The following is a 60,948-nucleotide window of genomic DNA, read 5'->3' on the forward strand; positions in this document are numbered from 1 at the left end:
GTTTGTTTTGGGGGGTGAAAACTGCGATGGCCTTGTCCTTGTGAAGTGTGTTAATGAAAGGGCGACTGTGCCGGGTAAAAACGGCTAAATAAAACTGCAGAGAAATGAGGTTAAATGTCCACAACGGGCGTCGAGGTCCGACTTTCACTCGCGTGCGGATGAACGTGGAGATTAAAATCCCCCCGTTCTGCATTATTGTGTTTCCCGATGGCATTTTAAACCTGCTTCTGCTGATTTTGGGATTAGTATTTCACACATTTTCTAACTCGAATCGACACAGTGTTAAGCCGTTTTCCATGGGAACGAACCATGAAATAAACAATTGAAGCCATTAGGCAACGTGACTGCCAGAACATGTCCAGAGTGTCCATTTTTATAGTGAACACAATGGGGCTTTTAACATATCATTACAATTGTTTTCCCCACTCATAGTTGCTCCGACACGCCCCCTGCTCTTTACTTTGTTCTGTGGTTTTATTTTGTGATGGTGAAATGCCGCAGATCAGTGTTTTGGATCAATATTTTAGATCAATATTCCATGAATTAGATTAAATTGGCCTTTGTTGGAAGTCCGTCCTCAGTGTTTGTTTATCTCTGATCTGTGACGTGACTGTTCTGGGGAAATTGAAACGGAGTGATTTCTGAGGTCAAAAACAAAATGAATGAAGCAGATTACAACGATTGTTTTCCCTTCTCTGTGTGTTTTTGACAAGCGGACAACAATGCGACGTGGTTTAAAGTTTAAAATATATATCTTACAACTTAAAATATCACTTTGGATTAACATAAAATCAAAAGTCATCGAGTGACGAGGGAGACGCTACATACAGGAGTTACTTATTTGAGCGTATTTAGTCTGAAAAAGCTTCTTCACCATCACCAGATTCTTCATTATCACATATTAAACTTAGGTTTAATATGTATAATTTAAGAGTATAAATCGCACCAGCCAAAAAAGTATAGTCCAGAAAATACGGTATACACTTTTTATCATGTTGTGTTTTGTCGAATCTATCACAGTCGCTGTTTGTGTGTTTTCAGTCTTTACGTAACGACGTGTACAGCCACGACAACGCAGGACGTGTCAACGTCCGAGTCATATTTTTGAAGAGGAAGAACGCTTGAACATTCCTTGTGTCCGGTCTGGAGCGAGTCCCGTCGTCTGGAGCGAGTCCCGTCGTCTGGAACGAGTCCCGTCCTCTGGAGCGAGTCTCGTCGTTTGGAGCAAGTCCCGTCGTCTGGAGCGAGTCCCGTCGTTTGGAGCGAGTCCCGTCGTTTGGAGCGAGTCCCGTCGTCTGGAGCGAGTCCCGTCGTCTGGGGCGAGTCCCGTCGTCTGGAGCGAGTCGCGTCGTCTGGAGCGAGTCCCGTCGTCTGGAGCGAGTCCCGTCGTCTGGAGCGAGTCCCGTCGTCTGGAGCGAGTCCCGTCGTCTGGAGCGAGTCCCGTCCTCTGGAGCGAGTCCCGTCCTCTGGAGCGAGTCCCGTCGTCTGGAGCGAGTCCCGTCGTCTGGAGCGAGTCCCGTCGTCTGGAACGAGTCCCGTCCTCTGGAGCGAGTCCCGTCGTCTGGACCGAGTCCCGTCGTCTGGAGCGAGTCCCGTCGTCTGGAGCGAGTCCCGTCGTCTGGAGCGAGTCCCGTCCTCTGGAGCGAGTCCCGTCCTCTGGAGCGAGTCTTGTCGTTTGGAGTGAGTCCCGTCGTCTGGAGCGAGTCCCGTCCTCTGGAGCGAGTCCCGTCCTCTGGAGCGAGTCCCGTCCTCTGGAGCGAGTCCCGTCGTCTGGAGCGAGTCCCGTCGTCTGGAACGAGTCCCGTCCTCTGGAGCGAGTCCCGTCCTCTGGAGCGAGTCCCGTCGTCTGGAGCGAGTCCCGTCCTCTGGAGCGAGTCCCGTCCTCTGGAGCGAGTCCCGTCGTCTGGAGCGAGTCCCGTCGTCTGGAGCGAGTCCCGTCGTCTGGAACGAGTCCCGTCCTCTGGAGCGAGTCCCGTCCTCTGGAGCGAGTCCCGTCGTCTGGAGCGAGTCCCGTCCTCTGGAGCGAGTCCCGTCGTCTGGAGCGAGTCCCGTCGTCTGGAGCGAGTCCCGTCGTCTGGAACGAGTCCCGTCCTCTGGAGCGAGTCCCGTCCTCTGGAGCGAGTCCCGTCGTCTGGAGCGAGTCCCGTCGTCTGGAGCGAGTCCCGTCGTCTGGAACGAGTCCCGCCCTCTGGAGCGAGTCCCGTCCTCTGGAGCGAGTCTCGTCGTTTGGAGCAAGTCCCGTCGTCTGGAGCGAGTCCCGTCCTCTGGAGCGAGTCCCGTCGTTTGGAGCGAGTCCCGTCGTCTGGAGCGAGTCCCGTCGTCTGGAGCGAGTCCCGTCGTCTGGGGCGAGTCCCGTCGTCTGGAGCGAGTCCCGTCCTCTGGAGCGAGTCGCGTCGTCTGGAGCGAGTTCCGTCGTCTGGAGCGAGTCCCGTCGTCTGGAGCGAGTCCCGTCCTCTGGAACGAGTCCCGTCCTCTGGAGCGAGTCCCGTCGTCTGGAGCGAGTCCCGTCCTCTGGAGCGAGTCCCGTCCTCTGGAGCGAGTCCCGTCCTCTGGAGCGAGTCTCGTCGTTTGGAGCGAGTCTCGTCGTTTGGAGCAAGTCCCGTCGTCTGGAGCGAGTCCCGTCGTCTGGAGCGAGTCCCGTCGTCTGGAGCGAGTCCCGTCCTCTGGAGCGAGTCCCGTCCTCTGGAGCGAGTCTTGTCGTTTGGAGTAAGTCCCGTCGTCTGGAGCGAGTCCCGTCCTCTGGAGCGAGTCCCGTCCTCTGGAGCGAGTCCTGTCCTCTGGAGCGAGTCCCGTCGTCTGGAGCGAGTCCCGTCGTCTGGAGCGAGTCCCGTCGTCTGGAACGAGTCCCGTCCTCTGGAGCGAGTCCCGTCCTCTGGAGCGAGTCCCGTCCTCTGGAGCGAGTCTCGTCGTTTGGAGCGAGTCTCGTCGTTTGGAGCAAGTCCCGTCGTCTGGAGCGAGTCCCGTCGTCTGGAGCGAGTCCCGTCGTCTGGAGCGAGTCCCGTCCTCTGGAGCGAGTCCCGTCCTCTGGAGCGAGTCTTGTCGTTTGGAGCAAGTCCCGTCGTCTGGAGCGAGTCCCGTCCTCTGGAGCGAGTCCCGTCCTCTGGAGCGAGTCCCGTCCTCTGGAGCGAGTCCCGTCGTCTGGAGCGAGTCCCGTCGTCTGGAGCGAGTCCCGTCGTCTGGAACGAGTCCCGTCCTCTGGAGCGAGTCCCGTCCTCTGGAGCGAGTCCCGTCGTCTGGAGCGAGTCCCGTCGTCTGGAGCGAGTCCCGTCGTCTGGAACGAGTCCCGTCGTCTGGAGCGAGTCCCGTCGTCTGGAGCGAGTCCCGTCGTCTGGAGCGAGTCCCGTCCTCTGGAGCGAGTCCCGTCCTCTGGAGCGAGTCTTGTCGTTTGGAGTAAGTCCCGTCGTCTGGAGCGAGTCCCGTCCTCTGGAGCGAGTCCCGTCCTCTGGAGCGAGTCCCGTCCTCTGGAGCGAGTCCCGTCGTCTGGAGCGAGTCCCGTCGTCTGGAGCGAGTCCCGTCGTCTGGAACGAGTCCCGTCCTCTGGAGCGAGTCCCGTCCTCTGGAGCGAGTCCCGTCCTCTGGAGCGAGTCTCGTCGTTTGGAGCGAGTCTCGTCGTCTGGAGCAAGTCCCGTCGTCTGGAGCGAGTCCCGTCGTCTGGAGCGAGTCCCGTCGTCTGGAGCGAGTCCCGTCCTCTGGAGCGAGTCCCGTCCTCTGGAGCGAGTCTTGTCGTTTGGAGTAAGTCCCGTCGTCTGGAGCGAGTCCCGTCCTCTGGAGCGAGTCCCGTCCTCTGGAGCGAGTCCCGTCGTCTGGAGCGAGTCCCGTCCTCTGGAGCGAGTCCCGTCGTCTGGAGCGAGTCCCGTCGTCTGGAGCGAGTCCCGTCGTCTGGAGCGAGTCCCGTCGTCTGGAACGAGTCCCGTCCTCTGGAGCGAGTCCCGTCCTCTGGAGCGAGTCCCGTCGTCTGGAGCGAGTCCCGTCCTCTGGAGCGAGTCCCGTCGTCTGGAGCGAGTCCCGTCGTCTGGAGCGAGTCCCGTCGTCTGGAACGAGTCCCGTCCTCTGGAGCGAGTCCCGTCCTCTGGAGCGAGTCCCGTCGTCTGGAGCGAGTCCCGTCGTCTGGAGCGAGTCCCGTCGTCTGGAACGAGTCCCGTCCTCTGGAGCGAGTCCCGTCCTCTGGAGCGAGTCTCGTCGTTTGGAGCAAGTCCCGTCGTCTGGAGCGAGTCCCGTCCTCTGGAGCGAGTCCCGTCGTTTGGAGCGAGTCCCGTCGTCTGGAGCGAGTCCCGTCGTCTGGGGCGAGTCCCGTCGTCTGGAGCGAGTCCCGTCCTCTGGAGCGAGTCGCGTCGTCTGGAGCGAGTTCCGTCGTCTGGAGCGAGTTCCGTCGTCTGGAGCGAGTCCCGTCGTCTGGAGCGAGTCCCGTCGTCTGGAACGAGTCCCGTCCTCTGGAGCGAGTCCCGTCCTCTGGAGCGAGTCCCGTCGTCTGGAGCGAGTCCCGTCCTCTGGAGCGAGTCCCGTCGTCTGGAGCGAGTCCCGTCGTCTGGAGCGAGTCCCGTCGTCTGGAGCGAGTCCCGTCGTCTGGAACGAGTCCCGTCCTCTGGAGCGAGTCCCGTCCTCTGGAGCGAGTCTCGTCGTTTGGAGCGAGTCTCGTCGTTTGGAGCAAGTCCCGTCGTCTGGAGCGAGTCCCGTCGTCTGGAGCGAGTCCCGTCGTCTGGAGCGAGTCCCGTCCTCTGGAGCGAGTCCCGTCCTCTGGAGCGAGTCCCGTCGTCTGGAGCGAGTCCCGTCCTCTGGAGCGAGTCCCGTCCTCTGGAGCGAGTCCCGTCCTCTGGAGCGAGTCCCGTCGTCTGGAGCGAGTCCCGTCGTCTGGAGCGAGTCCCGTCCTCTGGAGCGAGTCCCGTCCTCTGGAGCGAGTCCCGTCCTCTGGAGCGAGTCCCGTCCTCTGGAGCGAGTCCCGTCGTCTGGAGCGAGTCCCGTCCTCTGGAGCGAGTCCCGTCGTCTGGAGCGAGTCCCGTCCTCTGGAGCGAGTCCCGTCCTCTGGAGCGAGTCCCGTCCTCTGGAGCGAGTCTCGTCGTTTGGAGCGAGTCTCGTCGTTTGGAGCAAGTCCCGTCGTCTGGAGCGAGTCCCGTCGTCTGGAGCGAGTCCCGTCGTCTGGAGCGAGTCCCGTCCTCTGGAGCGAGTCCCGTCCTCTGGAGCGAGTCTTGTCGTTTGGAGTAAGTCTCGTCGTTTGGAGCGAGTCTCGTCGTTTGGAGCAAGTCCCGTCGTCTGGAGCGAGTCCCGTCGTCTGGAGCGAGTCCCGTCGTCTGGAGCGAGTCCCGTCCTCTGGAGCGAGTCCCGTCCTCTGGAGCGAGTCTTGTCGTTTGGAGTAAGTCCCGTCGTCTGGAGCGAGTCCCGTCCTCTGGAGCGAGTCCCGTCCTCTGGAGCGAGTCCCGTCCTCTGGAGCGAGTCCCGTCGTCTGGAGCGAGTCCCGTCGTCTGGAGCGAGTCCCGTCCTCTGGAGCGAGTCCCGTCCTCTGGAGCGAGTCCCGTCCTCTGGAGCGAGTCCCGTCCTCTGGAGCGAGTCCCGTCGTCTGGAGCGAGTCCCGTCCTCTGGAGCGAGTCCCGTCGTCTGGAGCGAGTCCCGTCCTCTGGAGCGAGTCCCGTCCTCTGGAGCGAGTCCCGTCCTCTGGAGCGAGTCTCGTCGTTTGGAGCGAGTCTCGTCGTTTGGAGCAAGTCCCGTCGTCTGGAGCGAGTCCCGTCGTCTGGAGCGAGTCCCGTCGTCTGGAGCGAGTCCCGTCCTCTGGAGCGAGTCCCGTCCTCTGGAGCGAGTCTTGTCGTTTGGAGTAAGTCCCGTCGTCTGGAGCGAGTCCCGTCCTCTGGAGCGAGTCCCGTCCTCTGGAGCGAGTCCCGTCCTCTGGAGCGAGTCCCGTCCTCTGGAGCGAGTCCCGTCGTCTGGAGCGAGTCCCGTCGTCTGGAGCGAGTCCCGTCGTCTGGAACGAGTCCCGTCCTCTGGAGCGAGTCCCGTCCTCTGGAGCGAGTCCCGTCGTCTGGAGAAAGTCCCGTCGTCTGGAGCGAGTCCCGTCGTCTGGAACGAGTCCCGTCCTCTGGAGCGAGTCCCGTCCTCTGGAGCGAGTCTCGTCGTTTGGAGCAAGTCCCGTCGTCTGGAGCGAGTCCCGTCCTCTGGAGCGAGTCCCGTCCTCTGGAGCGAGTCCCGTCCTCTGGAGCGAGTCCCGTCGTCTGGAGCGAGTCTCGTCGTTTGGAGCGAGTCTCGTCGTTTGGAGCAAGTCCCGTCGTCTGGAGCGAGTCCCGTCGTCTGGAGCGAGTCCCGTCGTCTGGAGCGAGTCCCGTCCTCTGGAGCGAGTCCCGTCCTCTGGAGCGAGTCTTGTCGTTTGGAGTAAGTCCCGTCGTCTGGAGCGAGTCCCGTCCTCTGGAGCGAGTCCCGTCCTCTGGAGCGAGTCTCGTCGTTTGGAGCGAGTCTCGTCGTTTGGAGCAAGTCCCGTCGTCTGGAGCGAGTCCCGTCGTCTGGAGCGAGTCCCGTCGTCTGGAGCGAGTCCCGTCCTCTGGAGCGAGTCCCGTCCTCTGGAGCGAGTCTTGTCGTTTGGAGTAAGTCCCGTCGTCTGGAACGAGTCCCGTCCTCTGGAGCGAGTCCCGTCCTCTGGAGCGAGTCCCGTCCTCTGGAGCGAGTCCCGTCGTCTGGAGCGAGTCCCGTCGTCTGGAGCGAGTCCCGTCGTCTGGAACGAGTCCCGTCCTCTGGAGCGAGTCCCGTCGTCTGGACCGAGTCCCGTCGTCTGGAGCGAGTCCCGTCGTCTGGAGCGAGTCCCGTCGTCTGGAGCGAGTCCCGTCCTCTGGAACGAGTCCCGTCCTCTGGAGCGAGTCTTGTCGTTTGGAGTAAGTCCCGTCGTCTGGAGCGAGTCCCGTCCTCTGGAGCGAGTCCCGTCCTCTGGAGCGAGTCCCGTCCTCTGGAGCGAGTCCCGTCGTCTGGAGCGAGTCCCGTCGTCTGGAGCGAGTCCCGTCGTCTGGAACGAGTCCCGTCCTCTGGAGCGAGTCCCGTCCTCTGGAGCGAGTCCCGTCGTCTGGAGAAAGTCCCGTCGTCTGGAGCGAGTCCCGTCGTCTGGAACGAGTCCCGTCCTCTGGAGCGAGTCCCGTCCTCTGGAGCGAGTCTCGTCGTTTGGAGCAAGTCCCGTCGTCTGGAGCGAGTCCCGTCCTCTGGAGCGAGTCCCGTCGTTTGGAGCGAGTCCCGTCGTCTGGAGCGAGTCCCGTCGTCTGGAGCGAGTCCCGTCGTCTGGGGCGAGTCCCGTCGTCTGGAGCGAGTCCCGTCCTCTGGAGCGAGTCGCGTCGTCTGGAGCGAGTTCCGTCGTCTGGAGCGAGTCCCGTCGTCTGGAGCGAGTCCCGTCCTCTGGAACGAGTCCCGTCCTCTGGAGCGAGTCCCGTCGTCTGGAGCGAGTCCCGTCCTCTGGAGCGAGTCCCGTCCTCTGGAGCGAGTCCCGTCCTCTGGAGCGAGTCTCGTCGTTTGGAGCGAGTCTCGTCGTTTGGAGCAAGTCCCGTCGTCTGGAGCGAGTCCCGTCGTCTGGAGCGAGTCCCGTCGTCTGGAGCGAGTCCCGTCCTCTGGAGCGAGTCCCGTCCTCTGGAGCGAGTCTTGTCGTTTGGAGTAAGTCCCGTCGTCTGGAGCGAGTCCCGTCCTCTGGAGCGAGTCCCGTCCTCTGGAGCGAGTCCCGTCCTCTGGAGCGAGTCCCGTCGTCTGGAGCGAGTCCCGTCGTCTGGAGCGAGTCCCGTCCTCTGGAGCGAGTCCCGTCCTCTGGAGCGAGTCCCGTCCTCTGGAGCGAGTCCCGTCCTCTGGAGCGAGTCCCGTCGTCTGGAGCGAGTCCCGTCGTCTGGAGCGAGTCCCGTCGTCTGGAACGAGTCCCGTCCTCTGGAGCGAGTCCCGTCCTCTGGAGCGAGTCCCGTCGTCTGGAGCGAGTCCCGTCCTCTGGAGCGAGTCCCGTCCTCTGGAGCGAGTCCCGTCCTCTGGAGCGAGTCCCGTCGTCTGGAACGAGTCCCGTCCTCTGGAGCGAGTCCCGTCCTCTGGAGCGAGTCCCGTCGTCTGGAGCGAGTCCCGTCCTCTGGAGCGAGTCCCGTCGTCTGGAGCGAGTCCCGTCGTCTGGAGCGAGTCCCGTCCTCTGGAGCGAGTCCCGTCCTCTGGAGCGAGTCTTGTCGTTTGGAGTAAGTCCCGTCGTCTGGAGCGAGTCCCGTCCTCTGGAGCGAGTCCCGTCCTCTGGAGCGAGTCCCGTCCTCTGGAGCGAGTCCCGTCGTCTGGAGCGAGTCCCGTCGTCTGGAGCGAGTCCCGTCGTCTGGAACGAGTCCCGTCCTCTGGAGCGAGTCCCGTCCTCTGGAGCGAGTCCCGTCGTCTGGAGCGAGTCCCGTCGTCTGGAGCGAGTCCCGTCGTCTGGAACGAGTCCCGTCCTCTGGAGCGAGTCCCGTCCTCTGGAGCGAGTCTCGTCGTTTGGAGCAAGTCCCGTCGTCTGGAGCGAGTCCCGTCCTCTGGAGCGAGTCCCGTCGTTTGGAGCGAGTCCCGTCGTCTGGAGCGAGTCCCGTCGTCTGGAGCGAGTCCCGTCGTCTGGGGCGAGTCCCGTCGTCTGGAGCGAGTCCCGTCCTCTGGAGCGAGTCGCGTCGTCTGGAGCGAGTTCCGTCGTCTGGAGCGAGTCCCGTCGTCTGGAGCGAGTCCCGTCCTCTGGAACGAGTCCCGTCCTCTGGAGCGAGTCCCGTCGTCTGGAGCGAGTCCCGTCCTCTGGAGCGAGTCCCGTCCTCTGGAGCGAGTCCCGTCCTCTGGAGCGAGTCTCGTCGTTTGGAGCGAGTCTCGTCGTTTGGAGCAAGTCCCGTCGTCTGGAGCGAGTCCCGTCGTCTGGAGCGAGTCCCGTCGTCTGGAGCGAGTCCCGTCCTCTGGAGCGAGTCCCGTCCTCTGGAGCGAGTCTTGTCGTTTGGAGTAAGTCCCGTCGTCTGGAGCGAGTCCCGTCCTCTGGAGCGAGTCCCGTCCTCTGGAGCGAGTCCCGTCCTCTGGAGCGAGTCCCGTCGTCTGGAGCGAGTCCCGTCGTCTGGAGCGAGTCCCGTCGTCTGGAACGAGTCCCGTCCTCTGGAGCGAGTCCCGTCGTCTGGAGCGAGTCCCGTCGTCTGGAGCGAGTCCCGTCGTCTGGAACGAGTCCCGTCCTCTGGAGCGAGTCCCGTCCTCTGGAGCGAGTCCCGTCGTCTGGGGCGAGTCCCGTCCTCTGGAGCGAGTCCCGTCGTCTGGAGCGAGTCCCGTCCTCTGGAGCGAGTCCCGTCCTCTGCAGCGAGTCCCGTCCTCTGGAGCGAGTCCCGTCGTCTGGAGCGAGTCCCGTCGTCTGGAGCGAGTCCCGTCGTCTGGAACGAGTCCCGTCCTCTGGAGCGAGTCCCGTCCTCTGGAGCGAGTCCCGTCCTCTGGAGCGAGTCCCGTCCTCTGGAGCGAGTCCCGTCGTCTGGAGCGAGTCCCGTCGTCTGGAGCGAGTCCCGTCGTCTGGAACGAGTCCCGTCCTCTGGAGCGAGTCCCGTCCTCTGGAGCGGGTCCCGTCGTCTGGAGCGAGTCCCGTCCTCTGGAGCGAGTCCCGTCCTCTGGAGCGAGTCCCGTCGTCTGGAGCGAGTCCCGTCCTCTGGAGCGAGTCCCGTCGTCTGGAGCGAGTCCCGTCGTCTGGAACGAGTCCCGTCCTCTGGAGCGAGTCCCGTCCTCTGGAGCGAGTCCCGTCGTCTGGAGCGAGTCCCGTCGTCTGGAACGAGTCCCGTCCTCTGGAGCGAGTCCCGTCCTCTGGAGCGAGTCCCGTCGTCTGGAGCGAGTCCCGTCCTCTGGAGCGAGTCCCGTCCTCTGGAGCGAGTCCCGTCGTCTGGAGCGAGTCCCGTCCTCTGGAGCGAGTCCCGTCCTCTGGAGCGAGTCCCGTCGTCTGGAGCGAGTCCCGTCGTCTGGAGCGAGTCCCGTCGTCTGGAGCGAGTCCCGTCGTCTGGAGCGAGTCCCGTCGTCTGGAACGAGTCCCGTCCTCTGGAGCGAGTCCCGTCCTCTGGAGCGAGTCCCGTCGTCTGGAGCGAGTCCCGTCGTCTGGAGCGAGTCCCGTCGTCTGGAACGAGTCCCGTCCTCTGGAGCGAGTCCCGTCCTCTGGAGCGAGTCTCGTCGTTTGGAGCAAGTCCCGTCGTCTGGAGCGAGTCCCGTCCTCTGGAGCGAGTCCCGTCGTTTGGAGCGAGTCCCGTCGTCTGGAGCGAGTCCCGTCGTCTGGAGCGAGTCCCGTCGTCTGGGGCGAGTCCCGTCGTCTGGAGCGAGTCCCGTCCTCTGGAGCGAGTCGCGTCGTCTGGAGCGAGTTCCGTCGTCTGGAGCGAGTCCCATCGTCTGGAGCGAGTCCCGTCCTCTGGAACGAGTCCCGTCCTCTGGAGCGAGTCCCGTCGTCTGGAGCGAGTCCCGTCCTCTGGAGCGAGTCCCGTCCTCTGGAGCGAGTCCCGTCCTCTGGAGCGAGTCTCGTCGTCTGGAGCGAGTCCCGTCGTCTGGAACGAGTCCCGTCCTCTGGAGCGAGTCCCGTCCTCTGGAGCGAGTCCCGTCCTCTGGAGCGAGTCTCGTCGTTTGGAGCGAGTCTCGTCGTTTGGAGCAAGTCCCGTCGTCTGGAGCGAGTCCCGTCGTCTGGAGCGAGTCCCGTCGTCTGGAGCGAGTCCTGTCCTCTGGAGCGAGTCCCGTCCTCTGGAGCGAGTCTTGTCGTTTGGAGTAAGTCCCGTCGTCTGGAGCGAGTCCCGTCCTCTGGAGCGAGTCCCGTCCTCTGGAGCGAGTCCCGTCCTCTGGAGCGAGTCCCGTCGTCTGGAGCGAGTCCCGTCGTCTGGAGCGAGTCCCGTCGTCTGGAACGAGTCCCGTCCTCTGGAGCGAGTCCCGTCCTCTGGAGCGAGTCCCGTCGTCTGGAGCGAGTCCCGTCGTCTGGAGCGAGTCCCGTCGTCTGGAACGAGTCCCGTCCTCTGGAGCGAGTCCCGTCCTCTGGAGCGAGTCTCGTCGTTTGGAGCAAGTCCCGTCGTCTGGAGCGAGTCCCGTCCTCTGGAGCGAGTCCCGTCGTTTGGAGCGAGTCCCGTCGTCTGGAGCGAGTCCCGTCGTCTGGAGCGAGTCCCGTCGTCTGGGGCGAGTTCCGTCGTCTGGAGCGAGTCCCGTCCTCTGGAGCGAGTCGCGTCGTCTGGAGCGAGTTCCGTCGTCTGGAGCGAGTCCCGTCGTCTGGAGCGAGTCCCGTCCTCTGGAACGAGTCCCGTCCTCTGGAGCGAGTCCCGTCGTCTGGAGCGAGTCCCGTCCTCTGGAGCGAGTCCCGTCCTCTGGAGCGAGTCTCGTCGTCTGGAGCGAGTCCCGTCGTCTGGAACGAGTCCCGTCCTCTGGAGCGAGTCCCGTCCTCTGGAGCGAGTCCCGTCCTCTGGAGCGAGTCTCGTCGTTTGGAGCAAGTCCCGTCGTCTGGAGCGAGTCCCGTCGTCTGGAGCGAGTCCCGTCGTCTGGAGCGAGTCCCGTCGTCTGGAGCGAGTCCCGTCGTCTGGAACGAGTCCCGTCCTCTGGAGCGAGTCCCGTCCTCTGGAGCGAGTCCCGTCGTCTGGAGCGAGTCCCGTCCTCTGGAGCGAGTCCCGTCCTCTGGAGCGAGTCCCGTCGTCTGGAGCGAGTCCCGTCCTCTGGAGCGAGTCCCGTCGTCTGGAGCGAGTCCCGTCGTCTGGAGCGAGTCCCGTCGTCTGGAGCGAGTCCCGTCGTCTGGAGCGAGTCCCGTCGTCTGGAACGAGTCCCGTCCTCTGGAGCGAGTCCCGTCCTCTGGAGCGAGTCCCGTCGTCTGGAGCGAGTCCTGTCGTCTGGAGCGAGTCCCGTCGTCTGGAACGAGTCCCGTCCTCTGGAGCGAGTCCCGTCCTCTGGAGCGAGTCTCGTCGTTTGGAGCAAGTCCCGTCGTCTGGAGCGAGTCCCGTCCTCTGGAGCGAGTCCCGTCGTTTGGAGCGAGTCCCGTCGTCTGGAGCGAGTCCCGTCGTCTGGAGCGAGTCCCGTCGTCTGGAGCGAGTCCCGTCGTCTGGAGCGAGTCCCGTCGTCTGGAGCGAGTCCCGTCGTCTGGAACGAGTCCCGTCCTCTGGAGCGAGTCCCGTCCTCTGGAGCGAGTCCCGTCGTCTGGAGCGAGTCCTGTCGTCTGGAGCGAGTCCCGTCGTCTGGAACGAGTCCCGTCCTCTGGAGCGAGTCCCGTCCTCTGGAGCGAGTCTCGTCGTTTGGAGCAAGTCCCGTCGTCTGGAGCGAGTCCCGTCCTCTGGAGCGAGTCCCGTCGTTTGGAGCGAGTCCCGTCGTCTGGAGCGAGTCCCGTCGTCTGGAGCGAGTCCCGTCGTCTGGGGCGAGTCCCGTCGTCTGGAGCGAGTCCCGTCCTCTGGAGCGAGTCGCGTCGTCTGGAGCGAGTTCCGTCGTCTGGAGCGAGTCCCATCGTCTGGAGCGAGTCCCGTCCTCTGGAACGAGTCCCGTCCTCTGGAGCGAGTCCCGTCGTCTGGAGCGAGTCCCGTCCTCTGGAGCGAGTCCCGTCCTCTGGAGCGAGTCCCGTCCTCTGGAGCGAGTCTCGTCGTCTGGAGCGAGTCCCGTCGTCTGGAACGAGTCCCGTCCTCTGGAGCGAGTCCCGTCCTCTGGAGCGAGTCCCGTCCTCTGGAGCGAGTCTCGTCGTTTGGAGCGAGTCTCGTCGTTTGGAGCAAGTCCCGTCGTCTGGAGCGAGTCCCGTCGTCTGGAGCGAGTCCCGTCGTCTGGAGCGAGTCCTGTCCTCTGGAGCGAGTCCCGTCCTCTGGAGCGAGTCTTGTCGTTTGGAGTAAGTCCCGTCGTCTGGAGCGAGTCCCGTCCTCTGGAGCGAGTCCCGTCCTCTGGAGCGAGTCCCGTCCTCTGGAGCGAGTCCCGTCGTCTGGAGCGAGTCCCGTCGTCTGGAGCGAGTCCCGTCGTCTGGAACGAGTCCCGTCCTCTGGAGCGAGTCCCGTCCTCTGGAGCGAGTCCCGTCGTCTGGAGCGAGTCCCGTCGTCTGGAGCGAGTCCCGTCGTCTGGAACGAGTCCCGTCCTCTGGAGCGAGTCCCGTCCTCTGGAGCGAGTCTCGTCGTTTGGAGCAAGTCCCGTCGTCTGGAGCGAGTCCCGTCCTCTGGAGCGAGTCCCGTCGTTTGGAGCGAGTCCCGTCGTCTGGAGCGAGTCCCGTCGTCTGGAGCGAGTCCCGTCGTCTGGGGCGAGTTCCGTCGTCTGGAGCGAGTCCCGTCCTCTGGAGCGAGTCGCGTCGTCTGGAGCGAGTTCCGTCGTCTGGAGCGAGTCCCGTCGTCTGGAGCGAGTCCCGTCCTCTGGAACGAGTCCCGTCCTCTGGAGCGAGTCCCGTCGTCTGGAGCGAGTCCCGTCCTCTGGAGCGAGTCCCGTCCTCTGGAGCGAGTCTCGTCGTCTGGAGCGAGTCCCGTCGTCTGGAACGAGTCCCGTCCTCTGGAGCGAGTCCCGTCCTCTGGAGCGAGTCCCGTCCTCTGGAGCGAGTCTCGTCGTTTGGAGCAAGTCCCGTCGTCTGGAGCGAGTCCCGTCGTCTGGAGCGAGTCCCGTCGTCTGGAGCGAGTCCCGTCGTCTGGAGCGAGTCCCGTCCTCTGGAGCGAGTCTTGTCGTTTGGAGTAAGTCCCGTCGTCTGGAGCGAGTCCCGTCCTCTGGAGCGAGTCCCGTCCTCTGGAGCGAGTCCCGTCGTCTGGAGCGAGTCCCGTCGTCTGGAGCGAGTCCCGTCGTCTGGAACGAGTCCCGTCCTCTGGAGCGAGTCCCGTCCTCTGGAGCGAGTCCCGTCGTCTGGAGCGAGTCCCGTCGTCTGGAGCGAGTCCCGTCGTCTGGAACGAGTCCCGTCCTCTGGAGCGAGTCCCGTCCTCTGGAGCGAGTCTCGTCGTTTGGAGCAAGTCCCGTCGTCTGGAGCGAGTCCGGTCCTCTGGAGCGAGTCCCGTCGTTTGGAGCGAGTCCCGTCGTCTGGAGCGAGTCCCGTCGTCTGGAGCGAGTCCCGTCGTCTGGGGCGAGTCCCGTCGTCTGGAGCGAGTCCCGTCCTCTGGAGCGAGTCCCGTCGTCTGGAGCGAGTCCCGTCGTCTGGAGCGAGTCCCGTCGTCTGGAACGAGTCCCGTCCTCTGGAGCGAGTCCCGTCCTCTGGAGCGAGTCCCGTCGTCTGGAGCGAGTCCCGTCGTCTGGAGCGAGTCCCGTCGTCTGGAACGAGTCCCGTCCTCTGGAGCGAGTCCCGTCCTCTGGAGCGAGTCTCGTCGTTTGGAGCAAGTCCCGTCGTCTGGAGCGAGTCCCGTCCTCTGGAGCGAGTCCCGTCGTTTGGAGCGAGTCCCGTCGTCTGGAGCGAGTCCCGTCGTCTGGAGCGAGTCCCGTCGTCTGGGGCGAGTCCCGTCGTCTGGAGCGAGTCCCGTCCTCTGGAGCGAGTCGCGTCGTCTGGAGCGAGTTCCGTCGTCTGGAGCGAGTCCCGTCGTCTGGAGCGAGTCCCGTCCTCTGGAACGAGTCCCGTCCTCTGGAGCGAGTCCCGTCGTCTGGAGCGAGTCCCGTCCTCTGGAGCGAGTCCCGTCCTCTGGAGCGAGTCTCGTCGTTTGGAGCGAGTCTCGTCGTTTGGAGCAAGTCCCGTCGTCTGGAGCGAGTCCCGTCGTCTGGAGCGAGTCCCGTCGTCTGGAGCGAGTCCCGTCCTCTGGAGCGAGTCTTGTCGTTTGGAGTAAGTCCCGTCGTCTGGAGCGAGTCCCGTCCTCTGGAGCGAGTCCCGTCCTCTGGAGCGAGTCCCGTCCTCTGGAGCGAGTCCCGTCGTCTGGAGCGAGTCCCGTCGTCTGGAACGAGTCCCGTCCTCTGGAGCGAGTCCCGTCCTCTGGAGCGAGTCTCGTCGTTTGGAGCGAGTCTTGTCGTTTGGAGTAAGTCCCGTCGTCTGGAGCGAGTCCCGTCCTCTGGAGCGAGTCCCGTCCTCTGGAGCGAGTCCCGTCCTCTGGAGCGAGTCCCGTCGTCTGGAGCGAGTCCCGTCGTCTGGAACGAGTCCCGTCCTCTGGAGCGAGTCCCGTCCTCTGGAGCGAGTCCCGTCCTCTGGAGCGAGTCCCGTCGTCTGGAGCGAGTCCCGTCGTCTGGAGCGAGTCCCGTCGTCTGGAACGAGTCCCGTCCTCTGGAGCGAGTCCCGTCCTCTGGAGCGAGTCTCGTCGTTTGGAGCAAGTCCCGTCGTCTGGAGCGAGTCCCGTCCTCTGGAGCGAGTCCCGATGTCTGGAGCGAGTCCCGTCGTCTGGAGCGAGTCCCGTCGTCTGGAACGAGTCCCGTCCTCTGGAGCGAGTCCCGTCCTCTGGAGCGAGTCTCGTCGTTTGGAGCAAGTCCCGTCGTCTGGAGCGAGTCCCGTCCTCTGGAGCGAGTCCCGTCGTTTTGAGCGAGTCCCGTCGTCTGGAGCGAGTCCCGTCGTCTGGAGCGAGTCCCGTCGTCTGGGGCGAGTCCCGTCGTCTGGAGCGAGTCCCGTCCTCTGGAGCGAGTCGCGTCGTCTGGAGCGAGTTCCGTCGTCTGGAGCGAGTCCCGTCGTCTGGAGCGAGTCCCGTCCTCTGGAACGAGTCCCGTCCTCTGGAGCGAGTCCCGTCGTCTGGAGCGAGTCCCGTCCTCTGGAGCGAGTCCCATCCTCTGGAGCGAGTCCCGTCCTCTGGAGCGAGTCTCGTCGTTTGGAGCGAGTCTCGTCGTTTGGAGCAAGTCCCGTCGTCTGGAGCGAGTCCCGTCGTCTGGAGCGAGTCCCGTCCTCTGGAGCGAGTCTCGTCCTCTGGAGCGAGTCCCGTCGTCTGGAGCGAGTCCCGTCGTCTGGAGCGAGTCCCGTCGTCTGGAACGAGTCCCGTCCTCTGGAGCGAGTCCCGTCCTCTGGAGCGAGTCCCGTCGTCTGGAGCAAGTCCCGTCCTCTGGAGCGAGTCCCGTCGTCTGGAGCGAGTCCCGTCGTCTGGAGCGAGTCCCGTCGTCTGGAACGAGTCCCGTCGTCTGGAACGAGTCCCGTCCTCTGGAGCGAGTCCCGTCCTCTGGAGCGAGTCTCGTCGTTTGGAGCAAGTCCCGTCGTCTGGAGCGAGTCCCGTCCTCTGGAGCGAGTCCCGTCGTTTGGAGCGAGTCCCGTCCTCTGGAGCGAGTCCCGTCCTCTGGAGCGAGTCCCGTCGTCTGGAGCGAGTCCCGTCGTCTGGAGCGAGTCCCGTCCTCTGGAGCGAGTCTCGTCGTTTGGAGCAAGTCCCGTCGTCTGGGGCGAGTCCCGTCGTCTGGGGCGAGTCCCGTCCTCTGGAGCGAGTCCCGTCCTCTGGAGCGAGTCGCGTCGTCTGGAGCGAGTCCCGTCGTCTGGAGCGAGTCCCGTCGTCTGGAGCGAGTCCCGTCCTCTGGAACGAGTCCCGTCCTCTGGAGCGAGTCCCGTCGTCTGGAGCGAGTCCCGTCGTCTGGAGCGAGTCCCGTCGTCTGGGGCGAGTCCCGTCCTCTGGAGCGAGTCCCGTCGTCTGGAGCGAGTCCCGTCGTCTGGAGCGAGTCCCGTTGTCTGGGGCGAGTCCCGTCCTCTGGAGCGAGTCCCGTTGTCTGGGGCGAGTCCCGTCGTCCGGCGCAGACAGCTGACCAGTGGAAACCGCCTCATCGTGACGAACATGACACTGGAGTGAGAGACTGGCCTGTGTTTGCCCAGAGCACCGCCCCCAATAGCGTCTACGACCTCTGACCCCCGAATACACCTCAGCGTCCAGAAGAGCCCTGTGGAAGTACTCGAGTCAGATACTTAGAGTCCACATGAAGCTTCTTCTGCTCTTCTGACTCAGTTTAAAGGTGTAGAACCTGAAGTCCAGACGGAAAGAAGAGGCTAAACTTAGACACGTTTTTACAGCGTCATCATGAGTCAGAGGAAAGATCCACTGAACCGTGCGAGCTTGAAGCGCCCCCTGCAGGTCGGACAGCTGAAGCGCCCCCTGCAGGTCGGACAGCTGAAGCGCCCCCTGCAGGTCGGACAGCGTTGAAGCGCCCCCTGCAGGTCGGACAGCTGAAGCGCCCCCTGCAGGTCGGACAGCGTTGAAGCGCCCCCTGAAGCGCCCCCTGCAGGTCAGACAGCGTTGAAGCGCCCCCTGAAGCGCCCCCTGCAGGTCAGACAGCGTTGAAGCGCCCCCTGCGGGTTGGACAGCTTTGAAGCGCCCCCTGCAGGTCGTTGAAGCGCCCCCTGCAGGTTGGACGGCGTTGAAAGCGCCCCCTGCAGGTCGGATGACTCACTGGACATAAAAGCAGTTTAGATAAGATAAGATAATCCTTTATTGTCCACACATGGGGAAATTTCATTGATACAACGCAGTAGATACAGAGGAAAAGGACAGATCACAGAATAAAGCAAATGAAGATGTATAACATCTAAAAAGCACATTTTTTAGGTTTATATCAGTTCCTGATGACATCACACTAGGAAATTACCTCGGAGAGCGACTTTATTTTGTTGAATTAACGTTAAGAGTCAAAAAAAAAAATCTGTGAAAATTTTGCATAAACTTGGACTAGAATGAGTGTCCCTGGTGTGATGTCACTTCCTGTATGAGTGTCCCTGGTGTGTGATGTCACTTCCTGTATGAGTGTCCCTGGTGTGATGTCACTTCCTGTATGAGTGTCCCTGGTGTGATGTCACTTCCTGTACGAGTGTCCCTGGTGTGATGTTACTTCCTGTACGAGTGTCCCTGGTGTGATGTCACTTCCTGTACGAGTGTCCCTGGTGTGATGTCACTTCCTGTACGAGTGTCCCTGGTGTGATGTCACTTCCTGTATGAGTGTCCCTGGTGTGATGTCACTTCCTGTACGAGTGTCCCTGGTGTGATGTCACTTCCTGTATGAGTGTCCCTTTCTACAGATTTTTCTCCACAAATACCTGCTCGATTAGTGTAAAACTATAATGTATGAGTACAACAGGTATAATTACACAAAATAAAGTAAAAGTTGGAACACTGTAAAAACCTGTCATGGGCCCTTTAAGTAACTGCCCCACTGTCAAAACAAAGGAACTTAAACGCGTGTTAAAAGCCGCGTAAAACTGTAAAAATTAAATAACCACATTCTTCAATATAATATAAGTTCTTCTTCTATGGTGTTTTATTGCGGCTGGTGTACATTACCGTCAGACTTTACAGCCTCTACACTGATACAAAATACCTAAATCCTGTGATAAATAATAAATAAATTCACTAAATTCCTGTAGTGTTTTGCTGCGGTGTTGACAGAGGTGTTTCCTTGGCGGCCATCTTGGTGTGGGAAGGATGTGGCGGCGCTGCTCACGCTCGGACTGGACGTTTTTTTGGCAGAAGAGCCCGTTCCTGCTTGTGCACAGAAGTTGGAGCGAGCGGGATAAACATGCCACTGCTTCAGCTTCCTAATTACGAGGCCGAAGCTTCACCAATTTCCGATGTTTTCCTGGCAGAGCTTTTGTGCACGTATCGTTTTGACCTTTGACCTGCATTTTTGTGGAAATGTGGAAAGTTGCATCTAAGACTAGAATTAAAGTGTATTTCTAATTAAAGCAGCTTGATTATGGATCACACAGAGGCAAGGCACCAACAGGAGGCCGGTCCATGTTTAGTCCTGACTCTGGCACCAACAGGAGGCCGGTCCATGTTTAGTCCTGACTCTGGGCACCAGCAGGAGGCCGGTCCATGTTTAGTCCTGACTCTGGCACCAGCAGGAGGCCGGTCCATGTTTAGTCCTGACTCTGGCACCAGCAGGAGGCCGGTCCATGTTTAGTCCTGACTCTGGGCACCAGCAGGAGGCCGCTCCTGTCTCTGGAGCTATAATGTACGGCCTTTAAGATATTTAGCTGAACCATCTTTAGCGTGTTTACAGTGCATTAATAACTTTAGCTTTCATTCGCCCTCCAGCGGCTTCAATCTCACATCAACACATTCGGTCGATGTGCGACACCGTTCAGCATGTGGTAAACAACATGTGACACGTGCTTAAAGCCCCTCCCACCTGAGCGCAGCAGGGGCCGCACGCTGCTTTTACCTCACGTTTATTCGAAACTGTAAAAAAAAGTGTTTAAAAAATCAAATAAGCAAATGGTGTTTGCATTTCAGCGCATTCGCTGTAAACAGGTGTGCTGGATTTCAAATGTCTTACTTTGAAAATGCCACTTCCTCTGTAGAAAAACATCAATATTTACCAGAAAAGTAAAGCTGCGTTTGAGCTGGCCTGCCAGCTGGCGGCGTTTGGGCCGGCGGCGTGCATCCCCGGGGCCCTCGTCCCTGGAGCCCTTGTCTTTCTTCATGGTGGTTCTCCTGGTGGTTCTCCGTGAGGTCCTCTTCAAACCCGCCGCAGACGACATGTTTGGACAGTGCACGCTCAGCATACTTGCACAAGCCGGACTCCAAAGTAAAGCTGACATTCCAAGGCTCCTTGACAGAGGAATGTTGTGCACTGAAGGAGGCTAAAGGAACGGCCACTCTTAATGCCATAATGAGAATAATCTGGACCTTCAGCAGATTGAAAGGGTTTAAGTCGATGGGACAAGTTGTTTTGCAACTTTTACGTGAAACTTTCAAAAGAACGAAGGACATGCGACTTTAAACTCTGTTCTACCATTGTTCCCTGGTGATGTCGATGGGTCTGAATGACGTTGATGAGCCAGGGTGAAATCGATGGGTCTGAGTGACGTCAATGGGCCTGAGTGATGTCGATGGGTCTGAGTGATGTCGATGGGTCTGAGTGACATCAATGGGCCTGAGTGATGTCGATGGGTCAGAGTGATGTTGATGGGCCTGGGTGAAGTCGATGGGTCTGAGTGATGTCGATGGGTCTGAGTGACATCAATGGGCCTGAGTGATGTCGATGGGTCTGAGAAATGTCGATGGGTCTGAGTGATGTTGATGGGCCTGGGTGAAGTCGATGGGTCTGAGTGACGTCAATGGGTCTGAGTGATGTCGATGGACCTGAGTGATGTCGATGGGTCTGAATGACGTTGTTGAGCCTGAGTGACTGGGTGGAGTCGGTGGGTCTGAGTGACGTCGATTGGTCTGAGTGATGTCGATGGGTCTGAAAGATGTCGATGGGCCTGGGTGAAGTCGATGGGTCTGAGTGACGTTGATGGGTCTGAATGACGTTGATGAGCCTGAGTGACTGGGTGGAGTCGATGGGTCTGAGTGACGTCGATGGGTCTGAGTGACGTCGATGGGTCTGAGCGACGTCGATGGGCCTGAGTGATGTCGATGGGTCTGAATAACGTTGATGAGACTGAGTAACGTTGATGGGTCTGAATGACGTCGATGGGCCTGAGTGACGTCGATGGGTCTGAATGACGTTGAAGAGCCTGAGTGACGTTGATGGGTCTGAATGACGTCGATGGGCCATAGTGACGTCGATGGGCCATAGTGACGTCGATGGGCCTGATTAATGTCGATTGGTCTGAGTGACGTTGAAGAGCCTGAGTGACGTCGATGGGTCTGAATGACGTTGAAGAGCCTGAGTGACGTTGATGGGTCTGAATGACGTCGATGGGCCTGAGTGACGTCGATGGGCCTTAGTGACGTCGATGGGCCTGATTAATGTCGATTGGTCTGAGTGACGTTGATGGGCCTGAGTGACGTCGATGGGCCTTAGTGACGTTGATGGGCCTGATTAATATCGATGGGTCTGAGTGACGTTGATGGGTCTGAGTGACGTTGATGAGCCTGAGTGACTGGGTGGAGTCGATGGGTCTGAGTGACGTCGATGGGTCTGAGTGACGTCGATGGGTCTGAGCGACGTCGATGGGCCTGAGTGATGTCGATGGGTCTGAATAACGTTGATGAGACTGAGTAACGTTGATGGGTCTGAATGACGTCGATGGGCCTGAGTGACGTCGATGGGTCTGAATGACGTTGAAGAGCCTGAGTGACGTTGATGGGTCTGAATGACGTCGATGGGCCTGAGTGACGTCGATGGGCCTTAGTGACGTCGATGGGCCTGATTAATGTCGATTGGTCTGAGTGACGTTGATGGGCCTGAGTGACGTCGATGGGCCTTAGTGACGTTGATGGGCCTGATTAATATCGATGGGTCTGAGTGACGTTGATGGGTCTGAGTGATGTCGATGGGTCTGAGTGCCTGAGTGATGTCGATGGGTCTGAGTGCCTGAGTGACGTCGATGGGCCTGATTAATGTCGATTGGTCTGAGTGACGTTGATGGGCCTGAGTGACGTCGATGGGCCTTAGTGACGTTGATGGGCCTGATTAATATCGATGGGTCTGAGTGACGTTGATGGGTCTGAGTGATGTCGATGGGTCTGAGTGCCTGAGTGATGTCGATGGGTCTGAGTGCCTGAGTGACGTCGATGGGTCTGAGAGACGTTGATGGGCCTGAGTGATGTCGATGGGTCTGAATGACATTGATGAGCCTGAGTGACGTCGATGGGTCTGAGTGACGTCGATGGGCCTGAGTGACGTCGATGGGTCTGAATGACGTCGATGGGTCTGACTGAGGTTGATGGGTCTGACTGACGTTGATGGGCCTGAGTGACGTCGTTGGGCCTGAGTGATGTCGATGGGTCTGAGTGACGTCGATGGGCCTGATTAATGTCGATGGGTTTGAGTGACGTTGATGGGTCTGAATGACGTCAATGGGACTGATTAATGTCCATGGGTTTGAGTGACGTTGATGGGTCTGAATGACGTTGATGGGTCTGAGTGACGTCGATGGGACTGATTAATGTCGATGGGTTTGAGTGACGTTGATGGGTCTGAATGACGTTGATGGGTCTGAGTGAAGTCGATGGGTCTGAGTGAAGTCGATGGGCCTGAGTGATGTCGATGGGCCTGAGTGACGTCGATGAGCCTGAGTGACTGGGTGAAGTCGATGGGTCTGATAAACACGATACATACAATGGCAGAGCGTTTGGCCTGTGGAAAGTGTACTACTTCTACTTGGAACAACACTGCCTCCTGCTGGGGAGAAACAGCACAACGCTCTCAAGTAAAAGTAGAGTTACTTCAGAATAATAAATGCTCCAAGAATTATCCACGTCAGAGTAAAAATGTGTTTGGGGAAAGTACTTCTCAGATACTTTATGTTTGTATATTTTAGCTGTGACATATATGTTAGAAGAACATAACTCTAAACGTCTTCAGTCGTGTCGTTATATTCCAATAGAACATTCACTGACTTCAGCTCCACCACACGCTCTCCTTCATGTCTGTACCTAGAATGTTCCAGAGTAAGGCATTAAACTAATCTGTATCTCCTTGGAGACGAGCAGGTGACCAGCCCAGGGCCGAGTTACAGGTCAGATCTGTGGAGTGTTGTTTATTAACTGAACAAATGCAAGATATTAACATCTCCATGGAGACAAAGCGACCTGTAGTTGTACCATTGTCACATTCAGTCACACGCGGCTGTTTCCATTTTCAAAAGGATCGACACGACGGGACAAATTCAGGCGTTCAAAAGCAGGTGTAAAACATTAGCCTCAGCAGACCGGTCCCATTAGCGCAGTTTACTTTAGCACAAACGTTTTTCCCCTGTGTGTGAAAGTGCTGTCCGTGCGCTGGGGTCTGTGCACCGGGGCCCTTGGAATGTCCCACACTAGAGCATTAAACTCTATCTCGCAATTGTTCAGAAGATCAGAACTTGTTCATTCTTATCCATTTCCTTTTGCTGACTTCCCTTTCCGCACGCACTTCCTCCGGCGTTTCCAGGCCCCAGGAGCGGCGGCTCTACTCCGAGCTCTATCAGTGCTCGCGACCATAGGTGAGGGTGGAGCGTAGACTGAGGGAAAACTAAAGCTTTTCCTTCACCAAAAGTGTGTGACTTTTTATTTATTTTATGTTGTGAATCAGACACAAACATGAAATCATTTTAAAGATGATTTATTATGAATCAAGTCAAATTCAGAACGAGAAAAAAGGAGAACACCAGGACTAAACCAGGACTAAACCAGGACTAAACCAGGACTAAACCAGGACTAAACCAGGACTAAACCAGGACTAAACCCGACTCTTTTTCCAGACTGACTCTTAATGAGAAGTTTTTGGCCCCAGTTCAAGACAAGAAAGTTGTTTTTAAATTAACAAGATTATTAATAAAAAAAATTAAAGCAGTGAGTTTCAAAGTTAGATCTTTTTAGAATAAAAAGTTGTAGTAATGCTTTGTTTTAATGTCTTCATATTCCCATAAAAATAACAATAATCTCCAAACAAAACGTTAATCAGAAATATTTACAAGAAACTCAAGGACAATTTGAATAATCATATGGGATTATATACATTTACACACGCACACAGCCGAGGGGTTTACAGTAACTTTCAACTTCAAAAAGAATTCATTTAAAAAGATTAAACATTTGATTGACATTTCAGTAACAGTTGCGTAACAGTTGTTCTACAGTCACAAGATGGCGGCAGAAACGGTTGTTCTACAGTCACAAGATGGCGGCAGAAACGGTTGTTCTACAGTCACAAGATGGCGGCAGAAACGGTTGTTTTACAGTCTCAAGATGGTGGTGGAAACAGTTGAACTACAGTTACAAGATGGCGATAGAAACAATTGTTCTACAGTCACAAGATGGCGGCGGACACGGTTGTTCTACAGTCACAAGATGGGGACAGAAAGTTGTTCTACAGTCACAAGATGGTGGTGGAAACAGTTGAACTACAGTTACAAGATGGCGATAGAAACAATTTTTCTACAGTCACAAGATGGCGATGGAAACGGTTGTTCTACAGTCACAAGATGGCGATGGAAACGGTTGTTCTACAGTCACAAGATGGCGATGGAAAAGGTTGTTCTACAGTCACAAGATGGCAATGGAAACTGTTGTTATACAGTCACAAGATGGCAATAGAAACAATTGTTCTACAGTCACAAGATGGCGATAGAAAGTTATTCAACAGTCACAAGATGGCGACGGAAACGCTGCAATCGCTCTAGAATGTTAATCACATGGTCCTGTCCGTTTAAACATTTATACGTTAAATTACGAGTCAAGATAATCCCTTTGTTCTTCAAATCCACCTGTGAAGAAGAAGCAGCAGCTCGACCAATCGCAGCGCAGCATCGTGGTTTGGGGGCGGGGGTCAAAACAAACATGGCCGCCGCCGACAAACGAGGTCTAACTAGCGCGTCTAACGAGTCAATGATCCGGAGCGGTTAAAGTTCACGTGACACGTTCTCATGTTTCTGTAATCATCACGTGGTTTGGAGAGTTTGCACCTGCGGTAATCCCTCTGTGATGTCATCAAAAAGCGACAGTCCATCAAAAATGCAGAGAATAAATTTACACATTTTTATGACCGTTTTAACATTTAACAAAATAAAGGTGTCGTCAAGTGTAATTAAGTCATTACTTAAACGGTTTTGGCTCTCGTTTACAATCTGGTTGCTAAGTAACAGTTGTGGAATTAGCTCCGCCCATGTCATAATTGCTGGCCACGTCAAACCAGGAAGTGATGCAGAAATGGCCAAATTGGAGAAAAAACAGGCAAAACTTTTAGTCAAATCTTACATATAATCGTGTTCCCTTTGTTTAACGTGTCGTTTAACGTGTCACGTGGACTTTAAGTTAAATACGCGCCCGACATTGGTAAAAACGCAACATTTAATTGTTAATAAACCCGAGAAAATAGTGATAGTAGAAGAAGAAACGTCCAGGTCAGACTTTAAGCATGTTTTACACGCTACAACTGCCACATAATTTAACCGCTTCTAAAAACTAACGACGCTAACGACGCTAACGACCGACTCTGGATCGCTACACGAGTCAAACCGAGTCGTTCTTCTTTGTAGCGCACTTTCTGTAGTATTTATGTTTTAAATAAAGGAAGCACCGGCTTGGAGTTCGATTGGAGGACGAACGCCACGTAAATAACGACAGAAGTGAAAGCGTTTGCGAGTCGGAAAACGCCTAGAAGACTTTGGCCACTGAGCCCCAGATGACGAGGCCGATGGCGACGGCGACCACCACGGCGATGACCACGATGATGCAGATCTTCTTCCGTGAGCTGCTCTGGAGGAGGAAGAAAACAGAAAAAAAGACGTAAAGAATACCAGGGTGAACGAGGATTCTAGAGTCGGGTAAAAGGTTTGAAATGCACAAGTGAGGACAAGTTTAAGGCTGAAACGCTGAGTCATTGAATCATCGTCATCGTTTTGTTTGTTTTGGTGGTTTCGTTGTAAATGTGACTTTATTTAGTGTATTTTTACCTGTTGTACATGTAAATTAAGGTTTTACACCAATCGAGCAGATATTTGAGGAGAAAACGTAGAAAAATCAGTAGAAAAATGACAGGAAGAGACATCACACCAGGGACACTCATTCAGGAAGTGACATCACACCAGGGACGCTCATACAGGAAGTGACATCACACCAGGGACGCTCATACAGGAAGTGACATTACACCAGGGACACTCATTCAGGAAGAGACATCACACCAGGGACACTCATACAGGAAGTGACATCACACCAGGGACACTCATACAGGAAGTGACATCACACCAGGGATACTCTTTACCTGGTAATCTGCAGCGCGCGCCAGGTTCTGCATCCCACTGTGGATGTTCTGGTCCGTGCTCTCCACATTGGCCTCGATACTGTCTGTGACCATAAAACACAAACAGAACAATCAGAACACACAGAGAACAGGCAGAGGACACACAGAGAACAGGCAGAGGACACACAGAACAAGCAGAGGACACACAGAGAACAGGCAGAGGACACACAGAGAACCGGCAGAGGACACGCAGAGAACCGGCAGAGGACACACACAGAACAAGCAGAGGACACACAGAGAACAGGCAGAGGACACGCAGAGAACCGGCAGAGGACACGCAGAGAACCGGCAGAGGACACGCAGAGAACACACAGAGAACACACAGAGAAAGAGGAGAGAACACGCAGAGAAAGCGCAGAAAAAGCGCTGAGAACACGCAGATAACATGCACACAGAAAACACACAGAACACGCAGAGAACAGGCAGAGAGCACGCACACAGAACACGCAGAGAACAGGCAGAGAACACGCAGAGAACACGCACACAGAGAACACGCAGAGAATACACAAAACACACAGAACACTCAGAGAAAGAGCAGAGACCACTCCGAGAATAGGCAGAGAACACACAGAGAACACACAGAGAACAGGCAGAGAACACGCAGAGAACAAGCAGAGAACACGCAGAGAACACGCAGAGAACATGCACAGAACAAACAGAGAAAGAGGAGAGAACACGCAGAGAAAGCGCAGAAAAAGCGCAGAGAACACGCAGATAACATGCACACAGAAAAGACACAGAACACGCAGAGAACACATAGAGAATACGTAGAGAACACGCAGAGAACACACGGAACAAGAACAAGCAGAGAACACTCAGAGAACAATCAAGAGAACACGCAGAGAACACACAGAGAACACAGAGAACACACAGAACAAGAACAAGCAGAGAACACTCAGAGAACAATCAAGAGAACACGCAGAGAACACGCAGAGAACACGCAGAGAACACGCAGAGAACAGAGGGAGCCAATGGGAGAAAGTTCAGTAGAGCAGAGGTCATTTTCTGAGGTGAAGCTGCCTCTGTTTAGTCTAAACACTGGGCCTCACTCAGTCTGAGAGAACACTCGGAGTATGTGTGAAGCCGACGAGGAGCAGAGAAAACACGAGCACCCAAAAACACTAAGACACCCAAAACACTCCTACGACACCCAAAACACTCCCAAGACACTCCCAAGACACCCAAGACACTCCCAAGACACCCAAAACACTCCCAAGACACCCAAAACACTCCCAAGACACTCCCAAGACACCCAAAACACTCCCAAGACACCCAAAACACTCCCAAGACACTCCCAAGACACTCCCAAGACACTCCCAAGACACCCAAAACACTCCCAAGACACCCAAAACACTCCCACAACACCCAAAACACTCCTCCTAAGACACCGAAAAAATACTCCTACGACACACAAAACACTCCCAAGACACAACCCTCAATCACCTCCAAAACAACACAATAACACCCTAAAACACCCCAAAACATCTCAAAAACAAAAATCCCCCAAAAAACCCACAACAACAAAAAATACCCTAAAACAACCCCAAAACAACACAACCCCCCCCAAAAAAACAAACATTAAACTTTAACAGACACAGAGGCTTTTCCCTACGACAGGAATAGACCCTTTGGCTCCATCTACTGGCAGCAGAGGGAACGACATGACCGTGACTGGAGGCAGAAATGCTCAGTCCGACTATGATTTATGGATTTAAAAGCACCGGATCAGGGAAACTCAGGATGGAGTGTTTTCTGAGGCTCGGAGGGGAGGGGCCTTACGACGCAGCATGAATGAAACTAGCGTGAATGAAGCTAATCGTTACAACACAGATGAAAGATTTACATTTGCATTTGTGTCAGTTAAAGGTTTAATGTATCACACACCAACAATCGGATATAATTATCGGGTTATCTGATTATTCCCGTGATCTGGTTTTCAGCGTGACGAGCGAACTCACCGATCATGGCGCCCTGCTCGTGCACCATCACCCCCAGGTCTTTGAAGATGTCGTTGATGTCCACGATGTCGGACTGCGACGAACACAAACGCACAAAAACATAATTAATATGAACACTTAAAGCAGCACCGGCTTAAAGACAAACCGGAACATGCGGTATGGTCAGGGCAATCACAACTATAGAGAAGTGAAGCCCGACGATGGGTGGATGCGATTGGACGATGGGTGGATACTGGACGATGGGTGGATGCGATTGGACGATGGGTGGATGCGATTGGACAATGGGTGGATCCGATTGGACGATGGGTGGATGCGATTGGACGATGGGTGGATGCGATTGGACGATGGGTGGATGCGATTGGACGATGGGTGGATGCGATTGGACGATGGGTGGATGCGATTGGACGATGGGTGGATGCGATTGGACGATGGGTGGATGCGATTGGACGATGGGTGGATGCGATTGGACGATGGGTGGATGCGATTGGACGATGGGTGGATCCGATTGGACGATGGGTGGATGCGATTGGACGATGGGTGGATGCGATTGGACGATGGGTGGATGCGATTGGACGATGGGTGGATGCGATTGGACGATGGGTGGATGCGATTGGACGATGGGTGGATGCGATTGGACGATGGGTGGATGCGATTGGACGATGGGTGGATGAGATTGGACGATGGGTGGATGAGATTGGACGATGGGTGGATACTGGACGATGGGTGGATGTGATTGGACGATGGGTGGATGTGATTGGACGATGGGTGGATGTGATTGGACGATGGGTGGATGTGATTGGACGATGGGTGGATGCGATTGGACGATGGGTGGATGAGATTGGACGATGGGTGGATGAGATTGGACGATGGGTGGATGCGATTGGACGATGGGTGGATGAGATTGGACGATGGGTGGATGTGATTGGACGATGGGTGGATGTGATTGGACGATGGGTGGATGTGATTGGACGATGGGTGGATGTGATTGGACGATGGGTGGATGCGATTGGACGATGGGTGGATGAGATTGGACGATGGGTGGATGAGATTGGACGATGGGTGGATGAGATTGGACGATGGGTGGATGAGATTGGACGATGGGTGGATGCGATTGGATGATGGGTGGATGAGATTGGACGATGGGTGGATGAGATTGGACGATGGGTGGATGCGATTGGATGATGGGTGGATACTGGACGATGGGTGGATGTGATTGGACGATGGGTGGATGTGATTGGACGATGGGTGGATGTGATTGGACGATGGGTGGATGTGATTGGACGATGGGTGGATGTGATTGGACGATGGGTGGATGTGATTGGACGATGGGTGGATGTGGTCAAGCTCTGTACCTCCAGCTGTTTGATGGCCTCCTCGCGCTCCTGGATCAGCTGCAGATCCTCTTCTCTCATGGCCTCTGACTCCGCCTGCAGCTGCATCTCACTGCACACAACAACAACAACAACAACAATAATAAAACAACAACACGTTTATTTTGGCTCCACTTGAAGATGATCGTCAATCGATAATCGTGATCGTTCAGGTCAAGATGTGATAAAAAATGTATATATTTTTAAATTATTGTTACATTTTTAGAAGAACATTTTAGTCTTTATTTGTATAATAAATTTCTGTCAGTGACCGGACCGTCAGTGACCGGACCGTCAGAGCATCATGTGCATACAACTGATGTAAATAAGTGTGTGTGAGTGTTTTTGTAAATGGTCAATGGTCACATTTATATAGCACTTTTCTACCGTCAAGATACTCAAAGCGCTTTACATCAAGGAACCAGTCACACATTCACTCACCAGATACACGCAGACACTGGGGGGCGAGTTTTTTGTTTACTTACTTACCATTAGTATTCGTATTATTTAGTCTTATGCTAGCTATTTTTTACTTTACTTTATCTTATTATTAGTATTTTATTCTATTTTATTATTATTTTATTTTTATCTTTTTTCCCTCTATTCCCTATTAAGATATGAGAGAAGTTTTGTTCATAAGAGTTCTTCTATTAAGAGTGTTTTTGAAACCTCCTATAATCCGTCCTTCCCTCTGTTTCTACCTGTGTTGTAACAACGACATGTCCCCATGTGTGGACATTAAAGGAATATCTTATCTTATCTTAAACCGGACCGTGACCGGACCATCAGTGACCGGACCATCGGTGACCGGACCATCGGTGACTGGACCGTCAGTGACCGGACCATCGGTGACTGGACCGTCAGTGACCGGACCATCGGTGACTGGACCATCAGTGACCGGACCATCAGTGACTGGACCATCAGTGACCGGACCATCAGTGACTGGACCATCGGTGACTGGACCATCGGTGACCGGACCATAGGTGACCGGACCATCAGTGACTGGACCATCAGTGACTGGACCATCAGTGACCGGACCATCAGTGACCGGACCATCAGTGACCGGACCATCAGTGACCGGACCATCAGTGACCGGACCATCAGTGACCGGACCATCAGTGACTGGATCATCAGTGACTGGACCATCAGTGACCGGACCATCAGTGACCGGACCATCAGTGACCGGACCATCAGTGACCGGACCATCAGTGACCGGACCATCAGTGACTGGATCATCAGTGACTGGACCATCAGTGACCGGACCATCAGTGACTGGACCATCAGTGACCGGACCATCAGTGACTGAACCATCAGTGACTGGACCATCAGTGACTGGACCATCAGTGACTGGACCATCAGTGACTGGACCGTAGGTGGAGGAAAATACCTGGCAAAAGCAGGGACACTTCTGAAGCCGTCGTCGGCTGGAACTCCCTGGAACACGAGACAAAAAACTGAATTCAACATCATTTAACGTCATTTCAGGCTCAAAATAAAGTTCTTTCCAGTTTGAATGAGAAAGTCTGTCCCATCATCTGTAGTTAGAGGTCAGAGGTCAGACTGAGGCTTCAACAACATATGATAGAGTGGAGGTTTGTCAACATCTAGTGGAGAAAGTTGGTATTGCACTCTCACTTCTGTTTAATTCAGAGGGAAGAGTCTGACGGGCAAAGGATATATATATTAATTAATAGTAATACGATTTTAAAGATCTCAAATGAACTTGTCACTCTTGTAAATAAAAACAAAACATATTTATCTGCTGTATAAACTCATGATTGTCCAAACATACGGCCATGTTTTAGCTTAATTACTCTTGTATTTCCAGTTTTAGTCAAAAACCTGTTTTAATTTGAAGTACAATTCGCTGACAGATTATTTATTGTGGAAAGCTTGGATACAGGAGTAAATAAAGCTTCTAATTAATCCAAACAAATCTGATTTATTCTTCAGCGTTGGCCTTACACTTCCGCCGTAGTTTGACCTCGGCGTTCCACTCAAACTGGACACGCCCGCTCAAATATTTGTTCATATTTGCTCACCCCGGGCTGGGCCACCGACGCCCGCGAGGCGGCCCGGACGCGGGCCACAAACTCCTTCTCCTTCTGGGCCGCTTGGCGCTGCGTCTTCTGGAAGGTGTTGAGCGCGGCCGAGAAGTCGCTCAGAAGACGCTCTTTCTGGAGCTTTCTCTGACGCTGCGGAACGAGACACAAAGACACGACGTGAGGTCAACGTGAGGCCAGCGTGAGGCCAGCGTGAGGCCAGCGTGAGGTCAGCGTGAGGTCCAGGTTACACTTTGCTGAATGTCCCTCATGACGTAACCTCCAACTATGAGTACAATGGAGAACAGCACAATTTAGAGGGAAAATACTACAATTCAGAAGTTTGGGACTTTTCAACCAATTAAAGGTTCTGGACAGAGAAAATGTATAAAAGACGTGTATTACTGAAACCTGAAAGAGTTTATTCATTTTTTACTTTTTTTATTTAACAATGTCAAACCTGGAACTAAACCAGGTCTAAACCAGGTCTGAACCAGGTCTAAACCAGGTCTTAACCAGGTCTAAACCAGGTCTAAACCAGGTCTAAACCAGGTCTAAACCAGGTCTAAACCAGGACTAAACCAGGTCTAAACCAGGTCTAAACCAGGTCTGAACCAGGTCTAAACCAGGTCTTAACCAGGTCTAAACCAGGTCTAAACCAGGTCTAAACCAGGTCTAAACCAGGTCTGAACCAGGTCTAAACCAGGACTAAACCAGGTCTAAACCAGGTCTAAACCAGGTCTAAACCAGGTCTGAACCAGGTCTGAACCAGGTCTGAACCAGGACTAAACCAGGACTAAACCAGGACTAAACCAGGACTAAACCAGGTCTAAACCAGGTCTGAACCAGGTCTAAACCAGGTCTGAACCAGGTCTAAACCAGGTCTGAACCAGGTCTAAACCAGGACTAAACTGTGGCAGGAGTGAACGCGTCTGTAAAGTCCAGAGAACTATAACAATTATCAAAATACAACTGCAATTATTTTCATAGTCACGATTAGTCCTCAACATGATGAAGGTTCAGTTGGTGAAGGTCAAACGTGAAGTGCTAAACCAACACAAGAATCACAAACACGTGCATTTGTATAACCTCTGCACTGTCCCAGAGCGCCCCCTGTCTGCAGCCCCCCGTCCTGCAGGGAGAACTGTCCCAGAGCGCCCCCCGTCTGCAGCCCCCCGTCCTGCAGGGAGAACTGTCCCAGAGCGCCCCCTGTCTGCAGCCCCCCGTCCTGCAGGGAGAACTGTCCCAGAGCGCCCCCCGTCTGCAGCCCCCCGTCCTGCAGAGAGAACTGTCCCAGAGCGCCCCCTGTCTGCAGCCCCCCGTCCTGCAGGGAGAACTGTCCCAGAGCGCCCCCCGTCTGCAGCCCCCCGTCCTGCAGAGAGAACTGTCCCAGAGCGCCCCCTGTCTGCAGCCCCCCTTGTCCTGCAGGGAGAACTGTCCCAGAGCGCCCCCTGTCTGCAGCCCCCCGTCTTGCAGGGAGAACTGTCCCAGAGCGCCCCCCGTCTGCAGCCCCCCGTCCTGCAGGGAGAACTGTCCCAGAGTGCCCCCCGTCTGCAGCCCCCCGTCCTGCAGGGAGAACTGTCCCAGACCCCCGTCCTGCTGGGATAACTGTCCTAGAGCGCCCCCTGTCTGCAGCCCCCCGTCCTGCAGGGAGAACTGTCCCACACCCCCGTCCTGCTGGGATAACTGTCCCAGAGCGTCCCCTGTCTGCAGCCCCCCGTCCTGCAGGGATAACTGTCCCAGAGTGCCCCCCGTCTGCAGCCCCCCGTCCTGCAGGGATAACTGTCCCAGAGTGCCCCCCGTCTGCAGCCCCCCGTCCTGCAGAGAGAACTGTCCCAGAGCGCCCCCTGTCTGCAGCCCCCCTTGTCCTGCAGGGAGAACTGTCCCAGAGCGCCCCCTGTCTGCAGCCCCCCGTCCTGCAGGGATAACTGTCCCAGAGTGCCCCCCGTCTGCAGCCCCCCGTCCTGCAGGGAGAACTGTCCCAGAGTGCCCCCCGTCTGCAGCCCCCCGTCCTGCAGGGAGAACTGTCCCAGACCCCCGTCCTGCTGGGATAACTGTCCCAGAGCGCCCCCTGTCTGCAGCCCCCCGTCCTGCAGGGATAACTGTCCCAGAGTGCCCCCCGTCTGCAGCCCCCCGTCCTGCAGAGAGAACTGTCCCAGAGCGCCCCCTGTCTGCAGCCCCCCTTGTCCTGCAGGGAGAACTGTCCCAGAGCGCCCCCTGTCTGCAGCCCCCCGTCCTGCAGGGATAACTGTCCCAGAGTGCCCCCCGTCTGCAGCCCCCCGTCCTGCAGGGAGAACTGTCCCAGAGTGCCCCCCGTCTGCAGCCCCCCGTCCTGCAGGGAGAACTGTCCCAGACCCCCGTCCTGCTGGGATAACTGTCCTAGAGCGCCCCCTGTCTGCAGCCCCCCGTCCTGCAGGGAGAACTGTCCCACACCCCCGTCCTGCTGGGATAACTGTCCCAGAGCGCCCCCTGTCTGCAGCCCCCCGTCCTGCAGGGATAACTGTCCCAGAGCGTCCCCTGTCTGCAGTCCCCCGTCCTGCAGGGATAACTGTCCCAGAGCGCCCCCTGTCTGCAGCCCCCCGTCCTGCAGGGAGAACCACAGCTCGTGTCTAAGACTAACAAATGTGGATATGAACCACGCGCCCGACGGTTTGTGGGCTCCAGATTTAAACACCTACTTCCTCTTTTCACGGTGTTAAAATCAGCTTTGACATAATTTGCACAACTCCAGCACACGACGAAGAGACCGATTAAATGTCGACTGCAAACTGGAGAAGAAGAACGAGAAGAGAAAGGGTCCGAAGACACGTCCTTGTGGAACACCGGTGCAGAATGTAGTGGTGGATCGATAATTACGTTTTCTATCTGATTGTGAGTAGTTGTGGAACCCTAATGTGTGAAATACGACTCAGACGTGACACGGACCTGGTCAGGACCCAGAGGAAGACCAAACTCGAGAAGAAGAGCGAGAAGAGAAAGGCAAAGACAGGTCCTTGCGGAACACCGGTGCTGGATCGACAATGGCGTTTTCTATTTGATCATGAGCAGTTATAACGTGTGAAATACGACTCAGACGTGACACGGACCTGGTCAGGACCCAGAGGCAGCGCGGCGAAGGCCTTCATCTGTTTGTCGGTGTCTTTGGCGAGCTGGTTGCCCTGCTGTTGCTTCTGCTGCCTGTGACACGGGCAGAACAGAGTCATTATTATAACACATTCGTGGAAACAAACGTGCGCTTTCGGAGTGTGCGCGAGCTCACAGCGAGTTCCTGAGCTGGCTGTCGTCCTGCTCCGTCCCGACGAGAGACACTGCCCTCTGGAGGTCATTCGCTGGAAAGACAACATCATTAAGTCAACGTTATTAACTTCTTCACTTGTATAAAAGTACTGGGATTAGGGCTGCAACTAATGATTCATTTATAGTCGACTAGTTAAACAATTATTTATATTTTCTGTTACATGGGAGAGATGAGAATAAGAATAAAGAAAATCTGTCGTTATTTAGCGTAGAAAAGGCAGAGTGAAAGTGTGCGTTTACTGAGCAGCGTGAGTTTGTGGATGTTGGAGCTGATGCTGTTGACCAGAGCGCTGGGATCGGGGACGCCGGCCTGGTACGCCATGACGACGGCTGAGGGCATCACAAAGACACAGACGCAGACGCAGACACAGACAAAGTTATACAACATGACAGAACCGCGACAGTATGAGATCGCAATTCGAGATAAATACAGTCAGAAACCTTTCCCCCTTCTCTCTAGACGTGTAAAACAGTGTTTCTCGTTAAAAGAGACGGTTGTGCCCCCCGGAGTCTAAACGTCGCCCCCCAGAGTAAAAAAAACAACCCAGGGAAAACACTGGCATGACAAAAATATTAAAGGCGTAACGGACGATTTTTTGGCCCAAATCTGAGTCCCATTTCCTCGTGGCGTGGACGGCCGATTAGTCCTGCCACGTGTCAATCATAAAACGCACCTGCCGCTCACCTGCAGCCGCGTGTGGCTCGTCCCCATGAGCAGCATGTTTCCCTGTGTCTAAGCGCATCGATCTATCATAATATAGTTCCCTCAGTGTACGGGACAAAATTAAGACGGAGAAAGACTGTTCGAGCTGACTCATAAGACGGAAGTCTACGAAGACGAGAGATGCGATGCGATCCGTCGCGCTAATAAACAAACACACGTGTGGCAGCGAGGCTTTTCTCTGCTTCATGAGCACTTCAGCTCGAGTTCTCAAATCTGCAAAAAAATCTTCCATTACGCCTTTAATCTGTTAAAAAAAGACGTGCGCGAACTTAGATTTGACTAAACATTTTGCCGATTTGTCCCCAGTTTTGTAAAGTTTATAATTGTACTTCCTGGTTGGACACGAGCACAAATATGGCACGGGTAGAGGTCATTCCACAGCTGTTACCATAGCAACCAGACTGTAAACAAGAGCCAAACTCCACATAAATGACACAACAGTTCTGATCCGACACACAATAAGACCATAAAACACCTTTATTTAGTCTGACGATAGTTTAAACTGTCTCTGTGTCGCACACTGATGACATCACAGAGGGATTCAACTCCATTTCCTGTTGTTTTAAACTTGTATTTTTCATCACAAACTTTCGTCAGAAACTGCATCTTAACAGAAGTAACATTGATAAATATTTACCACAGTTTCTACATCACCAAACTAAGTCAGAATTAGAAGAACATGAGAAGCTTCAGATGGACTTTAAACTTAAGATATTCCAGAGAAAAGAAATACTATAGACCAGCCACGCCCCCCACAGCCTCTGGGAGGAGGAGAGACAGAGGAGGGACAGAGGAGGGACAGAGGGGGAGGGACAGAGGAGGAGAGACAGAGGAGGGACAGAGGAGGGACAGAGGGGGGACAAAGGGGGAGGGACAGAGGAGGGACAAGAGGAGGGACAGAGGAGGGACAGAGGAGGGGGGACAGAGGGACAGAGGAGAGACAGAGGGACAGAGGAGAGACAGAGGGACAGAGGAGACAGTAAATCAAAGCAGCTCGTGACATTAAAGATTAAATCTGATCACGAGGGCGTGGCCTGTTCCACTGGAGCAAAGTCAAACCCTGTCACTGGACAAACCCTGTCACAGGACAAACCCTGTCACAGGACAAACCCTGTCACAGGACAAACCCTGACACTGGACAAACCCTGACACTGGACAAACCCTGACACAGGACAAACCCTGACACAGGACAAACCCTGTCACAGGACAAACCCTGACACTGGACAAACCCTGTCACTGGACAAACCCTGTCACAGGACAAACCCTGACATTGGACAAACCCTGTCACAGGACAAACCCTGTCACAGGACAAACCCTGTCACAGGACAAACCCGTGACAAACCCTGTCACAGGACAAACCCGTGACAAACCCTGTCACTGGACAAACCCTGACACTGGACGAACCCTGACACTGGACGAACCCTGACACTGGACGAACCCTGTCACTGGACGAACCCTGTCACTGGACGAACCCTGTCACTGGACGAACCCTGTCACTGGACAAACCCTGACACTGGACAAACCCTGTCACAGAACAAACCCTGTCACAGAACAAACCCTGTCACAGGACAAACCCTGACACTGGACAAACCCTGACACTGGACAAACCCTGTCACAGGACAAACCCTGACACTGGACAAACCCTGTCACAGGACAAACCCTGACACTGGACAAACCCTGTCACTGGACAAACCCTGTCACAGGACAAACCCTGTCACAGGACAAACCCTGTCACAGGACAAACCCTGACACTGGACAAACCCTGTCACTGGACAAACCCTGTCACAGGACAAACCCTGTCACAGGACAAACCCTGTCACAGGACAAACCCGTGACAAACCCTGTCACTGGACAAACCCTGACACTGGACGAACCCTGACACTGGACGAACCCTGTCACTGGACGAACCCTGTCACTGGACAAACCCTGACACTGGACAAACGCTGTCACAGAACAAACCCTGTCACAGAACAAACCCTGTCACAGGACAAACCCTGACACTGGACAAACCCTGACACTGGACAAACCCTGTCACAGGACAAACCCTGACACTGGACAAACCCTGTCACAGGACAAACCCTGACACTGGACAAACCCTGTCACTGGACAAACCCTGTCACAGGACAAACCCTGTCACAGGACAAACCCTGTCACAGGACAAACCCGTGACAAACCCTGTCACTGGACAAACCCTGACACTGGACGAACCCTGACACTGGACGAACCCTGTCACTGGACGAACCCTGTCACTGGACGAACCCTGTCACTGGACGAACCCTGACACTGGACAAACCCTGTCACAGAACAAACCCTGTCACAGAACAAACCCTGTCACAGGACAAACCCTGACACTGGACAAACCCTGACACTGGACAAACCCTGACACTGGACAAACCCTGTCACTGGACAAACCCTGTCACTGGACAAACCCTGACACTGGACAAACCCTGTCACTGGACAAACCCTGTCACAGGACAAACCCTGACACTGGACAAACCCTGTCACTGGACAAACCCTGTCACTGGACAAACCCTGACACTGGACAAACCCTGTCACTGGACAAACCCTGACACTGGACAAACCCTGACAAACAACGAACTATCATTATTTGTATTTATTTGAACAATAATGTGCAACAAACTAAAGTGTTTGCTGCACTTTCCGCGTGCTTTTCTGCGCCTTTAAACGCAGCGAGGAAGAAAATGCGGAAATCAGTTCAACTTCTGTAACAAAGTGTCCCAAAAGTAAAACAACCATGAAACAAGTTTATAAAAGTGTCATCGTCCCACAAACTGTACAAACTGTGCAGGAAGTGGTCAGATCTCGGCAAAAATCACGTTCGCCTCAGATTTCTCCTCGTTTATCGCACGTAACGACGTCAGTTCGACTTAAATTCGCGGTTAAAGTCGGTGAAAGTCGGTCACGCTTCGCCCCGGCGCAATTTCACGGCAGATCGTTAAAAAAAAGAGTTCAATATTTGAGTCATAAACCGATGCGTAAAAGTTTACCTTGTGCAGCAGCGGCGGCGGCGCAGTTCTGCTTCCTGTTTGTGCGCCACGCCCCCGTCACGTGATCCCGCTCAGCCGTAAACAAGGACACTACGTCATGAGGCCCCGCACGTGTCGTTTGTTTGAGCACTTTTTGTGATTTGTTTTTGAACTTTCGGGGTTTGATAAACTATAAAACAGCTTTTGCTCATGAAACGCACAGAAGATGAAGATTAATCCACTTTTTAATTTCATGTGTTTTTTTTTACATTTTCACGACTGTTTGTGGATTCTCACCGAAGACGTCGAAATAGTGAATGAACATGAATGGAATGTTCTAGACACGTGTGAAATAACATGTGTGGAGGAGAAAGTTATGTGTGTACGATTCTGCAAACGCTGTGTTTTATTGGTTGTTTTCAGATTCTAGACCAGGGCTTTTCAACACAAGGCCCGGGGGCCAAATAAGGCCCTCCAGGCGATTTAATCCGGCCCAAGACCCACCTTTCAAATACAAATAAATACAAATAATCTTGTTTACTGTTTAACTCCGGGTTAGTCCTGGTTCAGACCTGTTTGGTTCTAGCCTAGTCCTAGTTTAATTCTGGTTCAGTTTTGGATGAGCCTTTTTGACAAAACAATGTTGGTAAAATATTGTGTTGTTTCTCACAAAAATCAGCAATTTATTTATTGTATTAACTCAACCTGAAACCGTGGCCCCAGAGGCCCTCAGGAAAATCTGACCATGTTTAGTCCTGACTCTGGCACCAGCAGGAGGCCGGTCCATGTTTAGTCCTGACTCTGGCACCAGCAGGAGGCCGGTCCATGTTTAGTCCTGACTCTGGCACCAGCAGGAGGCCGCTCCATGTTTACTCCTGACTCTGGCACCAGCAGGAGGTCGGTCCATGTTTAGTCCTGACTCTGGCACCAGCAGGAGGCCGCTCCATGTTTAGTCCTGACTCTGGCACCAGCAGGAGGCCGCTCCATGTTTAGTCCTGACTCTGGCACCAGCAGGAGGCCGCTCCATGTTTAATCCTGACTCTGGCACCAGCAGGAGGCCGCTCCATGTTTAGTCCTGACTCTGGCACCAGCAGGAGGCCGCTCCATGTTTAGTCCTGACTCTGGCACCAGCAGGAGGCCGCTCCATGTTTAGTCCTGACTCTGGCACCAGCAGGAGGCCGGTCCATGTTTAGTCCTGACTCTGGCACCAGCAGGAGGCCGGTTCCTGAGGTCTTCTGAGTCTCTGATGGTTCATATGACACTAACATGTCTGAGACGTGTGCACGAGCAGAGCTGCTGTAAAGTCTATTCTGTAGTAGATAACCTAAGGTTAAAGGTTAAAAGTTAAAGGTTCAGGTCAGACAAGCAGTCGATATAATCATTGTTAAGGTTCATAAATGAAAGTCCAAGTAATGTGCTCACCAACAGATATGATATTTGAAGGAGCAAGAGGAACTGGTTCTCCTCCTGAAGAACTAGTTCTCCTCCTGAAGAACTGATTCTCCTCCTGAAGAACTTGTTCTCCTCCTGATGAACTGGTTCTCCTCCTGAAGAACTGATTCTCCTGATGAACTGGTTCTCCAGATGAGCTGGTTCTCCTCCTGATGAACTGGTTCTCCTGAAGAGCTGGTTCTCCTCCTGATGAACTGGTTCTCCAGATGAGCTGGTTCTCCTCCTGATGAACTGGTTCTCCTGAAGAGCTGGTTCTCCTCCTGATGAACTGGTTCTCCTGAAGAGCTGGTTCTCCTCCTGAGTCTACCTCGCGTCTGTAGGAGTCTGATCTCTCTTTCACTCTGGAACTCCTCCAGGTTTATACTTTTTCACAGGAGGTTTGGTAGTGTTTCCTGGCTCAGAAGGCGGGTTTAAGGACAGAGGACACTGGAACATTGCCAAGTCCATATGAACATTGTTTAATCCGTTTTCCACTGTCGCCCTCAGAGACAACCGATGTTGTGATTTTGGACGGTACAAAAAATGAATTGAATAGAATTACTCTGACTGTGTAAATGTACCTCCGCCTCTGCATGTAAACGTAACATGTGTCAATAAAACAAAAGTTCAGAGTTGTTTTAGCAGAAGCCGATGCTTCAGGGGCCTCAGGTTTGGACTCTGTGAACCGTGTTGTGTAATCCACACGTGGAACCGTCCCATCTCTGCTCTCGCTATTGGATTGTGTCTGTCTGTTCATTTATATCAATAAATTCACTATCTTTAAGCCCCTGAACACCAGACTTCTGTTTTCACACACAAAAGCAGGTTTGTGACGGGGTTTGATGAGGGTCAGATGGATCTTTTCTGAGGACGCTGCAGATCTGTTCTCTCTGTATTGATTCGTAGCCTTGTGTATCCAACAAAAGTACACAGAGTTATCTGGGGCTAAAGGTCACAGCACCTGACCTGGACAGAGGCGGAGGACGAGGAGGAGGCGTCTGGGGAGCTGAGGTACTTAAGCTCGGTCCTGGACTCGGCCTGGGTCTCAGAAAAATGCGTGTCCTGCTCGTATGCCTGCTGCTCGCCGCCGCCGCCTGCGTCTGCAGTGCAGGCGTGATCCTGGAGAACGGGGGTCCCATCATGTGGGCCCACGCCACAGGGCAGCTCACGGACTTACCCATCACGGACGGAGTGCTGACCCCTGACCCCTGGCACTTCCTGCACCGCATGAGCTTCTACCGCCTCATCATCGCCTCCACAGACCCCTTCATGACCACCATGGGCCCCGGGGACAACCAGAGCCCCATCTGGGGCCTGCCGCTTCAGCTGGGATGGATGCTCTCCTCAGGTGCACACTTCTCCCATCATGCACTGGGTTAAGTCCAGCTGACTTCAGAGGACACAGGACTGTGGAGTGCAGATGCTTAGAAACATCTCACAGATGATTTATGAAGATCACAAACACCATTCTGCGTCACTGTTTGCCTCATGTCTGTCTCTCGCTCCTCTGCAGGTCGTCTGGCTGATCCCACAGGAAGCACCGTGTGTGGGACTCAGGGCGGAGACACGGCCGACATGTGCATCTCCCCCAGCAGCTGGTGGGGCTGTGAGTACAACACCGGGACAGACATACGACACAAACACAACGAGCCTAAAGCGTCAGTGTGATCATTCTGGAACCATCCGACACATCGCTGCTGTAAATAAACAACACGTTTACATTTCACTGCTGAGATCATGACGAAGATGATGATTAGATTCTTCACACGCTGTAATGTGCATGAACGTGTCTCCCTCAAATATCCTCGGAACAAACGATAATGCTTATTTTCACCCCAGATTTAATTTATAGATCATATTTTTTATTGTTCAGCAGTTTCTCAGTCGTGTTATTCTTTTCTTTCTTTTTCTTTCTTACGGTATGAGAAAAGTACAAACAGCGAACGTCCAGAGTCGTTCCAGTCCAGTGCTGGTCGTCATCTTCATCAGTTTTAACGTCAAATGTACTGTCTTTGTGTTGAAGACTGAAGCGTCTGGGGAGCCTCGTTGATCTCAGTCCAGCATTTATTTATTTATGAACATTAGGGCGGTCCCAAAACACACGATAACGCCCACTATTTCCCTGCGAAGAACATGTACTTCTTTTTTCCTCTTTTTATTCGTTTGTTGGTCGCTCGTTTGTCAGTCGCTCGTTTGTCAGTCGCCCGTTTGTTGGTCGCTTGTTTGTTTGTGGGTCGCTCGTTGCTGGTCGCCCGTATGTTGGTCGCCAGTTTGTTGGTCGCCCGTATGTTGGTCGCCAGTTTGTTGGTCGCCCGTATGTTGGTCGCCAGTTTGTTGGTCGCTTGTTTGTTTGTGGGTCACTCGTTGCTGGTCGCCAGTTTGTTGGTCGCTTGTTTGTTTGTCGGTCGCCCGTTTGTCAGTCGCTCGTTTGTTGGTCGCCCGTATGTTGGTCGCCAGTTTGTTGGTCGCTTGTTTGTTTGTGGGTCGCTCGTTGCTTGTCGCCCGTTTGTCGGTCGCCCGTTTGTCGGTCGCTTGTTTGTTGGTCGCCCGTTTGTTGGTCGCTCGTTTGTGGGTCGCTCCTTTGTTGGTCGCACGTTTGTGCAGTGGTGGGCCGTCAGGACCAGCAAGGCCTTCTCTGCTGGTCTAAACATAATCAGAATATGATTTAAAAATATATATATATTTCCCCACAAATATTTATTACATTATTCCCCTGAGTAAGAGTTTTACTCTTCATTTCATGTCTTTCCTCTTGTTGCTTCTGCCCCAGGTTGAGATTTGGAGGCTGGTCTTTATGTTTGATCTTTAATCCAATCATATTCAGCCTCATGTGTTGTCAGGGATCTAAAATCTGCCGAGGCCTTCAGACTCAACAGAGCTGGTGCTTGTAGCTTAAAGTGAATGGAAATGAAAAGGATGTGTCAACCAATCAGCTTCAGAGTTGGCTCTTGTACATCTGCTGCTGTTGCTCAGGAGCCAGCGAGCAGGTGCATCACGTGCACGTCTTTTGATTGGATCACCAATATTGAGAGGCAGGTCCTATGGGCGGGGCTATGCTGAACCTCAGAAACTCTGATGGAGGAAACTGGATGTGACAGACACATTAATCCGTTTACTACTAAGATGTTTTTCAACCCACAACGGCGGAAGTAGGACAATATATCGATTTGGTCGAGGATATAATTATAATGCCTTTCTCAAGACGAACTTTTCAAGAAAAGTTAGACATTGTAAGAAGAGGTCGTCCAACGCCGACGCTGCAAAGCCTGTTACAGGCGGCGCGTTGAAAACACGTTGACAACACCCGCGCGAGGCACGGACAACGCAGAGAACGAGCGGACAACGGCAGGGCACGGAGAACGGCACACAGAACACCGAAGAACGAGCGCGGACAAGGTAAAGCAACGCCTGTTTAAACGTCTAGAGCCATGGCATCATAATGATGGTAATATGATGGTAATAAGAGGTGGATTTATTCGGGTGGAACTGTGTATGACCTCACTGAAGGCCCAAGCCCCAGACCCACAGCCCGCCACTGCGTTTGTGGGTCGCTCCTTTGTGGGTCGCTCCTTTGTGGGTCGCTCCTTTGTTGGTCGCACGTTAGTTGGTCGCCCGTTTGCTGGTCCCCCGTTTGTCGTTCGCCCGTTTATCGGTCGCTCGTTTGTGGGTGGTTCCTTTGTTGGTCGCTCGTTTGTCGGTCTCTTGTTTGTCGGTCACTTGATTGTTAGTCGCCCGTTTGTTGGCCGCCTGTTTGTTGGTCGCTCGTTTGTGGGTCGCCCGTTTGCTGGTTGCTTGTTTGTGGGTCATTCGCCCGTTTGTCGGTTGCTCGTTTGTGGGTCGTTCGCCCGTTTGTCGGTTGCTTGTTTGTGGGTCGTTCCTTTGTTGGTCGCTCGTTTGTCGGTCGCTCGTTTGTCGGTCGCCCGTTTGCTGGTCCCCCGTTTGTCGTTCGCCCGTTTGTCATTCCCCCGTTTATCGGTCGCTCGTTTGTGGGTGGTTCCTTTGTTGGTCGCTCGTTTGTCGGTCCCTTGTTTGTCGGTCACTTGATTGTTAGTCGCCCGTTTGTTGGCCGCCTGTTTGTTGGTCGCTCGTTTGTCGGTCGCCCGTTTGCTGGTTGCTTGTTTGTGGGTCATTCGCCCGTTTGTCGGTTGCTCGTTTGTGGGTCGTTCGCCCGTTTGTCGGTTGCTCGTTTGTGGGTCGTTCCTTTTTTGGTCGCTCGTTTGTCGGTCGCCCGTTTGCTGGTTGCTTGTTTGTGGGTCATTCGCCCGTTTGTCGGTTGCTCGTTTGTGGGTCGTTCCTTTGTTGGTCGCTCGTTTGTTGGTCGCTCGTTTGTTGGTCGCCCGTTTGTTGGTCCCTCGTTTGTCGGTCCCTCGTTTGCTGGTCGCTCGTTTGCCGGTCGCTCGTTTGTCGGTCGCTCGTTTGTCGGTTGCTCGTTTGTTCGTCGCTCATTTGTCGGTCGCTCGTTTGTCGGTCGCTCATTTGTTGGTCGCTGGTTTGTTGGTCACTCCCTGGTTTCCGAGGGGATGCGATTCGGGACCGCCTCTAAAAGGGCGTGGAGCAGAACTGCCCTCCGATTGGACGCTGCATACAAACCACGTGACTCGCGACCCGACGATCGGTTTTGTGCCGCGCGATTGCCGCTTCGGTTTCTGTCCGTCTCGTCGTTGTTTGCGTCGCGTGGATTCAAGTAGGCTCGGCCTAAACGTGCCACTTCCTCCTCCAGGTGTGAACTACTTCAGCTCCGCCCTGCCCTTCCTGTCGGCGGCGAAGCAAGGCTTCATGGGAGATGGAGTTTCCGTACGTATTTTGTTTTTCTTCTATTTTGAGTTCAGGACGGTTTAGGAAGCTTAGTTCAAGTTTTCTTCAAATTAAAGCTGTGTTTTTTCTGGTGGGAATGTTCCACAGAGAAGCTTTAAAGCCACTCTGACAGGTCGGAGTAAACTCATTTGAATAAAACAGATAAAATAATCCCCGTTAAGACATTTTTGAGATTTAAAATTAACAACAATTTTGAGTAGACGACATTTGAAGTGATTTATAAATCATACAAATCAATCGACTTAAAGTTGATTAAATGAAATACTAAACATTTAATTAGCCTGTGTAAACGTACAACTATCATTTCAGTTAGTTCAGTTGTTCCTTTATTAGTTTAGTTGCTCTTTTAGTTCCGTTTTTACTCATTAGTCCGTTCAAAAAGACAAACTGGACATGATTCAAGTGTAAAACGTGTCCTTGTTTCGCAGGTTCAAATGCAGACCCCCGCTGGAGCGGAGGGATACTGCACCAACTACGACTCCTGCAAAGCGGCGTATCCCGACGCCATGGGAAACTGGGACTTGTTTTTCCAGGTACGTCTGTTTTAGATCTCAGGACTTTGGATCAGATTCATGCGGTTTAGATGTTCAGCGCTGACTGTGTGTGCGGCCGAGTCCTTCCCGCGCGCTCGTGGCGCCCATCATTTGTCTCTGATAGAGCGCCCCCTACAGGTCGGACGACTCGTTGAACTAAAATGCAGTTAAGATACATTCATGTTCTATTTTGCTAAAAGAACAAATACTAAAATGTTATCCCAGAATAGCTAATTTCTTAGGTTTATAATTTAACTTCCTGTTTGCAATTGATGACATCACAGTAGGAAATTACCCAGCAACCACTGGGCCAAAACTCATCTAATTCAAAGCACCTTTAATTACACTGAGTATGCTCTTGGTTGTGTCCCAGGGCCTGAAGGACTCGACCACTTCGCCGCTGCCCGAGAACGAGAAGAAAGACGCCATTTTGGGCCTGTACTGGAAAGCTCAGACGTCCTCCACCGCCGCCTCGTCCGCCTGCCAGGACAAGTACGACAGGCCACGGTTAACGGCTGGTTTCCACGGCGTCAAGCGTAAACGAGCGCGGCGATTCGCAGCGCTCATTTACGCTACACGCCGTGGAAACCAGCTCGTCGCACAGACTCACGTTAGCGAAATCGAGGACGTTCTTTGAGTCGATTTTCAAACGAGTTCTTGTCCGACGGCCGCATCTGCTTCTATCGCTCAAAACTCAGAGAACGCGCAAAATGTTGTATAAAAAGACTACATTCAGTTAAAACTGTCATTTTTTGACATTTGGATACAAAATTGACCTAAAATCGCGTTAAAATGACGTGTTACTTTATACTTCTAGTTAAGTATCCCTGGTGTGATGTCACTTCCTGTGTGAGTGTCCCTGGTGTGATGTCACTTCCTGTATGAGTGTCCCTGGTGTGATGTCACTTCCTGTATGAGTGTCCCTGGTGTGATGTCACTTCCTGTATGAGTGTCCCTGGTGTGATGTCACTTCCTGTAAAAGTGTGCCTGGTGTGATGTCACTTCCTGTACTAGTGTCCCTGATGTGATGTCACTTCCTGTGTGAGTGTCCCTGGTGTGATGTCACTTCCTGTCTGAGTGTCCCTGGTGTGATGTCACTTCCTGTATGAGTGTCCCTGGTGTGATGTCACTTCCTGTATGAGTGTCCCTGGTGTGATGTCACTTCCTGTGTGAGTGTCCCTGGTGTGATGTCACTTCCTGTATGGGTGTCCCTGGTGTGATGTCACTTCCTGTATGAGTGTCCCTGGTGTGATGTCACTTCCTGTAAAAGTGTGCCTGGTGTGATGTCACTTCCTGTACTAGTGTCCCTGGTGTGATGTCACTTCCTGTATGAGTGTCCCTGGTGTGATGTCACTTCCTGTACGAGTGTCCCTGGTGTGATGTCACTTCCTGTATGAGTGTCCCTGGTGTGATGTCACTTCCTGTCATTTTCTATAGATTTTTCAACGTTTTCTCCACAAATACCTGCTCGATCAGTGTAAAACGATCGTTTAAATGTACGACAGCAAATACAGCAAATAAAGTCAGAATTAGAACATCGTAAAACCCTGTCAGGGCACTTTAAGCTGCTCCCACAGCTTGGAACGTGTTTGAAAACTCCTTCCAAATATTATGGCTAAGCATGGAGGAGCTAAACAGCTGATTGTGCACGTGGGTGCAGTGGACATGCGGCGGGAACAGACTGAAGTTTTGAAAAAAGACTTCTTGAAGTTATTCGACGTGCTTGATAAAATGGAAATCAAAACATTCATAAGTGGACCTCTTCCAAACATCGACAGGAGGATAAACAAGTTTAGCCGGCTTCTTCAGCTGAACACATGGCTGTCCAAAGAGTGTTCCCCGAGAGGACTACACTACATTGAGAACTTCTATCTATTCTGGAAACGAGAGGACATGTTTAAGAGAAATGGCCCCCACCTATGCAGAGGTGGAGTGAGGGTGCTGACAGAGAACCTGCTCCACGCTCTGAGGCATTGGACTGGGCCTGGACAGGGTCCTGAGCAGATAGTTAGAGAAGAGAGGAATGAGAGAAGAATTCCTGCTCCATCAGCCAGAGACCGAGCCAATGTTTCAACATCAAAAGCACCACAACCTCAGCCTCCACCAAAGGATTCATCAGCAGCTGCTCCACCACCACCAGCAAAGGATTCAGCTCCAGCTGCTCCGCATTCACCTCCACCGCCTCCAGCAAAGGAACAATCTTCAAAGGCCTTGGACCCATCTGTGACAAGCCAAACAACATCCCTGTCATCGCCCCTGCCTTCACACCAGCCCTGGGTTCCCCCTGCAACATCTACTCCCACTAAAGATTCATCATTCTCCTTCTCATCTCCACTCTCACCCATGGGCCTTCCCAGCCATTTTGAAAGTCTGATCAAATCAGGCATTAAGATGGCTCCACTCACGCCCAATATAGCAAGGGCTATGTCTTCCCTGCACAAGCCGACTACACCAACAAAAGCCCCACCACCCATCCCCCCTCGCCTCTCACCTGGTCCCAAACTCTGCTTGGCTACAAAAGCCCCACCACCCATCCAACCTCGCCTTTCACCTGGTATCTCCCATAGCTAGGATGCACTGGGTCTCAGCGTTGCCGGGACTTATTGTCACATTAAAAATCAAACCAACCCGGGGCCCTATGTAAAAAGAGCCCCCCCTAGTGCTATTTCTGTAGTCACATCATCACACAGATGGAAAAACAAAATGCGAGTCAGGCCCAATCTGAGAAATGTGATTCATATTCCCTGTGAAAAGATAAAGCCCAGTCTCACTGAAACTAGTCTGAAACTTGCTGTGCTAAATGTCAGATTCTTATGTAACAAATCTCTCTTAATTAATAATTTTATTTCTTCTTATAATCTTGATTTTATGTTTTTAACTGAAACATGGCTTGACAAAAACACAGGAAATGTAGTTCTGATAGAATCTACTCCACCCAACTTTAAGTTTGAATCTGAAACACGAGAAAACAAAAAAGGGGGTGGAGTCTGTGCTGTCTTTAGAGATGAAATAATTACCCGCAGGTTGTCTTTTGGGGTGTTTTCATCATTTGAGTATGTATCCTTTAAAATGGAGCTAAAACGGTCTCCATCCATTCTCTTCATTGTTTTATACAAGCCTCCCCAGCACTGCCAAAGTTTTATTGATGATTTTACTGAGATGCTCTCAGTCATATGCACAGACTTTGATGGTTTGGTCATTACAGGTGATTTCAATGTGCATGTTGATAATATTTGTGACAGAAACGCTAAAGAGCTTGATGCTGTCCTTGAAACCTTCAGTCTTACTCAGCATGTGAGAGGCCCCACCCACAGCAAAGGACACACTCTAGATCTCATAATTACAAAGGGGGTAAATATTTCAAATGTTAATGTGATCGATGTTGCTCTGTCTGATCATTTCTGTGTCTTCTTTGACCTGTCTGTTTCTCCCCAACCTCCGGTTGGTCCTGCAGTTGTTCAGAGGAGACACATAAGTGATGGCACAGGTGCACTGTTTATGGAAATGATAAACTTTGAAAATGTCTCATGTTCTAATGTAAATGATTTGTTGAACTCTGTTACATCTAGTGTTTTGAATGTTCTGGACACCATCGCCCCTATAAAGGCTAAAATGGTTAAAAATAAGCAGAAGGCGCCGTGGAGAAATGATGATTCGGTCAGGGCACAGAAAAGGGAGTGCCGCAGGGCCGAACGGAAATGGCGCAAGTCAAAGCTCCAGGTTCAAAAAGAGATTTACAAAGAAAAGCTGAACATGTAAAACCTAATCTTATGTAGAACTAGGGAAAGATATTTTTCTGAAATAATTGGAAGCTGCAGTAACAACTCGCGTGTCCTGTTTGCCACAGTAAACAGATTAACAAACCCTCCAGCTCAGCTGCCGTTAGAACTCATTTCCACATCCAAGTGTAATGAGTTTGCATTATTCTTTAATGACAAAGTTCAGGGCATTAAAAATGCTATAAATCCCACAATGCAAAAAATTACCCTAAAACCACCAAGACACTTAGAGCTAACTAACTTTGCACCAGTAACTGACAAAACTGTCCATGAGATCATCACCAGTCTGAGTTCATCTACATGCTGCCTTGATGTGTTACCCACCAAATTTCTAAAGTCTGTGCTGAACAGTTTGTTAGCACCACTCACTCACATAGTTAACATGTCGCTTCAATCTGGAACATTCCCAATGTCTTTGAAAACTGCGGTCATAAAGCCTCTCCTAAAGAAGAGCAGTCTTGATGCTGCAGTACTGAGTCATTACCGGCCCATCTCTAATCTACCATTTTGGGGCAAAGTCCTTGAAAAGGTTGTTTACCAACAGCTCACAGATTTCCTCTTAATAAACAACTCATTTGATGTTTTTCAGTCAGGTTTTAGACCTCATCACAGCACTGAGACTGCTCTTGTCAAGGTGACAAATGACATCCGCCTGAACACTGACACGGGCAAAGCCTCAGTCTTAATTCTGTTAGATCTGAGTGCTGCTTTTGACACTGTCGATCATGGGATCCTCTTACAGAGACTAGAGGACTGGGTGGGCATCACTGGCACTGCCCTAAACTGGTTAAGGTCCTATCTGGAAGACAGGAAGTACTTTGTTGAAATTGGTAGCTGTGTCTCAGACCACATGACCCTGACCTGTGGAGTGCCCCAAGGGTCAGTCCTGGGTCCCCTTCTGTTCAACCGCTACATGCTGCCGTTGGGTCAGTTGATACGCAGTGAAAATGTGTCCTATCACAATGATGCAGACGAGTCAGATCTATGTTTCACTATCGGCAGGTGACTATGGACCAGTAGATTCACTCTGTCACTGCATCCAACAGATCAGTTTGTGGATGCAAAACAACTTTCTCCAGCTGAACTCAGACAAGACTGAAATAATCGTTTTTGGCCCACAGAAACAAAGAGAAAGTGTTAGCGGTCACCTCCAGAGTCTCGCTCTAAAACCTACAAACCAAATTAGAAATCTGGGGGTAATAATGGACTCAGACTTGAACTTTAATAGCCACGTCAAATCAATAACATCATTAGCTTTTTACCATCTAAAAAACATTGCCAAAATCAAAAATATACTGTCAAAATCAGATTTAGAGAGACTTATCCACGCGTTTGTCTCCAGTAGATTAGACTACTGTAACGGCCTGCTCACTGGTCTCTCCAAACGAGCTGTAAAACAGCTGCAGTACATCCAGAACGCTGCTGCTCGGGTCCTGACTAGAACCAGGAAGTATGATCACATTAGTCCTGTTCTCAGGTCTCTGCACTGGCTCCTGTGGCTCAGAGAATAGACTTTAAAGCAGCTCTGCTTGTGTACAAGTCTCTCCATGGCCTAGCACCAAAGTACATCTTGGATATGTTAGTGCCATATGAACCATCTCGGACTCTGAGGACCTCAGGGACCGGCCTCCTGCTGGTGCCAGAGTCAGGACAAAACATGGGGAATCTGCGTTTCAGTTTTATGCAGCTAAAATCTGGAACAGTCTTCCTGAAGATGTGAGACAGGCTTCTACTCTGACAATGTTCAAATCTAAGCTAAAAACAGTTTTGTTTAGCTGCGCATATGACTGAAAGGATTTTTTCTTTGCACTCTTCTCTTTTGTTTGTGATTTTATTAGTTTAGAAAATCAGTTGGATTGATAATTTTTAATTTAATTAATTTAATTGTATTTCTGTAATTTCTTTGTGATTTGAATGCATTTTTCCTGCTGTGTGAAGCACTTTGAATTGCCTTGTGTATGAAATGTGCTCTACAAATAAACTTGCCTTGCCTTGCCTTGCCTTTGAAAAAGAGCTGAAACGTTGTGAGCTGGTTTCTGTCATGGGTTCTTCTCGCTCTGTTCTAAAAAATGTAGTATAAAATGACAAAATTCAGTTCAAAACATTTCCTTTTTTGACATTTGGATACAAAATTTACCCCAAAAAAGTTAAAAAGCACACATCAAAATATGACGTGTTACTTTTAACCTCTAGTTAAGTACTGTTTTGGCAGCAGTACTTGTAATGGAGTACATTTTTGGACTTTTACCCGAATTTGCAGTGCTGTTTTACCGAGCCGGTTCACATGAAACAAAAACTGGCATTAAGTTCTTCTCTGTCAGTTAATCAGTTATTTTTCCATTCTCCAACTCCAACGAAGAAAAGAACCAGAATATTAATGTTTTTGGAGTGAATTAACAATTTTATTGATTTGTTTGTCGGTATAATTGTCTGAATTTCTTTAGTTTTGTCCATAAAAACCACGAGAATCGAGTCGGGATGTTTAATTTAACCGTACAAACCAAAATATGATCATTACAACTGCATTACAAGCCAAAATGAATACATTTTTATTCTATTTAATTATTTACCCATACAATTTAATCTTACTCTTTGGACACGAGAAAAAAGGATGTAATTTGTCCCTTTTTCCACCTTTGAACCGAACTTCAAACCTCATTTTCATCTCGCTCGGTCCATTTCCGTCTGTTTTGGTGTCACTTTATGGTCCCGAACGTTTGATCTTTTGCAGGTTGAACTCGTACTCCGGCATGGAGAGGACGTTCGCTCAGAGCTGGCTGAACGCCGGAGAGTACGTCGCCGCCGCTAACTTCCAGTCCAGTTTGGAGCTGGCGTCGCAGTTCATGTCCCCTCTGCCCGGGCGCATCCTCAAGGTTAGTCCAAGGTCAAACACAGACGCAGCCACTTTACTCGTCTTTATATTTAAGTGTCAGTGGCAGAAGTGACGTGCCACGGCATGAGCGCAGGCGAGTACGATTGTACAAATATTGTCAGTTACTGTTACTTCAGAATACTTTTCCTCAAGTCGATGTGAAAAAGTATCGGTCTAAGAATTGACTCGAGAGTAAAAAGGTATTTGGGAGAAACGGGATAAAAAGTTTGCAAAATCAGGATATACCACAAAAAGAGAACATACAATATAAGATAATACTTATTTTCTTTTATTTAATCTGTTTATTTTTTATTTATATTTATTGTATTTAATATTAAATAAATTAAATAAATTAAATACATTAAATACATTATTTTTATTTAATTAATTAACTGTATTTATTTTATGGGGCTCAGCATGAATAAAAACATATATACATAAATAACTAAATAAATACGGCCCACCTCAGTAAAACCTGAGTGAATGTGATGAATCGGTGCAGAAGAACGTGTACATACTGTATATCTGAGCTGGTTTCCATGGTAACGCAGAGGTTGTACTTGTGGTGAGTGGATTCTGTTGTTGTTGCGCAGGACGACGACAGCCCCCCGAACATCCCCGACCTGACCGCCGAGGAGAACCACTCCCTCTACATCTTCTCCTGGATGAAGAGCGTGGACAGCTTCCTGGGTCAGTCCACGTGCAGCTCCTTCCTCATAATTATCATCACATCTTTTACACGCTCAGCAGAAGAGTTCCTTGTTGTCTGATTCAGAGCCGGATTTATTAACGTTTGAAGTCTGAAAAATGAGGCGAAATGTGTAATTTTTTTAGACACTTTTTCAGTCGGCTTTAGTTCACTCAGAGACGAAGTAAGACGTTTGAAATCCGCTTTGTAAATGTTTTTGTGTCGGATTCAAAATGAGCCGGGACATTTTTCATATTGAAATGTCCCAAATACATGTACAATTCTTTATTTCTTTAAAAAAAAAAACATGACATGACGAAAAACTTACAATTTAAGTCAATTTTGTCTCTGCTTAATATGTAAATTATGTCTTTCTTCGCTAATTATAATTTTGAAGTGTGTATTTATAATGTATGGTTATGTACAGCTGCGTCTTCAAGTATCGAGGATCAAAGTTTTACTTGATGATTAGAGATGAGGACCGTTGCCGTAGCGATTCAAACAACAACAACTTAAAACAAGTGTTATATCTTTCGATAAAAAGTCTACGTAGTGTCCGATCGTTCCCGAAACGGTGTCAAACGTTTGTGCACGCTCCGCTTTTGAAATGTTGATTATTCATTGGCCTAAGTGTGAAGTTGACCCCTCCCCCTCTTGCCCCGCCCCCCCATAGCGACCCCAAAATGGTATCAAACGTTTGTGCACACGTTGTGTTTGATATGATTTGATTTATTATGCAGGGTGCAGTTCTTCGATGTGTAATTACATGTGTTGTCCTGCAGGGGGCGCTCTTCCATGTGCAATTACGTGTGTTGTCCTGCAGGGGGCGCTCTTCCATGTGTAATTACGTGTGTTGTCCTGCAGGGGGCGCTCTTCCATGTGTAATTACGTGTGTTGTCCTGCAGGGGGAACTCTTCCATGTGTAATTACATGTGTTGTCCTGCAGGGGGCAGTTCTTCCATGTGTAATTACGTGTGTTGTCCTCAGGGGGCACTCTTCCATGTGTAATTACGTGTGTTGTCCTGCAGGGGGAACTCTTCCATGTGTAATTACGTGTGTTGTCCTGCAGGGGGAACTCTTCCATGTGTAATTACGTGTGTTGTCCTGCAGGGGGCGCTCTTCCATGTGTAATTACGTGTGTTTTCCTGCAGGGGGCGCTCTTCCATGTGTAATTACGTGTGTTGTCCTGCAGGGGGCGCTCTTCCATGTGTAATTACGTGTGTTGTCCTGCAGGGGGAACTCTTCCATGTGTAATTACGTGTGTTGTCCTGCAGGGGGAACTCTTCCATGTGTAATTACGTGTGTTGTCCTGCAGGGGGAACTCTTCCATGTGTAATTACGTGTGTTGTCCTGCAGGGGGAACTCTTCCATGTGTAATTACGTGTGTTGTCCTGCAGGGGGCAGTTCTTCCATGTGTAATTACGTGTGTTGTCCTGCAGGGGGCAGTTCTTCCATGTGTAATTACGTGTGTTGTCCTGCAGGGGGAACTCTTCCATGTGTAATTACGTGTTTTGTCCTGCAGGGGGAACTCTTCCATGTGTAATTACGTGTGTTGTCCTCAGGGGGCACTCTTCCATGTGTAATTACGTGTTTTGTCCTGCAGGGGGAACTCTTCCATGTGTAATTACGTGTGTTGTCCTGCAAGGGGAACTCTTCCATGTGTAATTACGTGTGTTGTCCTGCAGGGGGCGCTCTTCCATGTGTAATTACGTGTGTTGTCCTGCAGGGGGCACTATTCCATGTGTAATTACGTGTGTTGTCCTGCAGGGGGAACTCTTCCATGTGTAATTACGTGTGTTGTCCTGCAGGGGGCAGTTCTTCCATGTGTAATTACGTGTGTTGTCCTGCAGGGGGAACTCTTCCATGTGTAATTACGTGTGTTGTCCTGCAGGGGGAACTCTTCCATGTGTAATTACGTGTGTTGTCCTGCAAGGGGAACTCTTCCATGTGTAATTACGTGTGTTGTCCTGCAGGGGGCGCTCTTCCATGTGTAATTACGTGTGTTGTCCTGCAGGGGGCACTATTCCATGTGTAATTACGTGTGTTGTCCTGCAGGGGGAACTCTTCCATGTGTAATTACGTGTGTTGTCCTGCAGGGGGCAGTTCTTCCATGTGTAATTACGTGTGTTGTCCTGCAGGGGGAACTCTTCCATGTGTAATTACGTGTTTTGTCCTGCAGGGGGAACTCTTCCATGTGTAATTACGTGTGTTGTCCTGCAAGGGGAACTCTTCCATGTGTAATTACGTGTGTTGTCCTGCAGGGGGCGCTCTTCCATGTGTAATTACGTGTGTTGTCCTGCAGGGGGCGCTCTTCCATGTGTAATTACGTGTGTTGTCCTGCAGTGGGAACTCTTCCATGTGTAATTACGTGTGTTGTCCTGCAGGGGGCACTATTCCATGTGTAATTACGTGTGTTGTCCTGCAGGGGGAACTCTTCCATGTGTAATTACGTGTGTTGTCCTGCAGGGGGCAGTTCTTCCATGTGTAATTACGTGTGTTGTCCTGCAGGGGGCGCTATTCAATGTGTAATTACGTGTGTTGTCCTGCAGGGGGCACTCTTCCATGTGTAATTACGTGTGTTGTCCTGCAGGGGGAACTCTTCCATGTGTAATTACGTGTGTTGTCCTGCAGGGGGCAGTTCTTCCATGTGTAATTACGTGTGTTGTCCTGCAGGGGGAACTCTTCCATGTGTAATTACGTGTGTTGTCCTGCAGGGGGAACTCTTCCATGTGTAATTACGTGTGTTGTCCTGCAGGGGGAACTCTTCCATGTGTAATTACGTGTGTTGTCCTGCAGGGGGAACTCTTCCATGTGTAATTACGTGTGTTGTCCTGCAGGGGGCAGTTCTTCCATGTGTAATTACGTGTGTTGTCCTGCAGGGGGAACTCTTCCATGTGTAATTACGTGTGTTGTCCTGCAGGGGGCGCTCTTCCATGTGTAATTACGTGTGTTGTCCTGCAGGGGGAACTCTTCCATGTGTAATTACGTGTGTTGTCCTCAGGGGGCAGTTCTTCCATGTGTAATTACGTGTGTTGTCCTGCAGGGGGCGCTATTCAATGTGTAATTACGTGTGTTGTCCTGCAGGGGGCGCTATTCAATGTGTAATTACGTGTGTTGTCCTGCAGGGGGCACTCTTCCATGTGTAATTACGTGTGTTGTCCTGCAGGGGGCGCTCTTAAGATAAGATATTCCTTTATTGTCCCACATGGGGAAATTTCATTGGTGCAACGCAGGTAGATACAGAGGCAGATACAGAAGAACAGATCACTTATAGGAAGTCTGAAAAACACTTTCAGTAGAAGATCTCCTATAAATAAATAAAAACTCCCATAGACAAATAAATAAATAAATAAATACCATTGCATGTGATCCCGACGGTAATTGCACATGAATATGTGTCACGACAGCACATGAATTGCACATGAATTCCAACAGCAATTGCACATATGACAGAATTGCACATCAGTATTAGGTTAGGTCAGTATTGCGACGGGATAACGTGACGATCTCCGGGTAAGACGACAGTTCTCCGCAGTTTCATGAGTTCCTCCTTTGTGTAAACGCGGTACGGCGCCGGAGCCGGGGGGCGGGGCCGGAGCCCCGGGGGGCGGGGCCGGAGCCGGGGGGCGGGGCCGGAGCCGGGGGACTCAGAGCCAAGACACATCGCCACGACACGACGAAAACACTCAATCCAGCCGAATAAGTCAAAACAAGTTAATTTAAAGCGATTCCAGTGCGTGTCCCGATCGTTCGTGAAGTTCCTCTTTCATATAAACGTGTATATAAACGTGTACCGACGACACGCCGTACTTTAGCGCGGCCGGAGGGCGCGGGGGGGGGGGCTGGTGGGCTCGCTCGGAGCTAGCTCACGTCACAACAACACAACGAACGCAACGAAAAACGCTCAAATCCAGCCGAAAAAAGTCAAAAACAGTTGAATTAAAAAACTATTCCAGCGCGTGTCCCTATCGTACAGTAAAATAGAAAAAATATACTAACTATATTTACAAAATATAGGAGATAAAGCACAATAAGTGTGAGAAAGAAGAGAGAGCGTTTACACCGGGCTGCCAGCTGTACCAGCGCCTTATGACGTAAACACACGTAATTACTTCCATGTGTAATTACGTGTGTTGTCCTGCAGGGGGCAGTTCTTCCATGTGTAATTACGTGTGTTGTCCTGCAGGGGGAACTCTTCCATATGTAATTACGTGTGTTGTCCTGCAGGGGAAACTCTTCCATGTGTAATTACGTGTGTTGTCCTGCAGGGGGAACTCTTCCATGTGTAATTACGTGTGTTGTCCTGCAGGGGGCGCTCTTCCATGTGTAATTACGTGTGTTGTCCTGCAGGGGGCAGTTCTTCCATGTGTAATTACGTGTGTTGTCCTGCAGGGGGCACTCTTCCATGTGTAATTACGTGTGTTGTCCTGCAGGGGGAACTCTTCCATGTGTAATTACGTGTGTTGTCCTGCAGGGGGCAGTTCTTCCATGTGTAATTACGTGTGTTGTCCTGCAGGGGGAACTCTTCCATGTGTAATTACGTGTGTTGTCCTGCAGGGGGAACTCTTCCATGTGTAATTACATGTGTTGTCCTGCAGGGGGCGCTCTTCCATGTGTAATTACGTGTGTTGTCCTGCAGGGGGAACTCTTCCATGTGTAATTACATGTGTTGTCCTGCAGGGGGCGCTCTTCCATGTGTAATTACGTGTGTTGTCCTGCAGGGGGAACTCTTCCATGTGTAATTACATGTGTTGTCCTGCAGGGGGCAGTTCTTCCATGTGTAATTACGTGTGTTGTCCTGCAGGGGGAACTCTTCCATGTGTAATTACGTGTGTTGTCCTGCAGGGGGAACTCTTCCATGTGTAATTACGTGTGTTGTCCTGCAGGGGGAACTCTTCCATGTGTAATTACGTGTGTTGTCCTGCAGGGGGCGCTCTTCCATGTGTAATTACGTGTGTTGTCCTGCAGGGGGCGCTATTCAATGTGTAATTACGTGTGTTGTCCTGCAGGGGGCACTCTTCCATGTGTAATTACGTGTGTTGTCCTGCAGGGGGCAGTTCTTCCATGTGTAATTACGTGTGTTGTCCTGCAGGGGGAACTCTTCCATGTGTAATTACGTGTGTTGTCCTGCAGGGGGAACTCTTCCATGTGTAATTACGTGTGTTGTCCTGCAGGGGGAACTCTTCCATGTGTAATTACGTGTGTTGTCCTGCAGGGGGCGCTCTTCCATGTGTAATTACGTGTGTTTTCCTGCAGGGGGCGCTCTTCCATGTGTAATTACGTGTGTTGTCCTGCAGGGGGAGCTCTTCCATGTGTAATTACGTGTGTTGTCCTGCAGGGGGAACTCTTCCATGTGTAATTACGTGTGTTGTCCTGCAGGGGGAACTCTTCCATGTGTAATTACGTGTGTTGTCCTGCAGGGGGAACTCTTCCATGTGTAATTACGTGTGTTGTCCTGCAGGGGGAACTCTTCCATGTGTAATTACGTGTGTTGTCCTGCAGGGGGAACTCTTCCATGTGTAATTACGTGTGTTGTCCTGCAGGGGGCACTCTGGCGAACATGTGGCGCAGGGCCATGTGTTCAGTAGCGACTCGAGAAAGCGGTCGGGAGATGCTGAAGCAGCTTCTGTTCAACCCCGAATACGCCACCAGCAGCTTCCTCTCCATCGTCACCACCATGGCAACCAGCTGCTCCTAGGACCGGGACCGGGACCAGGACCGGGACCGGGACCAGGACCGGGACCGGGACCAGGACCAGGACCAGGACAAAACGAGGAAAAGACAAGGACTTGACCAGGACAAAAACGTAACTGAATCAGGAACAAGGTCGTTTCCATCATTTTCTCCACCAGCTGTGGCTCCAGGGACTGGACCGGGACTGGACTCAACCAGGACTGAACAGAGACTGGACCAGGACCACAAGGACTTGTCCAGGGTTGGGTCTCAACTCTCCGTCCTCGCCTCCTTCCCTCTCAAGGGGGTTTAGGACGCAGACGGAAGATAAAATAATAACTGGTCCTAGAACCCGGACCAAACTAGATCTGTGCCAGGTTCTAGGATTGGACCAGGACTGGACCAGGTTCTAGGACTGGACCAGGACTGGACCAGGTTCTAGGACTGGACCTGTTTTCATTTCATTACTGCAGTTTGTTTACATTTCAGGACTAAACTTGGACTAAACTTGGACTAAACCAGGTCAAAGACAAAGACAGTTTGATGCTTGTTTGAACACTGTGGCGCCCTCTGGTGGTCATGTGTTTTTAAACGGCCTGAATTCTTCAATAAACATATTTTTAATCTCTCAAAGTAAATGTGTTTTAATTTGAAGGTTTTTATGTAACTTTATTACAAGTATTATAAAGAGTATTAAGAGTATTATAAAGAGTATTATAAAGAGTATTAAAGAGTATTAAAGAGTATTAAAGAGTATTATAAAGAGTATTATAAAGAGTATTAAGAGTATTATAAAGAGTATTATAAAGAGTATTATAAAGAGTATTAAAGAGTATTATAAAGAGTATTAAAGAGTATTATAAAGAGTATTAAAGAGTATTATAAAGAGTATTATAAAGAGTATTATAAAGAGTATTATAAAGGGTATTAAGAGTATTATAAAGAGTATTATAAAGAGTATTAAAGAGTATTATAAAGAGTATTATAAAGAGTATTATAAAGAGTATTATAAAGGGTATTAAGAGTATTATAAAGAGTATTAAGAGTATTATAAAGAGTATTATAAAGAGTATTAAAGAGTATTAAAGAGTATTAAAGAGTATTATAAAGAGTATTATAAAGAGTATTAAAGAGTATTAAAGAGTATTAAAGAGTATTATAAAGAGTATTATAAAGAGTATTATAAAGAGTATTAAGAGTATTATAAAGAGTATTATAAAGAGTATTATAAAGAGTATTAAAGAGTATTATAAAGAGTATTAAAGAGTATTATAAAGAGTATTATAAAGAGTATTAAGAGTATTATAAAGAGTATTAAAGAGTATTATAAAGAGTATTAAAGAGTATTATAAAGAGTATTATAAAGGGTATTAAGAGTATTATAAAGAGTATTAAAGAGTATTATAAAGAGTATTAAAGAGTATTAAAGAGTATTATAAAGAGTATTAAGAGTATTATAAAGAGTATTAAGAGTATTATAAAGAGTATTAAAGAGTATTATAAAGAGTATTATAAAGAGTATTAAAGAGTATTAAAGAGTATTAAAGAGTATTATAAAGAGTATTATAAAGAGTATTATAAAGAGTATTAAGAGTATTATAAAGAGTATTATAAAGAGTATTATAAAGAGTATTAAAGAGTATTATAAAGAGTATTAAAGAGTATTATAAAGAGTATTATAAAGAGTATTAAGAGTATTATAAAGAGTATTAAGAGTATTATAAAGAGTATTATAAAGAGTATTAAAGAGTATTAAAGAGTATTAAAGAGTATTATAAAGAGTATTATAAAGAGTATTAAGAGTATTATAAAGAGTATTATAAAGAGTATTATAAAGAGTATTAAGAGTATTATAAAGAGTATTAAAGAGTATTATAAAGAGTATTAAAGAGTATTATAAAGAGTATTAAGAGTATTATAAAGAGTATTAAAGAGTATTATAAAGAGTATTAAGAGTATTATAAAGAGTATCCATCCATCCATCCATCTTCTGCCACTTTATCCGGGGCCGGGTCACGGGGGCAGCAGTCTGAGCAGGGACTCCCAGACTTCCTACTCCCCAGACACTTCCTCTAACTCCTCCGGGGGGATCCCGAGGCGTTCCCAGGCCAGCCGAGAGACATAGTCTCTCTAGCGTGTCCTGGGTCTTTCCCGGGGCCTCTTCCCGGTGGGACATGCCTGAAACACCTCCCGAGGGAGGCGCCCAGGAGGCATCCGGAACAGATGCCCGAGCCACCTCAGCTGGCTCCTCTCGACATGGAGGAGCAGCGGCTCTACTCCGAGCTCCCCCCGTGTGGCCGAGCTCCTCACCTTATCTCTAAGGGAGCGCCCAGCCACACGGCGGAGGAAACTCATTTCGACCGCTTGTATTCTTGTTCTTTCGGTCACTACCCAGAGCTCATGACCATAGGTGAGGGTAGGAACGTAGACCGACCGGTAAATAGAGAACTTTGCCTTTCGGCTCAGCTCCCTCTTCACCACAACGGTCCGATGCAGCGACTGCTTCACTGCAGCCGCTGCACCGATCCGCCTGTCGATCTCACGCTCCATCCTTCCCTCACTCGTGAACAAGACCCCGAGATACTTGAACTCCTCCACTTGGGGCAAGGACACCCCACCCACCTGGAGAGGGCAAGGACTCCCCACCCACCTGGAGAGGGCAAGCCACCTTTTTCCGGTCGAGAACCATGGCCTCGGATTTGGAGGTGCTGATTCTCATCCCAGCCGCTTCACACTCGGCTGCAAACCGTCCCAGTGAATGTTGCAGGTCCGGGTTTGATGGAACCATAAGGACAACATCGTCTGCAAACAGCAGAGATGGAATTCTGTGGACCCCAAACCGGACACCCTCCGACCCCTGACTGCGCCTAGAAATTCTGTCCATAAAGATTATGAACAGAACCGGTGACAAAGGGCAGCCCGGGCGGAGTCCAACATGCACTGGGAACAGGTCTGACTTACTGCCGGCAATGCGAACACAGCTCCTGCTCCGGTCATACAGGGACCGCAAAGGGCCCCGGACCCTGTACTCCCGGAGCACCCCCCAAAGGACACCCCGAGGGACACGGTCGAAAGCCTTCTCCAGATCCACAAAGCACATGTGGACTGGTTGGGCAAACTCCCATGAGCCCTCGAGCACCCGATGGAGGGTATAGAGCTGGTCCAGTGTTCCACGACCGGGACGAAAACCACTCTGCTCCTTCTGAATCCGAGGTTCGACTATCGGTCGGATTCTCCTCTCCAGTACCTTGGAATAGACCTTACCCGGGAGTGTGATCCCTCTGTAGTTGGAACACACCCTCCGGTCCCCCTTCTTAAACAGAGGGACCACCACCCCGGTCTGCCAGT

General features: G+C 52.0%; 2 protein-coding genes across 2 annotated transcripts; one reads left to right on the top strand and one right to left on the bottom strand.

Annotated features, from left to right (window-relative positions):
* Positions 1-22,803: 22,803 nt before the first annotated feature.
* stx7l (syntaxin 7-like) lies at positions 22,804-37,880 on the bottom strand. Its single transcript, XM_072450451.1, has 10 exons — positions 37,831-37,880; positions 34,339-34,428; positions 34,061-34,130; positions 33,888-33,978; positions 30,802-30,954; positions 30,147-30,193; positions 28,742-28,832; positions 27,390-27,462; positions 25,393-25,475; positions 22,804-24,887 (listed from the first exon to the last, which is right to left on the bottom strand). Exons 2-10 carry the CDS (start codon positions 34,418-34,420, stop codon positions 24,786-24,788), a joined length of 792 nt encoding a protein of 263 aa, XP_072306552.1. The 5' UTR covers positions 34,421-34,428; positions 37,831-37,880; the 3' UTR covers positions 22,804-24,785.
* Positions 37,881-40,261: 2,381 nt separating this feature from the next.
* Positions 40,262-57,683, top strand: LOC140352315 (protein LEG1 homolog). Its single transcript, XM_072437774.1, has 8 exons — positions 40,262-40,588; positions 40,754-40,846; positions 43,961-44,034; positions 44,484-44,588; positions 44,962-45,080; positions 51,099-51,240; positions 51,833-51,929; positions 57,471-57,683. The coding sequence occupies exons 1-8, from the start codon at positions 40,294-40,296 to the stop codon at positions 57,623-57,625; spliced, it is 1,080 nt and encodes a 359-aa protein (XP_072293875.1). The 5' UTR covers positions 40,262-40,293; the 3' UTR covers positions 57,626-57,683.
* The last annotated feature ends 3,265 nt before the right edge of the window (positions 57,684-60,948 follow it).

This window comes from Eucyclogobius newberryi, unplaced genomic scaffold (genome assembly GCF_026437365.1).
Source record: "Eucyclogobius newberryi isolate DKJ021-1_F unplaced genomic scaffold, fEucNew1.0.hap1 SCAF_1, whole genome shotgun sequence".
Taxonomy (NCBI): domain Eukaryota; kingdom Metazoa; phylum Chordata; class Actinopteri; order Gobiiformes; family Gobiidae; genus Eucyclogobius; species Eucyclogobius newberryi.

What these genes read in the sequence shown, in the direction of transcription:
- stx7l (XM_072450451.1), bottom strand. Translation starts at nt 34,420, where the DNA reads ATGGCGTACCAGGCCGGCGTCCCCGATCCCAGCGCTCTGGTCAACAGC. An exon ending in CGTCGGTGGCCCAGCCCGGG is followed by an intron (nt 30,194 to 30,801) that starts GTGAGCAAATAT and finishes CTCGTGTTCCAG; the next exon opens with GGAGTTCCAGCCGACGACGG. An exon ending in CGCGCGCTGCAGATTACCAG is followed by an intron (nt 24,888 to 25,392) that starts GTAAAGAGTATC and finishes TTCCTCCTCCAG; the next exon opens with AGCAGCTCACGGAAGAAGAT.
- LOC140352315 (XM_072437774.1), top strand. Translation starts at nt 40,294, where the DNA reads ATGCGTGTCCTGCTCGTATGCCTGCTGCTCGCCGCCGCCGCCTGCGTC. An exon ending in GGGATGGATGCTCTCCTCAG is followed by an intron (nt 40,589 to 40,753) that starts GTGCACACTTCT and finishes GCTCCTCTGCAG; the next exon opens with GTCGTCTGGCTGATCCCACA. An exon ending in TCGTCCGCCTGCCAGGACAA is followed by an intron (nt 45,081 to 51,098) that starts GTACGACAGGCC and finishes GATCTTTTGCAG; the next exon opens with GTTGAACTCGTACTCCGGCA.